Source organism: Prionailurus viverrinus, chromosome A1 (assembly GCF_022837055.1).
Source record: "Prionailurus viverrinus isolate Anna chromosome A1, UM_Priviv_1.0, whole genome shotgun sequence".
NCBI classification, from domain to species: domain Eukaryota; kingdom Metazoa; phylum Chordata; class Mammalia; order Carnivora; family Felidae; genus Prionailurus; species Prionailurus viverrinus.
The window spans coordinates 208,375,808-208,447,896 of NC_062561.1; positions in this window are offsets into that span (position 1 = coordinate 208,375,808).

A 72,089-nucleotide genomic window follows, 5' to 3' on the forward strand; every position below is an offset into this window, starting at 1 on the left:
TGAGCCACCCAGGCACCCCTAGTCTGCCATTTCAACAAGATTGAGGAGGCATGTAGAGTGAACTGCAAATTGGAGCCATAACTTGTCTTTAGACCAGTAAGTGATGAATGAATGCTAGTTATTGTTGGACGTTGAGAACTTTAGAGTTGTTTGTTATCCTGCACAACATTAACATCAGTTGACTGAATTCACTATGGCCCTATTCAATTACTTGGAGTGCAGAATTTGTTTCTTTCCAAAGCTGTTCAAATAGTTTTACATTTGCTCTCTTCATATGTCAGTAGTGGCTATAATCCTCTACATTTATGTAAATCTGTGGACGTAGGAAGCAAAATGTCTCTCAACATTAGGCTAGGTACCTAAGCATAACTGTTTTTATGTATGTTTCCCATATAGCTTGGTATATTTCACTATATTTATTTATAAGTATGGAATGCAAATTGACTGATATTATACATAGTTTGCTTCTGTGATAGTACTTATGAAATTACCTATGCCAGATATAATTGTGCTCTGAAGTCAAACCTGCTGACATAAGGAAAGAAAAGACTCAAATATTCTGGGCACTCCGAGTCCTCTGGGTCTGTCTTTATTGGTAGATATTCAGTGTATTGGTTTGGTCGTGTTGTTGAAATATGGGGATGGGGATGATAGGGTGGCCTCTTACATGCCTACCCCTAAGTTGACAATGTCACCTTTTCTGTATATTAAAGGGCTGAAATAAGCTACAGTAAAAAAAAAAATACCCCAAAATAGAAGGTGTAAGAATATAGATGCTTATTTCTCTTATGTAGTGGTTTTGAAGCGAGTGGTCTAGAATAACTCTAATCTTTGTGGTCACTGCTGTAGTCAGGTGCTTTCTGAGACATACTCTGCCCTCACCATCACTATTGAGAACTTAGTCACTTGGCCATATCTAACTGCAAAGGGGCGGACAGGTCGTCTCCAGCTAGGAAGCTAAGTTCTCAGTTTCAACTCTATTACTGTGAAATTCTGCAACACCTACAATGTATTGGAAGAAAAAGGATCTATTTAACCTCTTCCCCACCTAAATAGAATCCCCTTTCACTCTTGGGCCATTGCAACTTCTTTATGGTTTCTAAAGTTTGGGGATCATATGTACAGAGCTCCTACTTCAGTTCTCTGCTTTCTAGCCATGTGACTTTGAACAAATTACTCTGTAGTCTCAGCTGCCTTATCTTTAAAATGAGCATTAAATACTCATAATATAATAAAATATTTGTAGAAGCACTTAGAACAGTGGCTGATGTCCTATTGTAGCTGTAGTCATTGTATAAGCTTCATTGTAATGGCAGGGGACACTCACTGATTGGTAGGTACTACTAATGCTGTTGTTGGAGTCAACCTGACATCTAAATTCCCACATGAATGAGATCCTAAGAAGAGCTCTCACTTTATTGTTACCCCCCCCCCCCCCCCGCCAACACACACCGGTTGCTCCTCAAACCATTCTCCAGCACTCTGGGTACATTTGGTGTGTGATACCTAGGATTTGGGCAGGATGAGCCTTTCTGGACCTTCACCTGTCCTAGGAGCCTGATTTCTGCAGTTTTGCTCCTTCCTGCTCTTCAACAGCTCCGGCCCAGAGTTCAGTGCAAGCCATATAATTCTCTGCAGGTGTCACTTGAGCCTGCTTGTGACAGAGAGGATAGATCTCTTCTTGCAGAGTCCCAACAGCTTGACTTGGCAGCCCCTGACAACCCCCTAGGGGTCTATGCTCAGATACATTGCCAAGAGGGCCTACCCAGGCAACTTTACAGTGGGCCTGGCCAGGGCCTTAGAAACCCAATTTGGCTCCAAACGGGCTCCTTTCTTGCTATTCTCTAATGAGGTGGGGTGGATTTCATCTCGGTTGCTTAGGGAACTGGCACCCTCAGAGAAGGGGGCCCAACTGAAAAGTTTCCTAGCCCGTATGATTTTGCAATTTCTGGTGGGTAGAAATTATCTTGTGCTTTTGCTCCCCAAGTTTAGTAAGCATATTACCACTACTTTCATCCAACACACTCACTAGAGCCACACTATCCAATATACCAGTCGCTAGCCACATGTGCTACTGGGCTCTTCAAATGTAACTAGTCTTACCTGAGATGTGTTGAAATTTTAAATACGCACTGAGTTTCGAAGACTTACAAAATATGACTTTTTAAAAACATATTATTAAATAGTATTTTATATAGATTATGTTGGAAGGGTATTTTAGAAATACTGAAATAAATAAAATATATTCTTAAAGCTAATTTCATTTGTTTTTCATTTTTGCTTTTAAAAAAATATAGCTACTAGGCAACTTAACATATGTGGCTCATATTTATTTCCATTGGGCAGAACTGAAATAGGCACTATGGACCTTGTAGAGGTATAAAGCCATGTAGAGATATAAATTTTAATTCTGTTTATTTCCCAGTAAAGTTGAAGACAGTTCCAAATAGGCAGGCGTTTTTATCAGAGCAAGCACATAGTAGAAATGTAATTTTCCAATGCAAGATAAATTGTATAAAGACTCTAGGCTGATCCTAGGAGCTTTATTCTTGTTGATCAAAATCATAAAGAAGAAATATTTATGGTCAACATTACCTGGCACTGTGTAAATTGTAGTTGAATTCTGTAGATTTCAAATGACATCCATAAGAATGATTCAAACAAGAAATGATTTGGGTGACTCAGTAAACCTTAGTTTGCAAATTAGAAATGATGAGATATACAATTTCAATATTAACTGTCAGAACATGCATTTTTAAAATACTCTTGTCATATACTTTCATGTTTAATCAGAAGTAAAGTTAGTAGTGATAATATCTAAGTAAGCCTTAAGAGGATTCTAATTAGCTGAGGATATTCCTTTCTAATTACTCTCTCTTTGTATTCTGATTGACAAAATAATTTCATTGTCATATTAGAGGTAGGGAGACTTACATGTGTAGCAACCTGGTTCTGAACTGAATTCTATTAGGCATAGGGAGGTATATATGATCAGGCTAATAGCTCTTAAAGGTTAAACAGCAACAGTATCATTCTGTCAACTTTTAGAAACTTGATTTTTTATTTTTATGTCTGTGTACATCAGGATACAATCAGAAAAGCAGAACCACTAGGAACTAGATTCACTCACTCATTCATTCATTCATTCATTCATGTATTTATATTAAGGGCTTTGTTATGGGGGTTTGACAGTGGAAGCTGATTAGCAGGCATTATGAGGCCATTGTCCTTGTGTCTGATGCTAAAGATTGAAGTTTACATGAATGAGGGAAGATGGCATGAAGTGGAGGAGAACAGAAACAAGCGGGAACCCCTAAGCATTAGTTCTTATTGCCTTTTACTTTCATGGCAAAGGTTTCCGGCAGAAGCCAGGCCCTTCATCATGGAGCCACAAAAACACACACATGCACATGCACAGCATGTTAAAAAGTTGGAAAAGCAAAAGGAGAATTCAGTAGAAGGTGGAGCTGTTGTAGACCCTGCCCCTGACTCACACCAACGAGGTGAACCAGAGAATGAATGACAATTTGTATGATCTACACCAATGGCTGCTGCTTTATTTCCACCTCCAAATCAGAGTCTCTGTGGCTTATCATCCATGGAAAGATACATAGAAGGGAAGTCTGGGAATTGTAGTTCAACCTAGCTAAGTGGAAGCAATACAAAACCACTACTGTGTCTGTCTATGTGTGTCTTTTAAAAGTGCTTCTCAGGGGCACCTGAGTGGCTCAGTCGGTTAGGCGTCGGACTTCGGCTCAGGTCATGATCTCATGGTTTGTGACTTCGAGCCCTGCGTTGGGCTCTGGGCTGACAGCTCAGAGCCTGGAGCCCGCTTAGGATTCTGTGTCTCTCTTTGTCTGCCCCTCTGCTGCTTGCACTCTGTCTCTTGCATTGTCTCAAAAATAAATAAACGTTAAAAAAATTTTTTTAAATGCTTTTCAATCTGTCCTCCATGCATCAGCATTATCAGGTATATACAAGAGCTTTTCTTTGTCTTTCTCTCTTCCTTGTGTACATGTTTTGAACATGTTTACATTGTCTTCTTGGTAGATCTCTTTGTTTCTGTTTCTTTTGGGTCCATTTTTTTTTCTTGTTCTCTGACTTTTCTTTCCTGCATCTTGGCCTCTTGCCTGTTTGTCTCACTCTGTCCTTTTATGATCAAAAGACTAAATTGCTTTTCCAATTTTTTTAGTCCAATTAGTGAATGTAGTTTCAGGATCTCTGTTCTTAACATTCACAGGACAGCTTAGATTTATTTCTAGAAAAGAAATGACAAAAAAAAAGTTGAATGTCATTAGATTAATGGTTTTTTTGTGTGTGTATGTGTGAGTAAATAGCCCTGGCAGAAATAGTCTGATCAATATTAAAAGTAATTGATCTCAAACTTTAATGGACGTTTCAGAGCAGCTCTCACAGCTGCCAGGCATCACCTCTTGCCACTGTAGCATTTGACAAATACTCTGGTTTTTAGAGGGTCCTCACTACCTCATTTCACTGTTTCACATTTTTTATGTTAGAGAATGCCTCAGGCAGTCAGAAGAGATAGCCACCTCTAAAATTAAGGAATCTCTAGAAAGTGTTATTTTCCAATTTTTTTTTCTAGAGATGTTTTGAAACTGTCATCTATTTGGAACAATTACCAAATTTTTAAGCATACATCTGCCCAAGTGGAATGTTGTTATTATTTTGTCACATTCCCATGTGGACCAGAGGAATGGGATATTTTTCTTCTGTTTCCTAAATGTGTGGGAGTTTGATTTTGAGAGAAGGATCATTTGAAAGCACCAAATGTTGCTTAATGTGGTGCTGGGGGCATTGGCCAAGAGGGAAGATTTGGACTTGCTGGAGAACAGCAGAGAGCAGTAGGGTGCTTGGGTGGAGAAAAATACATGTCAGGGGACAGGCAAGATGGAAGAGTGCAAACGAATTTTCTATGCATCTTAGCTTAGCTAGGACGGGCCCTCTACTGCCGTGTCTTTAAAAACTCACATCTGAAACCTGTCATGAGTTAGATGTATCTGGGTCTTGCCTGTGTGGGTTCAGGCCCTCTCTGGGCAGGTAGTGTAGACCTCAGTTCAGGATGGAGGATTGCTCACGACAGCTGGGCTTCTCTCTTATGTACACATAAATGGCACACACGTACCCACCCACAAAATCGTACTGGGAAAGGGTGAATTATAATTATCATACTGATAATTGCTACAGAATTGCAGAATTTATAGTGTTTTCTCACACATTATTTCAGAATGAAGAGAATAAGGAGTCAGTGACCACAGTTGAGAGGAAGTGTGGAGAGAGTAGATAGGAAAGAGGAAGGAGATAAATGGGGAAGAAATACCCACGTATGGGGGGGTACCTAAAAAGTAAGAAACAGAGAATGCAGTTAACTGAGGGAACTTGTTACCTTATCACAAATCTAATCAACTGATGACTGATGTTTCCTGTAAATGCCTCTAGGCATCTTGAAAAGAGATGCAGCAGATTGGAGAGTATTGAGATTTCACAGTCTAGACTCCAAAATTAATTAAGAACATTTGGGGAAAAAAATAGTTCAAAGATTTCAGAAAAGGACAACTATGCAGGCTGCTTTTACTGAGCCCATGTGAATTGTGGTCTAAAAACAAACTTCAAGCTTTGCAGGGTTTGAAATACTGATGAAGGCCCAGATGTGTTCCAAATAGCTCTTTGGCCATGGAGCAGGAGAGCTGGACAATCAGTGGACTGTCACTTCATTCAGCATTCGAGGCCTTGGTGGGGGCAGGGGTTCATGAATTTAAGCAACCCAAGGGACCGGATGCCTGGCTATGCATGCAAAAAACAATAATAGTCCAACTGACCTCACTGACACAGCAGTCATATGACTCAGGTTGGACTGCCCTGTGAAGTATGAGTAAATAGCACTGTGGGTCCCCACCATGCTGCCCAGGCAAGCTGACATCAAAGGGAAGAAAAATAACCACCACCGGTCCTCTCAAAGGATTGACATCATCTAGTTCCTTCAGAGTAGTTCTTGTGTACATTAATTGCCTTTCCCCCTTCTAGGTTGTGGTAGTTAGATCAAAATTAGAATAATGTAGATCTTAGCAATGAAGTTGTTCTCTCTTCTGTAGGGTTTTTATATTTATTACTATTCTCTTCAGTGTCTCTTTCCAGGCACCCTTGACAGGTAGAATTGGGGTATTCAGGACAATGGGCTTCATGAGACTCTTCTCAGATTTGGTCTGACCTTCTCAGTGTCTGTGGGTCTCCCTGATGCAAGAGAGAGGGAAATAAATAAAATACATGTTTTCAGTTCTTACTGAGCCCTTTAATGTAGATGTCATAACTGGGCTGTGCTTCCTCATCTTCCTCATGAGGTGATTAAGCTGCGTTGTGTATAAATCTACTTGAGTTTTGACAACATATGACAGAAACAATTTTAAAGCCTTCTGTAAGAACTCACAGAATTTCTTTTTGTAATCAGCACATGCTTCTTTAAAATTACTAGCAGATTCATTCAACATTATGGAGACCTCCAAAACATGAAGATAAAGCTTTATTCAAGTAGGAAGAACTTTGAAGAGCGTTTGATGTGTCTTTTACAAGTCAATACTTTCATTAGAGAAAAAGGAGCCAGTGCACAGCTTATCAATAAGAGTAGGTGGATGGATGTTGGGAGGGCATGGGAAAAAGGTGGGGGTGTACAGAAGCTGTGACACATAGAATAGCTAGCAAAATGGCTTCTCTGTCATGGCTAGGAAGTGTCTGGGTCCAGGGGGTATGGTAGAGACACAGATGCTGCCTGTTGATTGTCTCTGCAGGAATGCATAAAAGTCAGGTCATGTGAAGCCTGGGGATCAGAAGACCCAGTTCAGGAGACAAACTGCCTTTTATCCTGGTGAGCTAGGGCCAGAAGGTTGGTGGGGCCAACAGGGTGGAGATGGTAATCATATCTTCTTCAATTATATCTTCTTCAGTTAAAGTCCCAGAAAGGAGCTCTTAGTGGAATTCAATCTTATACTAAATTGCTTAGGACAGACACCTAGGAGGTTTAAAATGAGTTTCGCATATAGTAAGAGGACAAGAGTTCCTTTGGTATCATACGTTACGTTGTGTCTTCATAAATGCTTGATTGGGTCAGATCTACAGGCAAAATTCTTTCCATTGAAATCTACAAGTGAGGGTAAAAAAAAAAGATAGCAATATTATTTTTCCTTCACCTCTTTATATTCATGATACTAAGGAACAATATATAATTGACTTTAATCTGGTATGACTGTTTGGGGACTAATCATTATTTCAAGGATAGATCTTATTTGGATTTGGTTTATGTGTTCAATCTTGTACTGTTTCATTTAGGGAGGAGATACAGAAGTAAACTGAGTAGGCATATTCTTAACTTATTTTGCCATGTTATCCATGATCATATTTCTGTTGTTTTTTTTCCTTATAATTATGCTCGTTATAGAGATTCTGAAAATTACAGAATATAATTTAAAAATCATAATACCAATAGTTTCACCACAAGAGGCCATTGCTATTAATATCCGGAGACATTGTTTTATAGTTGTTTTCTTTGGTTCTGCAAATCATAGAACGTATTATTAACAAATTTTTTAAATTTTAAAATGGGCATAATCCTTATTTCCCCTTATTAAAGAGGACTGCAGTAAGCCAGTATTGATTCTTAGTGATTTTTTAAGCAGACCAAACTTGTCTCTGATGTCTCTAATCTTTTCAGCTTTACCTTCCTGACTCCCTACTCTAAGTGACTTATATGGTGGGGCTTTTATCCACCCTTCCCATTATATCATATAAACTACTGTGCCTCTATTTGGTCTGTTGTTCCTTTGTAAATAAGCTCCCCCCACCAAATCCCATAGTCCAGCCCCAACCTTCAGAAACATATATTCACATAGGGTTTTTTTTTTAATACCCAGAACCTCTTGACATCAAAACTTAAACATGATTCACTGATGATTGAGATGGATTAAGAGGTCCCCAAATCCCACTATGTTGTATTTAAAGTCCTTAGCTCGGGGCGCCTGGGTGGCTCAATTGGTTAAGCGTCCTACTCTTGGTTTTAGCTCATGTCATGATCTCACGGTTCTTGAGATCTATCCCTGCATTAGGCTCTACACTGACAGTGCAGAGGTTGCTTGAGATTCTCTCTCTCTCCCTCTCTCTCTCTCTCTGCCCCTCCCCTGCTCATGCTCACTCTCTCTCTGTGTCTCAAAATAAATAAATAAACATTAAAAAAAAAATGTAAAGTCCTTAGCTGAAACTTCATATGGGATGATTAGAAAGTGTTCACAACATTGGTGCTTCAGAGAGCCCCCGCCCCTTTCCCTTTTAGAGTTAACTAAGCCTTTAATTTAGAACTTACTTATGAAGATATTGTATTGCTATCTGGTATTGTGTATATTTTCTCTTGTTTCTCTTCTATAAACAACATCTTATCATCTAGCTGGCTCTCTATGTCCCAGTCTAGTGAAGGAGTTCAGCTGGTATCAGTTCAGCTAGTAAGACTGTTCTACAGGAACAAGGTTTAACCAACAAATAGGAGTCAACCTTGATTCCTCTCTCTCTCTCTCGCCTGCCCTCCTCACATGCTTGTACACACATGCCCTTCTTTTTTTTTAAATTTAATTTAATTTTTATTTTTTTAATTTTTAATTTAATTTTTTTAAAATTCATAGACAAATTAGTTAGCATATAGTGCAACAATGATTTCAGGAGTAGATTCCTTAGTGCCCCTTACCCATTTAGCCCATCTCCCCTCCCCCAGTCCCTCCAGTAACCCTCTGTTTATTCTCCATATTTATGAGTCTCTTATGTTTTGTCCCCCTCCTTGTTTTTATATTCTTTTTGTTTCCCCTCCCTTATGTTCATATGTTTTGTCTCTTAAAGTCCTCATTTGAGTGAAGTCATATGATATTTGTCTTTCTCTGACTGACTAATTTCACTTAGCATAATACCCTTCAGTTCCATCCACATAGTTGCAAATGGCAAGATTTCATTCTTTTTGATTGCTGAGTAATTCTCCATTGTATATATATACCACATCTTCTTTATCCATTCATCCATCGATGGACATTTGGGCTCTTTTCATACTTTGGCTATGTTGATAGTGCTTCTATAAACATTGGGGTGCATGTGTCCCTTTGAAACAGCATACCTGTATCCCTTTGGATAAATGCCTATTAGTGAAATTGCTGGGACATAGGATAATTCTATTTTTAGTTTTTTGAGGAACCTCCATGCTGTTTTCCAGAGTGGCTGCACCAGCTTGCATTCCCATACACACATGCCCTTCTAATCCATCAGCAAGTTCAGTCAGTTAAGACTTCAAAACACATCTATAATTCAGTACAGGTTTCTCTATCCACTAGCACTGTTCTTGTCCAAACTCCTGTCAGGAACAATTGGGAAACGCTTTGAAATGAGTAAAGAAAGATTACCAGATGTTTTGTCTAGCACATTTTTTCCTGGTTATCTGTGCCTTTTATATATAAGTTTTTGAACTATTTTACAACTGTTTGAAATTGTAGAAAACTGATAGTAATACATATGATTCTTATTAATACAAATGCAACTGGTTCTTGTCCCGTGGGTATTGGCCAGTTTTACATCTATCATATTTGAAATTCATGTCTGCATTGCAGATTGCTAATACATGTGTGTTCTTTGACTTCTCTTTTGAATTAGTTGTAACATTTTACTAATTTCTTCATTAACTAATGAATTTAAAAATACCATCTATGACACATGTTTATTTTATGTTTGTATGAGAGTCATGGTTTTATCTTAAACATTATTCTTGAACACCATTTTCAGTTCTTTCCTAGATTATATTAGCCTTCTAACTGGTTTGTTTTCTCTCTGTTATTGTTCAAACATTTCTCCATAGACAAACTTGAGTGATCTTTTCAAAAATTAAAATCAGACCATCTTGCTTTTCAGCTGAAAAATTTCCAAAGGCGTCTTATTGTTCTTACAATAAAATCTGAACTTCATAACATGGTTTACAAAACTCTAAAGGATGTGGTACTTATAATTTCTCCAACCTAATCTTACATCCTTCTCCTTATTTTTCACCATACTTCATCTATATTGGCTCCATTTCTGTCCCTGAAATTATCAAACCTTTTCCCACCTCAGGACCTTTGCACTTGCTTATCTCTGCCATATTTTATCTTAGACATTTTCCTGGTTGACTCCGTGTCATTTTTTTTAAGTTTATTTATTTATTTTGAGAGAGAGTGAGCATGAGTGGAGAAGGGGCAGAGAGAGAGAGAGAAAGAGAATCCCAAGCAGGCTCTGTGCTGTCAGCATGGAGCCCGACACGAGGCTCGATTCCACGACTGTGAGATAATGACCTGAGCTAAAATTGTGAGTCGGACACTTGAGTCATTTGGAAAGCCCCCGGGTAGAAGGGAGGTGATGTGTTGTGCATGATCTGAGGTGAGACGCCATCAGGTTGTACTGGTGTGAAGGTCCGGGTGGCCACAATAAGAGATAGATGAGGTCAAGAGAACTTGAAGGGATGTAAATAAATGTTTAAGATACAGGGGAGCAGCAGTATTAAAAAAGGGGAGGGGAGAGGCAGAATACAGGGAACAAGACAGAGAACAATTAACCCGCTGAGTGAACTTTATAGAATGCAATCCACCACTTACAACCTCAGACCTTTCAACTGTGAGAGGATGGAACTAATGACTGAACAGTGGAATGATGCAGAGGTCTTTAAAAACATTAATGCTTAGGTCTTGCCTGCAGATATTCTGATTTAGTTTGTCTCTAGTGCAACCCATGCATTGGGATTAAACTCCCCCCCGCCCCCAAACACACACACAAAACAAAACAAAACAAAAAAAACCCAAACAGCCTATGGGTGATTCTAATATGTAGGCAAGATTGAAAATCTTCATTTAGAGCCTCTAAGGGCTCCTTCAGTTCCAACATGTTATTATTCCATCTGCTATTTTTAAAACTTCTAAGGAAAAATATTCTCCAATCATCTTTAGCCAGATGTGTTTTATAAGAACTTTCAAAGTCAGTGAATTTCTACTTCCATTCCTCCTTTAACAGCCTTATCTCAGTTAAGCAGATGATTGTGGATGCCTCAGTTTAGGCAAAGTATAAGTTACATGAATGGTTTCAACTGGCCTTTGGTTAATATATATATATGTATATATTTTTTTCTCCAGAATAATTCTGTTGCAATTTCTATTGGCTGCATAGTATAGTTCTGCAGAAAGCCTGCCTGGTGATCTTCCTCTTGCCAAGTTATTTTGGAGAAATTGCTAACTGGAAACTCTTTTTTCCAATTTTGCAATAATTGGACTGATTTTCAGTTACTTGTCTCTAAAAATATGAAATACCAAATAGATATAAAAGATTTAAAAATATAAAATATATGTGATGTATAAAGAAGGAAGATACAAAAAAATGTCCATGCGTCCACTACCCATTTTAGAAACAAAAAATTAAGCCAAAATCCCCTGTGGATATGCCCTTGTAGCGTAATTTATTGTATTACTGTCACTCAAAGGTAGCCTCCAGTGTGAATGCTGTGTATGCATGTGATGGAGAGAGAGAGAGAGAGAGAGAGAGAGAGAGAGAGAGAGAGAGAGGCAGAGAGAGAGAGGCAGCGAGAGAAACGGAGACTATGATGGAGAAGTCCGGGGGGGTGGGGTGGAGAAGATCACTACACGAGGCATTTATGACCACTACTAAAATAGGTGTACACAAACTTTCCCACACTTTAGAGAGAACTCAATTACGTAGTCTCACCTGTATGGTCGTATGCCCAGTATGAAAATAAAGTGGTTTTCAAAACACATGATATATTCTCTGCTATACCATAATACTTCGATGAACATTCGAATTGTTCTTTATTACGATTAAGCTGCTATAGACATTCTTTTATAAGTCTCTCAGTGTCCCTATGCAAGAATGTCTCCCAGACAGTAGCTTTTGAACATTTTTGTTTTACCATAACTCAGTGTAAGAAGTGTATTTTACGCCATTTCCCAGTATAAACATATACCCACATAAACACTTAAAACTGGAGGGAATTTTCACCAAGAAATAGTTATCCATTATTCTTTAAATAAGTTCACCAACTTAGAGTTCTCAATTTTTGTTGTCTTTAACCTGTCTAAACTTTTTTTTAATGTGTATTTATTTTTGAGAGACAGAGGGAGATAGCCTGCATGAGCACAGTGGGGGAGGGGCAGAGACAGAGAGAGAGAGAGAGAGAGAGAGGAACAAAAAATTTGAAGCAGGCTCTGCACAGAACAGCAGAGAGCCCTATGCGGGGCTCAGACTCACAAACCACGAGACTGTGACTTGAGCTGAAGTCAGACGCCTAACAGACTGAGACACTCAGGCACCCTGTCCTGTCTAAACTTTAATACTATTCTCCTTGAGCAGAAACAGCTGAAGGCTAATCCTGAGATGTTTTTTCTTTTAGATTCATCAGACTTTTCATTTATAGCTTTCCCATGAAAAACAACTCACTTAAATCAGAAAATTGGATTTTTTCCACATTTCTCTTGGTTACCAAGATTACCTGTACTTTTCCCTGAATCCAGGTGGGGCTGTGGATGAACCAATCTAAATGAGGGAGTTTACTCAGGTTTCACAGGACAACATTGATTTCATGATCACAGCCTATTTTATTATTAAGTTTTGAGGGTTTTTTTTTTTTCTCAATTTTGTCACTGGGTGCAAGAAATACTGTATTGCTTTAATGTGAATTTTCTTGTGGAATGTATGAAATGAACTTTTTATTTTCCAAATGTTTGTTGACCAGTGAATGTAAATATGGATGTATTTATACGTATTTTTAATTAGAAATTTATTTAAAAAATTTTTTTAATCTTTATTTATTTGTGAGAGAGAGAGACAGAGCATGAGCAGGGGAGGGGCAGAGGGAGATGGAGACACAGAATCTGAAGCAGGCTCCAGGCTCTGAGCTGTCAGCCCAGAGCCTGACGCGGGGCTTGAACCCACGAGCTGTGAGATCATGACCTGAGCTGAAGTCGGACCCTTAACCAACTAAGCCATCCAGGCACCCCTAGAAATTTCTTTTAAAGTCCTTGGCTTCTTCCCGTTTTTGTTAAATGCTTACATTTTTAAAAAAATTTTTTTTTTTAACGTTTATTTATTTTTGGGACAGAGAGAGAGACAGAGCATGAACGGGGGAGGGAAGAGAGAGAGGGAGACACAGAATCAGAAACAGGCTCCAGGCTCTGAGCCTCGGCCCAGAGCCTGACGCGGGGCTCCAACTCACGGACCGCGAGATCGTGACCTGGCTGAAGTCGGACGCTTAACCGACTGCACCACCCAGGCGCCCCAATGCTTACATTTTTTCATACATTATGAGCTTGTTGTATAAACCTGTTAATATTTATTTGTTTGTTTATTTATTTATTTATTTATTTATTTTTTATATTTAAATTGTGCAATACGATGATTTAATATATGTATACATTATGAAAAGATTCCCCACATGGAGTTAATTAACCTCACATATTTAAGCTTTTTCTTTTTTTTTTTTTTTTTAATTTTTTTTTCAATGTTTATTTATTTTTGGGACAGAGAGAGACAGAGCTTGAACGGGGGAGGGGCAGAGAGAGAGGGAGACACAGAATCGGAAACAGGCTCCAGGCTCTGAGCCATCAGCCCAGAGCCCGACACGGGGCTCGAACTCACGGACCGCGAGATCGTGACCTGGCTGAAGTCGGACGCCCAACCGACTGTGCCACCCAGGCGCCCCGGGTCCTCCTAACCTTTTTCTTTTTTTTTCAATATATGAAATTTATTGTCAAATTGGTTTCCATACAACACCCAGTGCTCATCCCAAAGGTGCCCTCCTCAATACCCATCACCCACCCTCCCCTCCTTCCCACCCCCCATCAACCCTCAGTTTGTTCTCAGTTTTTAAGAGTCTTTTATGCTTTGGCTCTCTCCCACTCTAACCTCTTTTTTTTTTCCTTCCCCTCCCCCATGGGTTTCTGTTAAGTTTCTCAGGATCCACCTAAGAGTGAAAACATATGGTATCTGTCTTTCTCTGTATGGCTTATTTCACTTAACATCACACTCTCCAGTTCCATCCATGTTGCTACAAAGGGCCATATTTCATTCTTTCTCATTGCCAAGTAGTATTCCATTGTGTATATAAACCACAATTTCTTTATCCATTCATCAGTCGATGGACATTTAGGCTCTTTCCATAATTTGGCTATTGTTGAGAGTGCTGCTATAAAACCTGTTAATATTTAAATTTTTTTTTCAACGTTTATTTTTATTTTTGGGACAGAGAGAGACAGAGCATGAACGGGGGAGGGGCAGAGAGAGAGGGAGACACAGAATCGGAAACAGGCTCCAGGCTCTGAGCCATCAGCCCAGAGCCCGACGCGGGGCTCAAACTCACGGACCGCGAGATCGTGACCTGGCTGAAGTCGGACGCTTAACCAACTGCGCCACCCAGGCGCCCCAAACCTGTTAATATTTAAATGCAAAAAATGGGTATATTTTATTTTATGTGCAATTTCATTGTATATATAATATATAACATACATGTGTGCATTTCTTCATTTTATAATGACCAGGACAGAACTATAATTTAAAATTATTAATGAGGAAGTAGTAAGAAAATTGGTTTAAAAAAAAGTGAAAATGGGTGCTGAGACAAGTTAACAAGTTTTTCCATTAAACCATACGAAAAGGTAGTAAAATGTGAAATGTAAAAAGAGGAAATATGAGAAGCTCCAACTGAGTTGTTTTCCAGAAATGTACAAGATTTGGCAGTTAACTCACTGCCCATAAGAGGAGATGTTACCAATGTTGGTTATAAGTTATTCTGTCTGTTGCCTGGGAGGAAGGTGCTGACAAAAAGAAAAAGGAGAGTTGGTATAAGGAGCAGTTTTAAGGCAGAAATGATTAGTTTGGGAGACTTGAAAAGTATAAAGCAGCAGAAAAAATTTCCCATAACCCTAGAGGAAAACTGACATAAGATTTTAATGTATATCCTTTTAGGCTACTCAAAGTATACCTTACAGAGCTGAGATATTGTTTTAAGTACATTTTTTAAAACCATTTTTATACTTAATATGAGTATATGTTCATGTTAATAAACATTTTTTATAAATAGCTATTTTAATATGTGTAAGATAGTCTTATAGAAATGTACCACTTCCTTAATTTTGACAGTTTGATTAATTTCAGTTTGTCATTATTTTTTAAAGAAATCAGCATAATCTGAAATATTTTAGTGTATAATTGTTACTTAAATTTCTGATTAATACCTAGAATCTCAAAATTGTTATTACAACAATTATGTTTGTTTTAAGCTATTTGTTACATGCCTTCTACTCTCAGAAGAATTATGCCAATGTATACTCTCTCAAGCAGTGTGTCAGAATACCTGATTACTGTGCCTTCTTCTATACTGAATACTCACATTAAAACAGACAACAAAGGGGCGCCTGGGTGGCGCAGTCGGTTAAGCGTCCGACTTCAGCCAGGTCACGATCTCGTGGTCCGTGAGTTCGAGCCCCGCGTCTGGCTCTGGGCTGATGGCTCAGAGCCTGGAGCCTGTTTCCGATTCTGTGTCTCCCTCTCTCTCTGCCCCTCGCCCATTCATGCTCTGTCTCCCTCTGTCCCAAAAATTAAACGTTGAAAAAAAAATGAAAAAAAAAAAATAAAAAAAATAAAAAAAAACAGACAACAAAAAGAAAAGAAAACTGCTAATTTAGCATGGTGAAAAACAATATCAGCATCACATTATTGCTTTATTTTTTATTTATTTTTTCATCTATTCCAATACTCTGAACTTCTACATTGTACATGTGTGTGCATGTGTGTGTGTGCATGCATGTGTAAAAATTGTTTATTTTGACTATTGAGAGTCAATATTTTAAAATCCATTTTAAGTATTTTATATATATCAAGGATTTCTTTTTTTGCTTTAACATTTTTTTTGCAAACACATTTTTCCATTTGTTGTTAAAGAGATTCATGTTTCAATATGCTAATTTTATGGAATTCTTTATTATGGTTAAAATATTTATTCAGAGAAGTAAAATAGTAGGAGCCTCAGGGAATCCTTGGATCAGCAGGTGGGCAATAGGCTTTTGAAGCCCCATAATAAGGGATGGGAACATTTAAAAAGGAAATGGAAGGATGCCAAGCATAAATGTTGTCTGTGGATTGCCTACAATATGGTAGGCACTTGATAAATATTTGTTGGTTGATTGCTTCTAAATACTGTTTCAGATTTGTCTTACATCTGTCTTTCTTCCAGCCAAGATACAGTAATGGATTTCTAATGTTCAATGAGGGCAAAGCATTTCTGTAATTTACAATTAGGTACAAGTTAGAAATCTTTCTGCCTCCATGCTTTGAGCCCCAGTGGTTGCCAGACCTAAATAAACTTTGGTGGATCATGTTCTTAGCCATAGCAAAAGCCTATGACTTTGTCTCTTTTCTTTGTAGCACTAAAACTTCCTGGTATAGTCTTGTGTGTGTTATTAGAACATAGCAGCAAGAGGGGAGCCACTGGTTTTTGAGCCTGGGCAATATTTTAATAATAGAACCTACTAAGTAGAAAAGGAAAAATGGGATGTCACCAAGAGACTTCTTGGTAAAGCCAGTAGCTTTGTTTTTTCTCCCACATTATACTGTATTTGAAAGAGATAAACAAGTTTGCCTCAGATGGTTTTCTCTCTTTATAAATAGGCTGCTCCAATATACTTGATGCAAAGTTTTGGTTAGCATGATGAATCCAGGCTTTTTGCTATTGAGCATTTGGATTCGTTCTTAGATATGGACTAGAATGCATCTCCAGCCTTCTAAGATTCTTCTGGTAATGATTGCAAAAAAACAAAACAAAACAAGGCAAAAAACAAACAACAAAAAACACCTAATTGTGTGAGATAGAAGTGATTTTTCTGGTATGTTTTCCATCTTCACAATTGATTATGCATGAAGAAATGGCTGTAAATGGGCACTAAGGGTTGTACCTGAAGGAGCGTGTTCTCCTATTTCTTCAACCTAGAATTCCCTCATTCTTTTTTTTTTTATTTTTTAATGTTTATTTATTTTTGAGAGACAGAGCGTGCACATGAGCAGGGGAGGGACAGAGGGAGGGAAAGAGTTTCCAAGGCAGACTCCATGCTGACAGCAGAGAGCCCAGTGTGGGGCCCCAACTCATGGAACCGCAGGATTATGACCTGAGCCTAAGTCAGATGCTTAACTGACTGAGCCACCCAGGCGCCCTTAGAGTTCCCTCATTCTTAAAATAACCTTAGGATGTGTACCCTCCAGTATCAAAGCTCTAACATCCTGCAGCCTTGTTTTCTTCCCTGGGCCTCTGCAGATCCTTTCTTCTTCTCTGAGTCTCTGGGTCCCACAACCAGGGCACTTGGCAGTTTCCAGGTCTCCTGCATTCCTTGTACACAGGCCTTGGAGGAAATGGAAGTGTTGCCATGTCCTTAAGGACCTAGTCATTTACTTCTTTCAATGCTGGACTTATAGTACTGGTGACGCTGTGTTATGTGAGACGCCAAGCTGTTTGGGGACCACTCCCTCACAATGCAGGCCCATTGTCTTCAGGTGCCTCTTTCTCTATCCAGGACTTTCCACGTGCTCCCAAATCCCTACAGATTTCAAGAGGGAAAAAGTGACTGTGTTAGTATTTGTCCTCCGTGCTCTCACTCTTATTATCTTCCTGAATCTTTCCATGTTGTCCTTGCTTTCCCTCCACCCCATCTTTCCCATTTCTTCCCTAGGCTTCTGTAAATTTCCCCTACATCATAGCCTGAGATCTTCCTACCCGTGTTTTCAATCAGACCTGCATCCCAATAGTTAATTATTGTAGATTAATCTATATAACCGGTTTATTTTCTTCAGTAATTCCAAGTCTTCAAACCTCTTCTTTGCTTTAAATTAAAAAATTATCTTATGAAAGTCAAATCTGAATATTAGCTCTTTGTCTTTGAATTCTTGCTATAACAACATCATCCTTAAAATAAATGTCTCTGCCTGACTAAAAAAAGAATGGTACAAAAAAGTCAAAAGAGAAAAACATATTGACATTATTTAGTAATTTTCTTCATTGCCCCCTTTAAAATTATTATTATAACTTGAATGTCTATTATTATTTATTAAGATATCAAATTTCAATTTCAAAACAAATTTGAAATGAAAATGGTAAAGTTTTACTTGTCATTAATTAATGCACACTGGCTTTTTGATAAACTTACTGTATCATATTTGATTGTAAATGTATCTGTGCATCTGAACATAATTTTTCTTTTTTGGATAATGACCTGCTTGAAGCTTTATCATCATCATTATATTAGCTTTATTGGTAGATAATTTATAGAATTTAAAATAAAGTTATTTTACTTGTACAATCCATTGACTTTGGAAAATATATATTGTTGTGGAACTAGCACCACAAACATGATATAAAACATTTCCATCACCGAAAACATTCCCTCATGCTCCTTTGCAATCAACATTCAGACCCTAACCCCTAGCACAGGTATTGATATAGTTTGGCCTTTTCTAGAATTTCATATAAATGGAACTGTACTTTCTGAAGACTTTTTTGCCTGGTCGATTTCAGATAGCATAATGCATTGGAAATCTATTCATGTGTTGCATGTATCAATTATTTCCTTTTTTATGCTGAGTAGTATTTCATTTAATGGCTGTATCATAATTTGATGAGCATTTGGATTGCTTCCAGCTGTGGCCATTGTAAATAAAGCTACTATGAATATTCAAATATAAATTTTTGTATGGAGAGATATTTTCATTCCTTTTGGGTATGGGAATAGGATTACTGAGTTTTATGGCAACTGGGTATTTAATTTAAAAATTTTTTTCTTAATGTTCATTTATTTTTGAGAGAATGAGACAGAGTGCGAGCAGGGGAGGGGCAGAGAGAGAGGGAGATACAGAATCCAAAGCAGGCTCCAGGCTCTGAGCTGTCAGCACAGAGCCTGATGCTGTGCTTGAACTCACAAACCAGGAGATCATGACCTAATTCGAGGGCGGATGCTCAACCAACTGAGCCACCTAGGCGCCCCTAGGTATTTAATTTTTAAAGAAACTACCAAACTGTTTTTCAAGTGGCTGTTTTACTTTCAATTCCCACAAGTGATATATGAGAGTTCCAGTCACTTCATAGCTACACTAACACGACAGTTTCAGTTATTCTATTTTTCTTATTTAAAAAAATTTTTTTAATGTTTATTTTTGGGAGAGAGAGAGAGGTAGAATGTGAGCAGGGGAGGGACAGAGAGAGGGAGACACAGAATCTGAAGCAGGCTCCAGGCTCTAAGCTGCCAGCACAGAACCTGACACTGGGCTCGAACTCACAAGACTAGGAGATCATGACCTGAGCTGAAATTGGACACTCAACCAATTGAGCCACCCAGACGCCCCTTTAGTCATTTTAATTTAAGCCATCACCCCTTTAGTCATTTTAATTTAAGCCATCGCCCGTTTAGTCATTTTAATTTAAGCCATCGTAGAGCATACATAGTGTTCTCTCATTGTAACTAATGATTGATTATATCAAGCATCTTTTCAATGCTTATTTGCTCTTTGTAATATATTCTTTACAAAAAGTCTGTTCACATCTTCTTTTATTTATCTTTGAATTGCATTGTAAGCATTCTATATGTAGTCTAGGTGCAAGTATTTTGGTGGACATAGATCTTGCAAAATGTCTTCTCCCTGTCTATGTCTTTTCTTTTCATTTTCTTAACATGTCTTACAAGAAGCAAAGGTTTTTTTTTTTAATCGATGAGATCTAATTTTTCAATTTTTCTTCTTTATATGATTGATTTGTGTATGTGGCCTAAGAAATCTTTAACAAATTCAGGATCATGAAAATATTCTTCAATTTTTATTCTAGTAGTTAGATAGGTTCAGCTCATACAGTTAGGTCTATAATCTATTCTGCATTAAATTTTGTATGTATAAAGTTAGGGTTGAGTTTTTGTTTGCTCTGTTTTGTTTTTTTCCACATGAATATCCAAATGTTTCTGTACCATAGGCTGAAAAGTCTATCCTTTCACTACAAAATTACCTTGGTATCTTTGTTGGAAGTTAAATGTTTATATATGTGTTAGTCTATTTCTGGACTCCATTTTCTGATCTATTTATCAATATATGGTTATGATTATACCAATATCATACTTGACTACTATAGATTTATAATAAGTCTTAAAATCATGTTGTCTTTTACTATAAATCCTCTAGCTTTATTCTTTTCAAAAATCATTTTGGTAATTCTAGATCTTTTGTATTTCCATATAAACTTAGAATTAGCCTATCAATTTCTCCAAAAGACCTGCTGAGATGTCAATTAGGATTGTGTTGTATCTTTAGATCAACTGGGTGGAAATTAACATATTAACACTATGGAATCATTCTATTCATAAATATGGCGTGTTAGCTCAGGCTGCCTTAACAGAACACCACAGACTGGGTGGCTTCAACAACAGAAATCTTGTTCCCGGTTTGGGAAGCTCAAAAAACCAACATCAAGGTACTGGCAGGTTTGGTTTTTGGTGATGCTTCGCTTCTTGGCTTATAGCCAGTCACCTTCTCACTGTATCTTCACATGGCCTTTCCTTGTGCACATGTCTGGGGGAGGGACAAGATGGGCAGAGAGAGACAGAGAGAGAGAGAGAGAGAGAGAGAGAGAGAGAAAGAGAGAGAGAGAGAGAGATGTTGTCTCTTCCTTTTTTTGTAAGACACCAGTCCTGTCCCATTAGGGCCCCAGCCTGCCAACCTGTCAGATTATTCAAACAGGCCAATCACATCTTCCAATAGGAAACAGAGGTCACCCCACCCTCTTGTTACTACAAAGTTTACCTTCCACAACTATTGCTTGTTAACTCAGTTCTCAAGCGCACCCCGCATGTAGTTCTGCACGGTGTGCTTTGTCCTCCTCCTCTGTGCTGTGAGTGCATGCAGCTAACAAACTGTCATCTAGCTCATCTTTCCAATGTTGGATGTTGAGTGTTTGGTCCACTCCTAACCCTAGGGTAGGAGCTCCTTCCTCACTAGTGGGATAAAGAAGAGGTGATCAAAATAAGAAACATAATTGGTAGTTGATTTTATTGTTTTCTTTGCTTGTGTGATAGATTAATATATAAGGTTTTGCATTTGTATTTGTCCTCTCTCCATTTTTCTCCCCTCTCCTCTGGTTTTTATTTCCTGGCCCCAGAAAATCCGTAGAGTGGAAAACAGAAGTTGTTGGAAGCCAAACTATTTGCCTGTGTTTTGTGAAAGCCTGAGCCATATAGTTGAAGAGGGTGAAATACCGTACAGAACGATGGGATTGTTTGAGGACTGCAGGGGTTGAAAAAGAGAACCTATGGCTTTGACATTTACCCCAGGACTCCACAACTTAGTCCAGTTGCCAATCCTGGAAAATCTTCTATCCTATGCTCTCTTGGTGTGACACGGAAGCCGCAGTTATTGCTTTAGATAGGCGATGAAGATCAATATGGAAAAGAGACTAGAAACTCTTTCTATAAAACTTCCACTGGCCTGATCTTAGAAATAAAGGTGAGATTTAAATTGATTTAAGAAAAGTAAAGAGATTTGAATTTCTTGAATATATGAGTTTATTTATGGCTTATATTTTCTAAAATTGCCAGGATTGTTTCACATGCTTGGACTGGCTAATGAATAAGTAGTCCCTGGCCATTGAGTAAAAGTCTTACAGCTTTACAGAAATGATAAAACAGTCAAAGAAAACCTTGTGCTACCAAAATGAAGGATTATATATCCACTTACCCCTTCTCAGTGAATACAAGTGAGGGAATTAAGTGTGACCATCAACAACTGTTGGCAGCAACAAGTAGACTAGGATGTTGCAAGGTGAAACCCCAGGCCTCTATAAACTGGGATCCAGTTTTGGTGATGCATAGAGTATCCCTGTTACAACAGATATTGTTTTCTTTCTAAGTATGAAAACTTCTCTGGTCCAGGTGACAGGTGGTTGGAAATATTACCTTTGTTTTTGGCAAAGGCATGTAAGACCTAGACAGGAGAGGATGTTTCGTATATCCAGTTCAGAACCTATTCTCCACAGGAAACAAGCCTGTCAATCAACATCTACTGTTACTGTTGATTATTACTTTGAGATGCTCTTTCCTTGGTTTTGAAAAATGTTATCAAACAGCAAAAAAAGTTAGCTAAATTATTACAGAATGCTCAAAAAGAAGCTCCGAACAGTGTTTTCCCTAGGGCTTTTACGTCCGATGGTTGGCTGCCTTTCTCCATCTGAGCAGTTAAATGTTGTATTATAAAAAGAGAAAACTGTACTGGTATTTTAGATTTCAAAACAATTATGAAATTTACCACAGAATAAGGTCTGACTATTGACTATTAGCATTTCTTTGGTGCATTTCCTTTTATATTTCACCATAAATATCGTCTGCAATGTTGGTGAGTAGGAAAGACTGTTCTTGCTCTCCACTGCCTCACATAAAATAACTTTTTTTTATACTCCCTGAAGTTTTTCTAGACTTAGGTTCATCAAATTGTAATCTTTGATGATCTTCATACAAGTATGACTAAAATGTGACAATTAGGATAATCTAAGTGTCATATTTGGTAGGTTTTCCATTGATTTTTTAAGTTTAAAAAGACTATATTTCTGGAAAATTCTGAATGCATAAAACTTACAAGTTATTATGTTTTACGGCTCCAAGATATTTTAGAGTCACAGCTGTAGTGAAATGAACACTGGATGATGAATCAGAAGTGCTGGATTTGTGTCCTGGTTCACCAATTCCTATCAATGTGATCTGTTAATTGTTTTTTTTTTCTAAAAGAAAATTAGAAAATTTCAAATTGAAATATAGTTGAGGCGCAATGTTGCATTAGTTTCAGGTGTAGAACACAGTGGTTCAGCATCTCTGTATGTTATGCTATGCTCACCACAGCAGCTACCATCTGTCACCATACAAAGCTATTACAATACCATTGACTATATTCCCTATGCTCTGCCTTTATTCCCGTGACTTATTCATTCCGTAACTGGAAGCCTATATCTCTGACTACCCTTCATCCATTTTGCCCGTCCTTCCACCCCCTATTAATGTGATCTTAAGTATACTTTCTATGAACTTCATCTTCTGCATCTGTGCAATAGAAATTCAATCTTGCCTTTTTTTTCAAATTTATATCCAAATTAGTTAACATATAGTGAAACAATGATTTCAGGAGTAGATTCCTTAGTGCCCCTTACCCATTTAGCCCATCCACCCCCTTCCACAACCCCTCCAGTAACTCTCTGTTTGTTCTCCATACTTAAGAGTCTCTTATGTTTTGTCCCCTTTCCTGTTTTATATTATTTTTGCTTCCCTTCCCTTGTGTTCATCTGTTTTGTCTCTTAAACTCCTCATATGAATGAAGTCATATGAAATTTGCCTTTCTCTGACTAATTTTGCTTAGCATAATACTCTTCCAGTTCCAACCACATAGTTGCAGATGGAAAGACTTCATTCTTTTTGATTGCCGAGTAATACTCCATTGTATATATATACCACATTTTCTTTATCCATTCATCCATCGATGGACATTTGGGCTCTTTCCATACTTTGTCTATTGTTGATAGTGCTGCTATAAACATGGGGTGCCATGTGTCCCTTTGAAACAGCACACCTGTATCCCATGGAAAAATGCCTAGTAGTGCAATTGCTGGGTCGTAGGATAGTTCTATTTTTAGTTTTTTGAGGAACCTCCATACTGTTTTCCAGAGTGGCTGCACCAGCTTGCATTCCCACCAACAATTCAAAAGAGATCCTCTTTCTCCACATCTTCGCCAACATCTATTGTTGCCCGAGTTGTTAATGTTAGCCATTCTGACAGGTGTAAGGTGGTATCTCATTGTAGTTTTGATTTGTATTTCCCTGATGATGAGTGATGTTGAACATTTTTTCATGTGTTGGTTGGCCTTCTGGATGTCTTCCTTGGAGAAGTGTCTATTCATGTCTTTTGCCCATTTCTTTACTAGATTAGTTGTTTTTTGGGTGTTGAGTTTGATAAGTTCTTTATAGATTTGTCAATCCTTGCCTTTCTAATCTCACACTTTATTATGAGGATCCATGAAGATAACGGATGTAAAGATGTTCTGTAATTAGTGAAGTATTCTATAGAGTTGGGTTGTAATCTACTCCAAAGCTGTCCTTTTATAGATGAGGAAACCAAAGCCCTGGTTTCTTAGTTATCCAAGGTCAAATAAATAATTCTCAGAAAAAGACAGTTTTAATACAATATTTCAGAAGCACTCTGCTAAGGCATCTGGATATTCTTCACTCGAGATTGTATATTCTTGTCCTTATACCCAGATCTGTTCATGTAAAAAGTAAGTAAAACATCAGTCATTTTTACAGTAGTGAAGTATCTCTCTCATACCATGATTGTTTCTAGTTATCCACTTGAAGCTAAAAGAGGAATGAATTTTAAGGGACATATGTGATTTTTAGTTGCAAGTATAAACACACTAATTCCCTAGGCTCCCTGAATATATCAAAGTCATGTCAGGTCTCCGTAAACTATGGGAGATGCCATTGCTATGACTTCATGTAATCTGTAAGAGGTTTCCTTTTGTTTACTTTGCTTAATAGAGAAGGATCTCTCTCAATAATTTCTACTGTTGAATCTACAATACTTATAACACTACCTAGCATATAATAGGATTCAATGGATATTTGTTGAAAAAATGCTTTTATTAGGAGAACTCAAACAAGTTACTAAACTAAAAGTCATTTATGTGTATTTGGAAAGAATGTGGTTGATAGATTAAGACATATTGTGTATCAACAATTTAAAAATGATCCTGGGAGACAGTAGGAAAAAACTCTTTCTTAGGATTTCCTTTTTGATGTCCAGGCAGGTGGGAAATGAGTGGGGAGAGCATTGAGAGCAAAAAACAGTGAGAATTCAAGTTTTACAGAGAAAGAATAAAAATTGACTCTGTAACCTCAGGCAGCAAAGGATTTTGAAGGAGGTAGAACATATGGGGACATGTCAATATCATAATTGGCAATAGGGAAAATATAGGAGGTTTTTTCTGAGACAAGATGTTAAAACAAAGAAAACAGATGAAAGATATGAAGATGGACACATGCAGAATTTTAAAAAAACAGTTTCCCAAACTATATTATTTTACATAAATATATATGTATATATGTGTGTGTATCAAATATGTGTAGTATGTATATACCAAAGTTATTCTATTCTTTATATGAATTTCCACCAATATGAAAAGGCAAAGCAATATTAAGTTACTTTCTTGGTTTCATGTTTTTCAGGAAGGGACAGGGGCTCATCTGATAAAGACTATGTATGGCTCAGCTGGTTACCTAATCTCTTGGAAACTCAGTTGCCTTATCTCTAAAATGCAGATAATAATAATGAGATTTGTTGAGATACTTAGATATGTAAGTACCCAGCCTAGTGTCTTAACATGTAACCTTCCCTTTTATTCCCCCTTCCTCCTTCCTTCTTCTTTCCTCTTTCTCTCCCTCTTTGAAGAAAAAGTAGCCCTTCTGTACTTAAAAGAACCATATATACTCTGTGAATACTAAGGGACAATTTGATTTAACCAATATTTATTAAACATCAAGATTTCTAATATTCCATTGGGTATCCCTTGATGAGGAAGCAAAAGCAGTATGTGATGTGATCCCTTAACAATATTTTGGGGGAGTTGAGATTTATTCACATGACACAAAGAGCCGTAGATAAAGGGCACGTTGTTAAATTGAATATAGGAAACACCATATAGTACAAAGAAAAATTTCTGTGGCCAGATGTGGAAGGAGAACAAGTGACCCTACTTACCAGTTACAGTTGAAAAAACTGGGGCTAGTGGACTTAGGCAATCTTTCTGGGAAATTTGCTGCTTCTGCAGAAGAATGAGGGAGGCAACTTTCACACGACTCATTGACACTATCTCTATATTAGACTATCATCTCATCTGTGTACCACACTTATAAATAAAATAAGATAAATTATTATGTTAAGTAGATACTAGATACTTTGGAAGAGGATATATTTATTCCAAAAGAGTTGTTGTTTTTTTTTTTTTTTAATTCTCTGAGGTCTTAAGAATTTCTCAAATCTCAAATTGAATGTTACCCAGTTTGGGAACAGGATATTTACAAGATATCACAAAATTAGGATATCCCAGTAGAGAAGGGGGCAAATTAAATATAATCCTAGAGAAATAATTTCCCCAGTTTTAACCTTCATCTTGCTGTCTTTGTTCTAAACCCCATGCTATTGGTTACAACATATCAGATTAGAATTAAACGTTGTTTCACCCCTTGGGAAACTTCTGCTATGTTAAAAATGTAATTAAACGTGGAAAATATTACTTTTGTGTTTTGTTAGCTTTCTATCTCTGCTATAAAAATACTTGAAAATACCATCAGGCCAACCACACTAAGGAGGTACCATGCTGCTTCTTAGGGAAAATTACAGCTACTAGACAGTCCATGTTTAGGGGGATATTAAAATATATGAAAGTACTTACCAGTGTTGAAAACACCTTGTTAAGAGTTTGAGATCTGTCAAAATATGCAGAGACTCAGAGCACTGAGATCCCATTATTGGAAAAATTGACGTGCATGTATATGGACCTTCTTTGCTAACCTAGGCTAGTTTTTGGAATAGTTGTTTTTATACTCCAAGCAGCAAAAATATATAAAGCAACAGTGGCAGGAAGAAAATATACAAAATTTCCACTCACATAACTTTTATTTTATGTCTTTTGTTTTAACAAGTGTAAAATTGTTTTGGAGCCCAAACAGTATATCTCGTGGGTCGGCTTTTCATAGGGCATTGTAACAGGATTTATGGACCTCACAAAAGCACAGGGGTGGGCTATAGATCACACACACACACACACACACACACACACACACACACACACAGAGTTATTCAAAATGTCAGGTGATCCACATAAACAGATGTTTCTGGTTTAGGGACCATTGTTCAACTTGCTGATATCATAGCCCAGCAAGGTGGATCCATTGTACAATTTGGATTCATTGTAATCTGGATCCAAATGCAAATAGTGGAAGTGTCAACACTTTGTTAATATTCTGGTGGTAGATGAGTTGGCAGCCTGGGCATCTGGTTAGCTTGGAGAGAAGCTAGCAGCTATACTTCTCATTAAGTGGGTATGGCTTGACTTGCCACGGGGCTGGCAGGCATTTTTAAAGCTGAGTTACTTTCATAACAAATGCCAGATGCCAGCTAGATTTGTAAACATGAGCCAGGTTTCAAATAAATCTGGTTGAACTTGAAAATATTAATGTGCCCATTGGAAACTGCATTCTACCCACATAGCTTTCCAAAGCTTCACACATGCAGTTTAAAGAATGAATTCCTGGGGCTTTGGGGAGAGCTGGGGGCAGGGGTTGGAAGCATGTGATTTAAAAGGAATGGACTTGGTTCCTGCAAGTCAAAGGGGCTGGAATGCAAAGAAGGAGCACTCCTGTTTCAAGAATAAAAAAACAAAACAAAACTTTGTAATCCTAAAGGATCATTACAATGAAACCAGGAGAGTTTATCTCCTGTTTCTCAATGTCAAATAATAATAGTAGACTAGAACTGAGATGTGAGTTGTAGACTGTGCTCTTTCACAAATGATGTGAACACTCCATCTTTCTGGGCCTTAGTATTTATTACCATGTACAAATGAGTAGAGTAATTTTTACTACCCTACATATAGTTGAAAAATTATAAAGGGTAAACTGAAATAAAACCATGAAGTTTTTATCACTCTGATAGTTCTCTGGGAAGCTTTAGGGACACCATCGTATTCCCTACAAATATCCATTTTCTTCCATTGTTATATATGTTTTAAAATGTGTTTTGGAATTTGTTTGATTTTAAATTGTTGCCAAAATGAGATAATGCATGAACTCATTATTGACTTTGACTACACACATCCTGTGCATGTTTTTCATATATGAAAATAATTGAATAGACCTGAGAAGTGGAAATTTACTGCATAGGTAAAGAGGTCAGATACTTATAAATAAAATCTTTCATAAAATGGTACACTAAGTATTGCATATATGGGATAGTATATGAGGACATCAACTAAATCATGGTTAAGTTCTGATTTTGCATTTTGTGGTTAGGTGACCTTAAGAAAGTCATTTTGGTACTCTTAGCCTCAGTCTCCCACATCCATATAATGGGGCTATGTTTCAAGAGTAAGAAGACATATGCATGTCAACTATTTAATGTAGTTCCTGGCTCATAGAAAGCCCAGTATTAATGTTAGCTATTAATACTAGTTATTATTTAGAAGACTGTTTTCCATTAAGCTTTCAAAAATTGGGCAAACTGAATAATATCAGTTCTACTGAATAAAACTAAATAAACACATAATCAGTATGATCATTTTAGCACAAAGTTGAAGTAAAGTAACAAATATTTAAATGGAACATTTATCAATTCTGTTTACCTCTTCTGTTAACACTATGCTTCAGGATTACAAAGATGAGTAGGGCATAGTCATAGTACAAAAAAGTTCATGTGCTTGGGGACACAGTATGACCAATGACTTTATAGTATAACTAGTGATCTGATGGACCTGGCATTGAATTTCAGAGAAGAGACCCCTGTGTCTGAGTCAGCAGCATCATGAGGCCAGGGTAGGAGTTCAGTGTCCAGAGAGACTTCTTAGATGAGAGGATGTTTAAGCTGAGTCTCAGTGGTAGCAAGGGGCAGGAGATGATTCCCAGGCAGAGAAACAGGATTAGCCAAGATGCAGAGGACTAGAAAAGTTTGGCAAGTTCATCAATATAAGTAGGTGTCAGAATGCCTTGTAGGAAATACTGCTTTGGGTATGTGGTAAGAGAATGGACTGTCCAGAAGAGGCACAGAAAAAGATGTGGGTTCTGTGTTGAAGGCAGACTTTTGGCAAGGTGATTCCGATCAGAAATGATTGGAGAGAGGGGAGGAGGATGGGCAGAAGAAAAACAACAAAACAAAACAAAGACCCTGTAAGGATGTTATAGCACTCCAGGCAAAAACGATGATAACGTGAACTAAAGTGGTGGCAGATGAGGTGGAACAAGTGACAGAATGAAGAGAGGGATCAAGGTGGCAGACTCAACTGGCATGTGAGGAAGAACATAGAATGAAAGACGAGTTACAGATTTCTGGCTTGGGCAACTCAGGGCACAAATAACAACCTGTCCCTTAGCATCCTTCAGGCACATTTTTTTTTCTTTTGATTTCTTCTCATCTCCATAACTGTCTTGGTGCCTAAAGCTTTCAAAAGGTATTGTGTCTTAGAGCAATTTCCCAGAAAACAAGCATCACTGTATCAAATTCAGAAATCTGAGCAACAACCTTGCTTCATTCATCCACTCCCGGGGACATTGGTGATCTTTCCTGCACATTAAAATTCAATTTGATAATTCTTTTTATGTAACATACACCTAAACCAAATGTGATGTTTGGGGTAAAAACACATTTTTGAAAACTACGAAGGCTGAATTGAAAGGATGTAGGTGAAAACCTTCAGATCAGTATAATGTAATACCCGACCTTAATCTTAGTTCACTTTTCTAGCCCTCAGTTTCCTCTTTTACAAAATAAGTGTACATTGGTCTAGAGTTTTTTTTCTTAACTATTGGGGCTTAGAGAACTCTTTGAGAATGCGCCTACATTTCCAGAAATATGAACAAACCTAGGTATAGAAAAATAATCATTCAATTTCAGAGGGGATCCTGGATCTTTCTTAAAGTCTGCAAATGAATCCTAAAATAAAAACCTCTGATCTAGATGACCTGTGAGGCCCTTTCTAGCAATCTATGCTAAGCAGAATGCATTTAGGAAGACAGGAAGCCAAGGGATAGGAGAGACATGGAATGTTTGAAGGAAACTATGGTCCTATTCTTTTCCTCCTCTTCCACCTCCTCATCATGATTATGTAATCATATATTATTATACATTATTATTAATTATCATTTTAATTATTATTATTGCCTTGATTTAGTACATTGAATTTTAATTAATTTTTTTTTCCAACGTTTATTTATTTTTGGGACAGAGAGAGACAGAGCATGAACGGGGGAGGGGCAGAGAGAGAGGGAGACACAGAATCGGAAGCAGGCTCCAGGCTCCGAGCCATCAGCCCAGAGCCTGACGCGGGGCTTGAACTCACGGACCGTGAGATCGTGACCTGGCTGAAGTCGGATGCTTAACCGACTGCGCCACCCAGGCATCCCTAGTACATTGAATTTTAATGGGAAGTGAACTATCAGGTTAACCTACATCGTCAATACCTTAATGTGCTTCTTTCTTTAACTTATCTCTTGAGATAAAAATCTATTTCAAGTGTCTAAATTAAGCCCTAACCAAAACAAACTGAATCAAATAATTCCCTCCTTTTCAAGATAAGATTCCTTTTCTCCACTTGGATATGCATGTTTTCTTAATAATATTTCTGTTTTTTAAAAGTTTATTTATTTATTTTGAGGGAGAGAGGGCACAAGTTGGGGAGGGACAGAAAGAGAGAGAGAGAGAATCTCATGCAGGCTTCTCACTATCAGCGCGAAGCCTGATGTAGGTCTCAAACTCCTGAACCATGAGATCATGACCTGAGCTGAAGATAGACGCTTAACTGACTGAGCCACCCAGGCGCACCTTAATAATATTTCTAACAAAAAACATCTAGAAATATTTGTGGCACGTTGTACTGGTAGAGATGTACATTTGGGCTGGACCACGGTGTGTTGGATATGTAAAGAAAGATAGTGAAAAGTGTTTTTCAATGTCATTTTCTAACTGGATTAACCTGTCCTTACAAATTACTATTTTAGTTACAAATAAATAATTATAACTGTCAGGTTGGAGAGATGGTCAGCTCTTGACAATGTAGCATCATACATCTTGACAGTGTAACATCATAGTTGGTTTTTATGCAGAGGAGAAGGAGAAATGAAAAAGTACTCCTTACATGTATACTTGTGCTTTTATTATTGCTCAACAAAATAACAATGTGCATTTATTTTTCTCTCCAAGCATCTAGTTATGAATCATTTTCCAAGTTGGGAATTTTCAAAATTGAACCACTTTTAAACAACCCATATCAAGTTCTTATTTGGTTATTTTTTTGGTACACTGAAGTTTTCATCCTCTTTATAAATCTAAAGTTAGTTGCAACTTTGATTTGATATTTGACTCTTGAATAAGCATCATAAATGTGGTGACAGAATTATGTATGAATTTCAAAAGTTATATTTAGTACAAGATCTTCACCAACTTTTAAAAGTTTAACATATTGTGGTTTTTATTTAGTTTAAAATGGAAAATGCACTTAGATTCTCAGTATTCCCAGGATTTAAAACAGTCAGTGAATCACCGAAACAAACTAGGAAAAATCACAATGTTGATGAGGAATGCACAACAAATATAAGAATATTCTATACAGTGCTTTATATTCAATTGCCTTAATTGTAGGTATGAAAATAAGCCATGTGATACATTAACTTTTTTAAAACTCTGAACATGTACGTGTTTGGCTATTCAGAATAGCGTAAGTTAAAATTTGGCAAACAGCTGCATAATGTTTGCAAAATTGGAAGGACTGGAAGGAATAAACTTGGTGATTAAGAGCTGTGGAGTCAGGTAGAGATGGATTCATACCCTGGCTTCGTCTCTTACTGATCAAGTAAAAGTAGGAAAGTTTCTTAACTGTGAAATGGAGATATTGTCCATTTTTTATAAGATTGTTTGGAGTATTAAATAAGATGATGTGCATCACCTTGTTTTAATGGCTCTGTAGGACTTTAATGCTGTTGGAATGATCTGCGTCATTCCTTCTGTCCCTCCTAGAATGTGAACTCTCACACACAGAGACTTTACCTGTCCTGTTGACCATTGCATTTCTTTCTTTTTTAAAAAAAAATGTTTGTTGAAGTGTAGCTGATGCACAATGTTACATTAGTTTCAGGTGTACAACATAGGGATTCAGTAGGTTATATGTCATGTTGTGCTCACCACAAATGTCGCTGCCATCTGTCAACATACAATGCTATCTATATTCCCTATGCTATACATTTTACTCTTGTGACTTATTCATTCCATACTGGAAACCTGAATCTCACCCTCCCTTTCGTCCATTTTGCCCATTCCCCGAACTGCCACCCCCTGGCAACCATCCGTTTCTTCTCTACATTTATGGGCCTATTTCTGCTTTCTGTTTGTTTATTCATTTGTTTTGTGTTTTAGATTCCACATGTACGTGAAATCATATACTTTTTGCCTTCCTCTGTCTGGCTTATTCCACTTAGCATAATACCCTCTGGGTCCCTCTGGGACCCCAATGGGGTCCACCCCATTGTCCCAAATGGCAATATCTCCACCACGGCATTTCTTATTGCATATTGCAAATGTTTTATGGATAGTGAATCAATGGATCAATGTTTAATAACAAGCTAAAAGGATTTTGTATAATTTTTTGCAACAATGTGAGGAGGGGTAGGTGGTGGTAGCAGAATAAGATACCAAAGAATATAGATCTAACAATAGTATATTAAATACATGGTTGGGAGATGAGGTGGAGATCAACACTAGAGGGAGGGATCATTATTTAAATCTGCTGTCACACAACTTTGGAACAATAAAGTTTCAACAACCCTCACTCTAAAATAAGTAGCTTCACATTAAAAGCCATGGCTTTTTGGTTTAATGCTTGACAATGATCTCATCATTCTTAAAATATCACTCCAAGATCTAAGTCTCCAGACATTTCTTTTTAGAGAGTAAAGTGGTTGTATGAGAAAGGCATGACTTCTGATGAGTAGAAGTTACCCACTGATTCATCCGTCTTCCTGCTTTTGAGGAATAGAGAAAATGCTGAAATGTCATTTCTATACGCATGTTGTAGTCTCTTTTGAAGTTTGCACATTCAGTCTGTTCCAAGCTGGCCCTTATTTTTTGTTTTTTTGGATTTATGTGATCAGAGGATTGAGGGGCCATTTCCCATCTGGCTCATGCATCTGAGCCAAGGCTGAAGTGCCCTTGAGATTTCAACAGGAGTGCTGAATTTTGCAAAGTTATGCCAAGTTCACAACAAGATGAAAAACGAGCCATGCTGAGTAATTGGCCTTATTTTCAGAGTGTCTCCGTGAAAGAGGAATATATGGAGAACTGCTTAGATAAGAAGCTGAAGGTTTTCAGTGACCACGGAGATTTACGCTGATGTAACAACAGATCTCTCTTATTCCTAGATTTGCCTGAATAGAGAACACACTTATATTTCCTTTCTCCCACCTACCTAGATCATTATTTTACTCTTCTTAATCTTTGTCTATTTCTAATGTCTCCTCTCTTCACATTCCCAACTGATTAGCTCAGCTGATATCTCAGTCATTGTGACCTACCAGATGGGAACTACTATTCATCTCTCCATAAATCTATCATCTACTTGCATGCTTACTGCTTCTGCTCTCTCTCTCTTTCTTTCACATATGTCTTATATATGTTATACATAATTATATTTAAATATATACTTATATTTATGAATTTGTGTATGTAATAGATAGCATTTGTGGGGTGTGTGTGTGTGTAATAGACAAAGGGTCCCTGCCTCCCACAGAGACTTCCCATCCTCCTGGGATCTAGATCCCATTCCTTCTCACCTACTTTTTAACCTAGTTCCTCCAGCTGTCTCACTGCACCCCTGAGCTCTTGTATACACTCAGTCCCTCCCTCTCTTCCAAACTAGTTCTGTGGACAGACAACTCTTCATAATCTCTTCTTCCTTGTTGTCCTCCATCTTTAGCTAATAGCAATTTCCATGCAACTCTTAACAGAAAATTTCCTACAGGAGTTCTCTTCAGAAGCTTTTGCATTTTGCACCTTCCATTCTTCTTTTCATGGCTTTACTTTAAAAGTGGGATGACTGAGCCAAACTTATACAAATGTAAAACTTTAATAAATTTTGCAAATCTGCCTTCAATATACATTATACTAAGGTATATATTCACCAAGAAGGGTATTCCCACCATATTCCTGAGGTATTGAAAATGCTAATGAAAAACATTTTATCCCATAGTGTAGAAAAAGCTCTACAATCTTGAAAAAGTTTTTTTTTTAACAGAAATTAAACTAAAATTAGGAAGGACTCACATTAAAATGCCTTGATTTACTTCAAATGTTATTCTATTTGTGCTTGTAATATAATAACTTTGGGGAAAAACACGGTAAAGTAGGTTTACAGATTTGTCTTCATTTTTTTTACATGTTTCTGAAAATAATAAAACAAACCCAAGAAAGTCTCACATATGTTCAGGCTCATATCTATCTGTATTATTCAGCATATCCCCTACATTTACAGATTTGAAAATTTGTAAATTATTTTCTTGCACAAGCGTTACTAATTTATTCTCTATCCAGTAGCACGGATGAAATGTGCATGTAAGTACTTTTCGATGTTATAATTTCTCAAGAAACTAAGTAAAAAATATAGTCAAAATTAGCTTATTATGTTGATATTTTATTTCAGTGTGCTTCAATGCATAATTTATAAGTATGTCTGTCAACTCACAGATTGCATGGGCCCTTTTAGTGTGTTAAATGAATTTTTCAATAAGTCTGGAAGGCATTAGCCCAAATACAGTTTTTCTCAGCAAATTGAAAGCTAGAAATAGCATTTGTGAAGTTTGTGATCCATTTTTTATGCTTAATAAATTTGACAGCTTACTTGCTTGGCCAAATAATTGGACATAACAGCTGAGAACAACCTTTTAAAACAGATTAAACATCACAATTCCATCATCTTTTATACATAAATACGTTCTTGTACAAAAATCTGGCCTTTGAAGATATTTAATAAATGATAATATTTGTGTTTCAATCATTTATAATTTTGAAAGTTTCTTTTTGAGACATATTGCAACTTCCATTTTCTATGCATTGACGTATCAGACTGCCAAAGCACTCTCAGCACGTATGTTCAAGTTGCCAATTAATGGCAATTAGCGACAGTATGGATTTTCACAAGGTTCCTATGGCCAAAACATTTGGTCATAAACCTATCGTGACAGATATTCTGATGAATGTTCAATTGTTCTGAAGACAACTCATACACAACCAAATTGGAAAACATTTAAAAAAAATTTTTTTTAATGTTTATTTTTAAGAGAGAGCACAAGCAGGGGAAGGGCAGAGAGAGAGGGGGGTACAGAGGATCCAAAGTGGGCTCTGTGCTGACAGCAGAGAGCCCAATGTGGGGCTACAACTCATGAACTGTGAGATCATGACCTGAGCCAAAGTCAGATGCTCAACTGACTGAGCCACCCAGGCCCCCCAGAAATAAACACTTTATAAGTGTGAAAAATTTAAGTTTTGATGAGAAGTTGAAGCAGCCAGAGGAATTTAAATTTGTTCATCCATTTTGAAAAACAGTTTTTAATTATTAAACAAAGTTGAAGATGTGTATGTTATTCAGAAATTCTAAGGATACACTCACAATGGCTTATTTGCACTAGGTTATGATGAAAAAACAGTAGCACTGTTTGAATATGAAAACAAATTGAAACAAATAACAAAGTCCATAAAGAGTCGAAAGAATAAATGAAACATGAAACTTTGATCTATAATAATTAATACAGAAATAGAAATATTACACAGCAATAGAAATCCATAGCTGCGTGCAAGATTAAAAATTAATGTCAAGGTATATTTTAGAGCAGAAAGGCTAATTTCACAAGATTATATAGAATAAAATATATTTACATGAATATTAAAAATATGCAAAATGAAGAAGTGTCTTGTTTAAGGATAGGAACATTCCTGGTAATACTCTAACAATGAGCAAGAGGAAGATGAATATAAAATTTACAACAGTAGAAGATGGGAGGGAAAGAGCAGAACAAAAAAAAAAAAATAAAAGTAGTGGATATTCAGGTATTGATTGTATTTTTACTTTATACCTTTTTTATAATTTATAAATAGTACATGGTAGCTGTTTAGTATGTAACAAAAATAAATTTTCAGAAACTCTGTTGAACATTTTAGGAATTAGCAATTGGGAAACAATTTTGTTTTGTGTGTACATCTTGGCTCAGTAAGTTTGTTGCTTGGCAATAAGTTTGCTAACTTGGACACCAATTCAGTTAACTCAAAAAAGAGGTGGGATAGAAGCAGATCTCCCTTTTGCTCTTCTTTTTTCTACCTCCTTCTCTTTCTCCTGCACATTCTGTCTTGTGTGAGCTCTTGGATTTGTCACTTCCCCTCCACGACCAACTTTCTCTGTTATCCACAGTTGTCTTTCTCAGTGCACTGATCCAGTCCACATCATTACATGTTAATTCTAAAGTGTGCTTACTTCAGCTGTCCACAACCCCTCTGTTTCTTGGCATAGTCCAAAGGAAACAGAATGATGACCATTTTGACTGACTTGGAGCCAGTTGCCTACCATTCATCCAATCAGCTGTGGCCAAAATGAAGGTGATGGGACAAGACAATGTCCATCCCACACAGGCGGAGGCCTGGAGAGATACTCTGAGAAGGGAGGGTGGGATAGGGCAGCCACTTAAAATATACTCACATTTATAGTATGTTGAGTCTTAAGTTTCCCCATATGGGGCTCATGGTGCTTCCAGTCATTCAATCTGAGGTAAATATTGTCAAGGATAAATAAACATTTCCCTAATGGATGTTGTGGTCTCCCACCCTCTGCATTTCTGTATTTTAAGCTGATGTTCTGCTACTTCAGGAATTTCAATTAGAGATCAGGAAAATGGGAATTGAAATGTCTTCCCCTGAGATGACTAGTTCCTGGTGAGGTGTTGCAGATTTCAAAGAGCTGTCTAGCAACTCATGCTTTGTCCCTAATATTAACCCCTGCCTTATCTTTCTTTACACAGGTTGATAGTAAGGTAGAAGTGGTAAGCTTCAAAATCTCTTTCTCTCCTCTGTGGGTCATCTAGATAAGTCAGTTTGATGTGATAGAGTCCTCACTTAACTCATTGCCATTGGCTGCAGGAAACAAAAAAGGACCAGTTGAAAGGGTATGGGTGGATGACCAGGCAGCTACTTTTCTTTAAGTTTACTTATTTATTTTGAGACAGAGAGAGAGAGTGAACGTGAGAGCATGAGCACGAGTGGGGGAGGGGCAGGGAGAGAGAGAGGGAGAGAGAAATCCAAGTAGGCGCCACTCTGTCAGCGCAGAGCCCAACAAGGGACTTGAACTCATGAACCATGAGATCATGACCTGAGCAGAGATCAAGAGTTGATGCTTGGGGCACCTGGGTGGCTCAGTCGGTTAAGCAGCTGACTTCGGCTCAGGTCATGATCTCGCAGTCGGTGAGTTCGAGCCCCGTGTTGGGCTCTGTGCTGACAGCTCAGAGCCTGGAGCCTGTTTCAGATTCTGTGTCTCCCTCTCTCTCTGACCCTCCCCCGTTCATGCTCTGTCTCTCTCTGTCTCAAAAATAAATAAACGTTAAAAAAAAATTTAAAAAAAAAAGAGTTGATGCTTAACCAACTGAGCCACCCAGGCACCCCTGAGCAGCTACTTATATGGAAAAAAAACCCCACAACTCATTGTGGGCAGAATAGCATACTGCCTTATGTGCTGGACATGCATGTGGATACTCTCAGATCCCATTATTTCTTCTGGACTCTGCTATGTCATTTTTGTGAAATGAGTCTACAGATTGCATTTACCAGCCTCTTTAGACAACTTGATTCCTGTTAGGTTCTACCAATAAGAGGCACTGGATGGGGAAGGTAGAAGTGAAACTTTCTGCTTCAGATTTCAATAGTGTGACAGTTGCATTGGGAGTGGGGTTACTCTTGGTTACAGGAACCTCGGCAGGGGTCCCACCTTTGGTAGGTTCCAGCTTTGATGGACGCAACACCTCTTCAACGATCTAGGAGTGACTGTGACTGATGTCTCCAACAGCAGGCAGCAGGTGCAGGCTAATGACCCTCTCCAGCTCCTCCCCACCCTCCATTTCAGCAGCTTTGCTTAAATGTCACTTCTTACTTTCTGCTTCTATAGTGCCCTCCACTCCATTGACTTCTTTTTGTTTGTCCTGCTCTTCCAGTTCCCTGTGTTAAAGTCATGTTCTAGAACCACTTGGGATGCTTTTGTTTTCCTTACTAAGCCCAGATTCATACACTGCCACTGTTATTTTCTGTTCAGGTCAGGTGGGGGCTTTTGCAGCTTTACTTTGCCCATCTGAGAGGTGAGGCCAGTATGCAACTGAGAAGAGGAATTTTGGAGCAAAACTAGAAACCAGAGAGAACTCTGTGGATGCGGCCTTCTCAGAGTCACCTTGCTCTTATTTCTAGGAAATAAGAAATCCATGCACATCACTGGTGTTAATCCTTATAGTATCAGGTTGAATTTTCAGAAATTCAAATGGAATGTCTTTCACAGAATTCTTATTTTCAATTCTATGAAAGTGAGGTTTTTTTTAGTAGAATGATGACTAAAATGGCTAATAGTGTTTTAACTCTTCCTAAATTGGGTCTCTATGCTTGACAGAATTATTTTATCAAATTGAAGTTTGAGGGATTATATAAAAACTAGGCTTCAAAATTTGACCATAAAAAAATGTACCACCTCAAGACAAGAATCGATGATTTGTGAATCACTTCCCCCTAGAGGCACTGACAGTCAAGCATGAAATTTTATAAATGATTGTCCCTATTTTTGAATAATCCATCCAGTGCTCAACTTCAGACTATTTTTTAAAATCTAATTCCACTTAAGGTTATAAGCACAAAATCCCTTCCAGTTTCGTATTGCAGAAGTCCTCTCCACTAAGGAAAGGCAAGTTCAAAAACTAGTCCTTGAATATGCTTTTTATTTCCTCTGCTATTTTCCAACCAAGAATTCTCATGCATCTTTTAATTTATGATGGACAAACGAAAATAAGAGCAATCATAGCAAAATGCTGTTTGTGGGCAAGTGTTGGAAAAAGTGTTATAAACATGGGAATGACTAAAGCTGATGCCTACTTCTTCACTCTTCACACAGCCATCCAAAAATAGCATGCATGAGGGCATATCTCCAAAGGGAAGTATTTGTAAAGATGTTCTGGAATTCTATCCAAGTTCATGAGAATCTTTAAAGATGGGGAATCTCTGAATACAAATGCTTCTGAATTCTCAAGTGTTGTGCTTGGAAGAAAACTTTCAAGCCATAAAATTCAAAACTGTAAAAAATAGTGACATGAAAGTGAGGACCACTAGATGAATGCTAGCCTAACTTGGATCAGCAGAAAGAAGCAGTGTCAGGATTTGTAAATACAACAAAACAAGTAAAATCTCATTGTATTCAACTTCACAGTAAATCGGTGGGGACAACGACCAAGATTATTAAAACCTTCAATAGTGCTTACATTGGTCCTATAAACTTGAGCAAATCCAAATTCAGAAGCCAAAAAAATGAGAGAGATCTTGACCTATCACTTTAGTCTCTGAGAGCAGTAGCTATGCTATGAGTTTAGCTTTTGGACATGGACTCAGTAGTGTGAAAAGAAAATACCACATATCTACCATCCTCCCCTTCTACCCCTAAGACTTCTCATTCTGTGCTAACAGCATTTATTATGCTTGCTGAGTATGACTGAGGAAGATTTTATGGAGGTGGTTATATTTGAACTTGGTCTTTAAAAACATATAAAGCTTGGAGAGTATGAAGAGAGGAAAAGGCAATCCAAGTGGAACACTTAAAGGAAAACATAAGTAGCATACTTTCATGAGAAGATAAAGTGCCTTTTTGAGAAACACATAAAGTACCTGCAAAAGGCACAGAAAGAGGATAGAAAATGCTTACCTCTTTATTTTGGGGTCAAGGCATGGGTTTATTCTTTGGAAAGCAATAAACATAACGCAATGCAACAGAATGAACATGAAAAGTATAAGCAAAGGGCCAGAGAACTGAAATGGTATTTGACATCAAGTGACTTGCCCGTCTATATCTGCTGGATTTTAGATTTATCAAAAGGTGTAAAAATGCTTTTAAAAGTGGGTATGCGGGGCACCCGGGGGCTCAGTCAGTTAAGCGTCCGACTTTGGCTCAGGTCATGATCTCACGGTTTGTGAGTTCGAGCCCCACGTCGGGCTCTGTGCTGACAGTTCAGAGCCTGGAACCTGCTTCAGATTCTGTATCTCCCTCTCTCTCTCTCTGCCTCTCCATTTGTGCTCTCTCTCTCTCTCTCTCTCTCTCTCTCTTTCTCTCTCTCTCAAAAATAAGTAAAATGTAAAAAAATCCAAAATTTAAAAGTGGGCATGCAAGACCATCGGGATATTTAGGTCTAATCACCAAAACTCAGAGGGAAATTGCCTCTCAAATCAGACATTCTTACCTTTATGGTTATAATTCTCAAGTGCATGTCTTGCTGCATATACTTTTTTGAAAATAGGAGCAATTTATAGTCACATTTTACTTTCCAAGTCAATAGTGGTTTTTCTGAATGGAAATGCAATTTACCTTTTGTGTCCAAAGAACTTCAAGGAGTTTAAAACATGTCTCAGACATACACACTTCTAAATTCTTATCTTTAATGCAGAATAAGAAAGTTCTCCATGGGTGAAACTTTTTTAAATCATATAATCTGAATGTCCTGGCAATATTTTAATGCTTGTGTATTATGAAAACTGAACACTCCCTCAATACCCTTATCTGGTTTATATTTTCATTGGTTTTTATTTGAATTCAGGAGAAATTATCTTAGCAATCGAAGGAATTGCACTCCTCACTCTTTGGATCAAGATGCAAACAAATAATTTCTTTTTTTCCATGGAAAAATCCAAGATAGGTTTTTCCCTGGTCAGTGAAACTGAAGGACTCTTTTTAGCTCTTTGGCTTTGTTTTCCTAAATCAAACATGCTGTTTGTCACTAAAATTAACCATTACTTATCATTGACTAAACCAATAAATCTGGCAGAAGTCAAGTAGGCTACACAGCAAGTTGAGTAAAATCTAACAGAGCCATGCCATCTTTTTTTCCTGGGAAAAAGAAAAACTAAATCATGGAAAGTCATTCAATTTGAGTTGTTTTTCTCTATTGAAAAGAAAACATTTTGTTTGTGTACAAATCCTCTCATTTCTAGCTTATTCTCTCTACATTAGAGATACTTATTTCACTCAACACACACAGGCATAGTCTAATTTGTCTTTTATTTTCTTTTTTTTATGTTGTTAGAACATTTTTATTTATTCATTTATTTTTTAATATTAAATTTATGTCAAATTGGTTTCCATACAACACCCAGTGCTCATCCCAACAGGTGCCTTCCTCAATGCCCATCACCCACTTTCCCCTCCCTCTCACCCCCCCCCCCCCCGCATCAACCCTCAGTTTATTCTCAGTTTTTAAGAGTCTCTTATGATTTGGCTCCTTCCCTCTCTGTAACTTTTTTCCCCCCTCTCTCCCCCCTGGTCTTCTGTTGAGTTTCTCAGGATCCACATTCTTTTATTTTCTTTTTAATGCTATACCCAAGTAGTGTTAAATCCTACTGTTTTCTCCTTCACTATGTTTTCCAAATACATTGAAATGCTTTTTAAAATGGTAATAAAGGGTTAGGCTTCAATTTTTGTGCATAGTTGGGCATATAAGATGTACAGATTCTTTGTAACTTTCTATTTCTCCTATTCAATGCAATTTGTCTAATCAACTAATTGTTTTAACCATTTAATTTTAGAACTCATCTAATGATAAAGCTTTTCTCTAATACAAATAAATGTTCCCATATATACATAAAAATGAATGGAAAAACTAGTGTATTTATTTCTCTTTCTACCATTTTTAGGTAGTTACAAATGTATTCCAAGTTTCCAAGTGGTTGGAACCAAAGAAATTAAGCCAGATAATAGGTGTGCAGAGATTAGGGACCTGTCTCTTGGCCCCAACACTTGTATCTTATATCTGGCTGTTACAGGGAAGTGATGGGCTGAGTTACTTTACATTCTGCCACCATCAAGACTTTACATCTTCTGTTGGTGGAAGCAGACCGCGAGCATCTCAGTTTCCATCTCATTTCATTCTGAAAATGACAGAATAGTCACTTTAGCAAGTACTTGGAAACTGTGAACATTAATGAAAGTTAATAAAATATTTCACGAGCCTTCAATGAAAGGTATGACTGAAAAATAAAGTTCTATATGGTTCCATCAGGCAGGAGTTGTGACTTGTCATTTGATATATTTTTCCACCTATCCTTGTTTGCTTTTAGGAACTACTACTAACACAATCTCTTTTGTTGTTACAAATCAAGCTAGAAAGATCATAGAAAACATCTTGATATCTCGATAGTGGTTATCTGAGCACATAGAATCTCTTTTGAGGCTCAAATTTAAATTAGAGAGCAGAATATCTTCATGAAATGATACTCCCAGAGTTATAAATTTAAGCTTTGCTATTATGAAAAATGCAGAAAAATAATTTAAAGAATTATCTCATATATTCAAATTTTGAGGATATGAAAAACTACTGGTGAATTTTTGCAAGCCACTTACCTAAGCTCCCATCGTGTTACTACTTTACACAATTAAGCTTAAATAAGGGGCACTTGGGTGCCTCAGTCGGTTAAGCCTCCAACTCTTGATTTTAGCTCCAGTCATGATCTCATGGTTGGTGAGTTCAAGTCCCATGTTGGGCTCTGTGCTGACAGTGTGGAGCTTGCTTGAGATTTTCTGTCTCTCCTTCTGTCTCTGTCCCTCCCCTGCTCGCACTCTCTCTCTCTCTCTCTCAAAATAAATAAACATTAATAAAAATAAAAAAATAATATATTCATGAGAAATGACTACTAAAATTAATTATACATACTTATGATTAAAATGTACCTACAGAGAATATACAGTAGGCAGAAATGTAAATGACAGTTTCAGGGATGCTGCATTTATGCTATGGTTATCCATTTTTCTACAGAATTGGAAAAGTTAAGGTAGTGAGGTATTGAGCTTTTAATCTGCTTGAGAGTTATTTTGCATACAAATATATTAGCTTCCTTCTAACTTGAGAATAATTTAGATAAATTTATATGAAATATTGAACAAGTAGAAAGGAATATTTAGTGCTATACAAATTTAGGGTACTTTTTTGTTGTGCGAAGAGACTTGAGAGTAACAAAGATGTCAATACCCTCATTTTGGAAAGGCTCAACCTCTCCTGACATGCATCACCATCTCTATGATGATGACTATCACCTTGGGATAGCCACTCCTTCCTGTTCTGCACCCTATATTCAACTCACTCTAGATATCTTCACTTGAATATACTTTTATCCTTTAGGCATAGCACTAGGAACTGAGAGCTTTTCCTGAGCTTTGGGAAACTTTGAGACTGGAAAAAAACATGTCACCAAGGTATGAAAAAGAAAACATCAATATCAAAACAATACATGGTATGATGTCAACTATTCTGATAGCCACAAGCCAGACATCACAATGTTTTAAGAAAATTGTATTTAATGTGAAATGAGTACATTTTGGACTTTTTGTTACCATGTAGGATATGATTTCCAAAAGTAAGACTAACTAGTATTGATGAATGGCCTTTAATGACTTTTGCTCAAATCCAAAATAGTGAAACAATTCTCGACTTCCTCTTTCATAACGTTCTTACTCATTGCTCTCTCGTGGCATACACACCAGTGTAGGACCCAGAAGTCTGGCCTCCAGAACTGGAAAACTAAAACCACACTCCCCTTGCATATATCTAAACATTCTCTCCCAGTCTCTCCAGAACACAATGCCTTTTTTCCATTCTGCCTGGCTCTTCTTTAGTTTAAGTCCTCATCTTTCCTAACTGTGAGGATGTGGGCTCTAGGTTTCTAGACTCAATTCCTTTTGCCCTAGTAGTTTTCATAACAGCACATGGGGTGCTTTATAAAAACAAGGATTTATAAGCTCCATTTACCAGTTAGACTGTGATTCAGTTCATTTTGGATGCTGCTTGGGAACCTGATGGCTTATTTGTCTTTTAAAAATCTCCCCAGGGTGATTTTGACCCATACATTGAGAAACATTGCCAAATTCCTTGCCCAGGAAATAACGAACTTTTTTCCCCCAGAGCACCTATTTAATTTTTGCAGCTTACAATAATGCATTGCATTCAGAGTAAAGATCTGTCTTCTCAGAATGATGCTCAAGGCTCTCTGTGCTTTAACACTTGCCCGTATCTCATACTAGTTTTCCAATACAGGGAAACTGCTTCTTATTCTATTTCACATACTCTTTACCTGGCCTGAAACTTCTCTTTCTTCAAGGCCCAGGTCAAGTGACACTCTTGCCTGGTCTTTCCTGATTTGTCTAGTCTGGATTAGGAAAGATTAGGTACTTTCCTTCAATTGCACTCATGCACATTCTACTGGTCTCAAAATATTTGGTCTGTTTAAGTCTCTGTCTTCTATACTAGTTTATGAGCTCCTGGGCAGTAGGGACTATTTATTGACTGTTTAAATAGAAGCATCTAGCATACAGCCTGGAAGCTACTCAGTGCTCAATAAATCAAATGAAAATTTTCAAAAATTAAAGTTAATTAATCTGGTCCTCTTACGTTATGTCCTTATATGCTTAGACAATTACAGCAAAGGAACACTGGCCATGGTCTATAGGCTAGATTATGCCAAGGTAACTATTTAACTTCCAAATCTCAATAGCTTAACTCAGTAAAGGTTTAGTTTTTGTTCGTGTTACATATACAATGCAGGTTGGTTTAGGGTTTTTTGTTTTTTTGAGGTTTTTTGAGTTTTTGTTTTGTTTTGTTTTGTTTTTGTCTCATATAGCTACTCAAAAGCCCAAGCAGACAGGTGATGTGACATTTCAGCATAAGGCATCAAAGTTTACTTAGGAAGTTTCTTTTGACTATTTTAATATACATGACCCATGCCACTTTTTTTTCATAATCTATAAGCTAGAACTTGTGACACCTACTCATTAATATTCAGTGAAGAGTAAATTTCTCTGCCACAAGACTTTATGTAAGGAATTTCAAATCTCCCTCTAACTGAGCCCACAATCTATTTGGAGCCATCTTTCTTGACGTTGGCTATCTGTATTGTTTACGTACATTGAAGACTTAGAAATCAATAAATCAGAACTGTCTCAATTTGAAACTCTTCTAAATTATTTCATTTATGAAAGGTAATCAGGGAAGGAAGGAATAGTGTAATTATTAATTTCCTTTGGTTACATTTTTATTTAAAATAGATAGAATTAGTAAAACCTGCCAGCACTTTGTATTCAGTTTTATATTTTTCATTTTTTATTCAAGTTAAGTTTACTGATCCTATTTTTTGTGTTTAATTTGTATGCCTTTATGTGATGAAGTATGAAATTTATACCAAGCACATTCAGTCCCTCAATGTAAGGATCTTGGGGGATGCCTGGGTGGCTCAGTAGGTTAAGCATCCAACTTCGGCTCAGGTCATAATCTCATGGTTCGTGAGTTCCAGCTCCATGTCGGGCTCTGTGCTGACAGCTCGGAGCCCAGAGCCTACTTCGCGTTATGTGTCTCCCTCTCTCTCTGCCCCTTCTCTGCTCATTCTCTGTCTCTCTCCTTCAAAAACAAATAAACATTAAAAAAATTTTTTTTAATATAAGGATCTTGGTGTTCTTTCAAATGTAGGTGGCCTTGTTAATTCTTAGGCCTAGCATTCTGGGAAAGACCAACACAAGTGGATGTAATTTTCTGCAAATGTAGGACATATTTCCTCAAAACATACTGTTTGACTAATTGTCATCTCTGTTATAACTCACAATATATTCGATAGCTTAATTTTATAGATATTTGGAGGAGTTGGGGTTTTTTAGTTATCAAGACTAATTTTCAATAAAATAGATTTAACTCCTTGTCTGTTAAAGTGTAACAGTTCCTGGGAGCTGAGGCAGGTGCAGCCAGCCTGCTGGTTTCACCCACCTCTTACTGATTAATCTACTGGTCAATAACAGCACAAGATACCAAGTTTCAAGGAATGATGCAAACTGGTGCTAGCAGTTGTCAAAGATGTTGATAAATGTTTTTTTCTGTCACCTAACTCTCCACTGGTCTCTTCGATTCAAAGACATTTTGTCAGTTGGTAACAGCAGTGATTTAAAAATAAAAGAGAGAGTTGGGATGGCATTAACTTTAACTTATCAACTCAAAGTTGTGTCGTCATTGTAAAGTCAACTGACCATTTTGAGCAGAAAATCAGACCAATTTTGTGGAAGTTAATGGTACTGATTGTCGTGGGTGTCCCATCCTTGCTGAATGAAATAATTATTTATAATCCATTCCAAATTACAATGGAAACTGAGGAACAACCCAGTGTGAGGGCTTAATGTATATTACCAGCAATCTACAATTGGAAGAGAAATATAGATTTGAACTGTTACTCTCCTAAAGACAAAATAGAGGTATTTGGGTGGCTTAGTCAGTTAAGTATCAGACTTCAGCTCTTGTCATGATCTCACAATTCGTGAGTTTGCCCCAAGTGAGGCTCTGTGCTGACTGACAGCTCAGGGCCCAAAGTCTGCTTTAGATTCTGTGTCTCCCTCTCTCTGTGCCCCTGCCTTGGTCGCTCACTGTCTCTCTCTCTCTCTCTCTCTCTCTCTCTCTCTCTCAAAAATAAACATTAAAAAGAAAGAAAGAAAGAAAGAAAGAAAGAAAGAAAGAAAGAAAGAAAGAAAAAACAAAGTATATTTATATTGCCCATTTAGTGATTATACTTGGACTGTTTTACTTATTTTTTTTTTTTTTGAAAACCAAATGGGAAAAATTTAAGATCTGGAGTTAATGTGAAGAGAAATCAGAATCTTTCTTTTGACAGCATGGCAAGTCAAAAAATGTGGGCCCTTCTTCCTAATTTACGGCTACATTTGGGTCAGTGTTTTTAATTCCACTGTAGTGTTTTCTGAAATGTAAGTTTTCCTAAAAGGGAAGCTCTGTGATCAAGTAAGTGTGAGTCACATTGCACATTCCATCTAGGGAGACTTAATATACATTTTCATATTCAAGAAATATTAAAGGACTTTGTTGGTAAACAATTACATTTAATTTTACTTAACCCAACAAACACACAGCTTTTCTTTTTTGTTTCATTACATTTATTAACATTTTCCAGAGCACAGGTTTCAAACGGCACTCCGCTATGTGCAGTGAATTATGTGTGTGTAAATAGTGAAATAGGAATTAGCAGAAGGTCCGTCCTTCACCGGCTTTGGTCCTCATAGGTGAGAGGAATGCAGTGATGGACCACCTGTTGTGGTGAGTGATTAGATGTGGAAATGCAATCAACATGTTCTTGGTTTCCATCATCTTTCCATCACTTGTATGACTCAGTTTGTTTAAAAACTCATTTTATTGCTGTTTTTTTGAACTGTCACATGGAAGATGTCCAGCTCATGCCTGATGCTCATATAGCAGAGTAGGAATATTGCACAGGGGGGTTGTTTAACTTGGCATCACAGAGTGACTGTCTGAGTTTGCACATTTATGGCACTTATTACTTAGGACACAGGTGGTTGTCCTCAATATGAATGAGAACGTGAGCTGCTTCTCATTTCTTCAAAATGAACTGATCATAATGTTCTTTTGCAAAACTCCTTTTTTTTATTCATAGGAAGTATCATTTGAATCAGCTCTTATGTTTAGTATAGTTGTTTCCAGGGAGATACACTAGGATTCAAATATTCATTAATGCAGCAGGGAGTATGTGTCTTTGGATGTATTCTTACTTTCTGACTGTGATTTTGATGTAGCTTTTAGGGAATAAAATTGAGTTACTCTTAATGTAGATGACTACCTCTAGGGTATGAATATGGGTAAATCAGTTTGATTAAGTCAATCCGACTTCAATATAGTAAATCCAAGGGAATGATTAAAATATCCTACATGGAACGAAACATTATACTTATGTCTAACCCATCAGAAAACAAAAGTGAAAACAAAAACCTCAAAAAGACTGTCAAGTCATTTTGGACACAAATCATATTTAATAGAACCCTTTTGCCCCGAAGGATTCAGTTATAGACTGAATGTTTGTGTGTCCCTAAAATTCATATGTTGATATCCTAATCCCAAATGTGATGTTATTAGGAGGTGGGTTTTTTTTGGAGATGATTAGGTTATAAGGGAAGAGGCTTCATGAAAAAGATTAGTGCCCTTATAAAATAGACCACAGTGAGCTTCCTTGCTCCTTCTGCCCATGAAGACACAGCTATGAACAAGAAAGCAGTTCCTCACCAGACATGAGATCTACTGGCATCTTTGATCTTGATCTTTCCAGCCCCACAACGATGAGAAATGAATTTATGTTATTTATAAGCCTCCGAGTCTATGGTACTCTATTATAGCAGCCCAAACAGCTAAGACAGGTTCTGAGTATTATTTGAGTATAAATAAGGAAAAGATGTTTCAGACTCTGTGTCTCCTTTTCTCTAACCCCCCGTTAATGCTCTGTCTCTCTCTGTCTCAAAAATAAATAAACGTTAAAAAAAATTAAAAAAAAAAAAAGGAAAAGATCAGAGTGCTTTCACATTTCCACTAGTGACATCATAACAGATGCCATCCTTTTGATGTGCAAGGGCATGCAATAATTATGATTATATTCATTAGTATGCTCACATCCTTGAGGGTAACCAACATGACTATTATTCTATACCCTGTAGATGTGCTTAGATATTAAAAAAAATCTGCCAAAGGTGAACTTGGAATCAAGCATTTATAATTTAAGACCACCAGAAAAAGAGATTCTGTTTTGTTTTCTAAGAGAAAAGATGCAAAAAAAAATTTCACCTGACTAGTCACCATAGGAAAGTTTTATCAGTTGCCTGGGTAATCTATTTCAAGGTTATCATATCAATCAAAATTTCATGGGTAAGGAAAAGAACAAGCAGTGAAAAGCTTGATATTTTGGTACAGAAAAATATATATTTGGTACAGGATTTTTTTTCTATTCTAAGAAGTGATTTATGGCCTGATAAATAGAGTATGGGAGCTTTATTGCTTCCATTTCCCATCTTCTGTGCATTTGAGGTAAACTTGCAAGCAATGCATACTGAAGAGCTTTTTACATTAGCTAATGTTCTGTTGACAACTATTGTACAAAATGGCTGAGTTGAACTGCTTAGCCTGCTTCATAATAGCACATTTACTGCTCTCCAGCCATAACTTGGGGCTGCATCTTAAATTACTAAGAATCTGGACAAGCAGTAGACAGAAATCAATCAAACTTCCTTGATTTAGAATTTTACTTGTATGGCTAATTCTTTGTGTTTTTATTTCTTGTTTGCTTGTTTATTAACTTATTAATAACTTACTTATTCATATAGTCATCCAATAAATATTTATGAATGGATTGTATTATACTGACATTGTGTGCTAGGTTTTAAGGATCCAATGAAGATAGCATCCTTGATCTCTAATAGCTTCCACTTTAGTGAGGAGCAGAGAAATGTGTAGCTACCATGCCACATGGAAAGGGCTAGACTGCAGAAAGCACAGGGATTACACTGAGAAATTAACTCTGTTCAGACTAGGGGAATGAACAAAGGATTTTCAGAGGAGGTGAGGAAAACCCCAAGCAAGTTGGGAGAAAAAGTGGGGAAGGAGTGTGAGGTGAGAGAGAAGCAAATTGGAGGTGAGGAGAATAGTTAGGAGGCCGCTGTGGGAATCTAGGAGAGAAATGAGGAAGGCCTGAACTGGAGAAGGGAATGGAAAGGCAAAGTTCCATTTGTCCTTGTTGACTGGGACATGGGATGGGGACAGTAATGACCAGGTTAGAGAGTAGCAAGGTGCCTCTCAGGTTGCCATGCAGAACATGATTCCAAAATCCATTTAATTCATTCATTTGGGCCCCTGAAAATGGCTCCAAGGGTGTTAAGCTCTGTTATGGCTTCAAGTTTCTTACAGAGTCCTAACTAGAATGAATTAAACTAACTCAACTCTATAAGCTGATTCAGTTCCGTGCTTGGATTTATAAAAGTCCCAGGGAGATGGGTCACATACAGGACACAATGGTAGTGAAGATAAGTAGATGGTGAAACAATTATTTTAAAAATTGTCTTCAGCTAATTATAGAAAGTCTAGTGGAAGAATGTCTTTCCTTGCTTTGAAGATCAGAATTTCTATTACAAAAAATAATATATGGATGATCTAATTATTTGTACAACATTAAAATCTTCATCAAAGTTCATTTATTTGGGCTTCTAGAACTCCAGGTATAAAGAATACCATAGCATGTGGCCCCTCCACCAAGGAGGCTTCAGTTTTCACTGAGATAATAAAGAGTCAAAGAATTAGCGACAACTGACAGAACATCTAAGATCAGTACATCTCACTAGGGAATTTCTTGGTCTATTCTCAGGAGGTTTTAATTCATGACTTGGTAAAATTCTTTCTTTTATCAAAGCAGAAGGGGAATGAAAGATCACTGAATTTATTTTTAAACCAGAGGAAGCCTCCCATATCTGTTATCTTGTTTGAGTTTGCTTTTGCCTCCAAAATGGACATTATTATTATATTCTCACAGAAAACTACAGAACACAATATTATAGCCAGAATGTAACAGAAGTATAATAGTTACACGGAAATCTAACTGAAGGAGTTGAAAACAGTCATAGGATGTGTGTGATAATATGGTGAAATTGGGAAAAAATAACAGCAGCAGAGAATATTCAAATATATCTTTAAAATGTGCACTTATGTTATGGCTTCTTTCTATTGGACAACTAATTAACAGCTGACTCCCACCCAACTGTCCATGAGGTGGTTTGCTTTCAGTAACTTATTTATTAAATTATAAAATAAGACCATGGTAATGATGGGAACAGATTGTTCTAAGTCCCACAACATTCTACCCATGAAACTATCATTAACATTGCTCTGAAAAGTGATATGTAAGAGTTTCATGTCACTAGCTATCCTGCATTGCTAGTTATTTTGTTACATATTCTCTCATCTTCTACATAAGTTTTATAACCAAAAAGACTTTATCTTTTAGTATATCTCTATTGATTTAATGCCATGTATTTTATCCTTAATATTTGTTTCTTGATAAGCCAAGAAGAAAAATATTTAAATAGGTAGTTTTGATAATCATAAACTCAATACATTTATTTTCACAAATGGGGAAACTGACACACAGAAAGATGTTCGATTCAAATTCATATTGCTAAAAGGGCTCTCTGCCATTAGATGATAGGACTCCTGGAATCCACACCCCTCACTTTTCCCATCACTCCTGTTCTTCCCCTTTATTTCATACAAGAAGCCTATTTACTGTAGCTCTGATAAAACATTACCAAGCTATATGTTGCTTTGAAACTAAAGCTTTTGTTTTGTTTTGCCTTTGACTGCAAAATGCTTAAGGCCAGATTGGCTTCATGGACATTTCTTTCTTATTATATTGTTCATGCACCAATATTCCATTAAGAAAAGTGTAAATGTATATGTAACCCTGTGCTCTAGCAAAGTCCCACATGTTTCTCTGGTCTCTGTTTTCTTAATCAGTCTGCAATGTAGTGGTCCATCATCGCTACATTGCAATATGGTGGACTGTCATCAGAAGACTAAAGAGGAGGTCAGAGGTGAGCAAATCCAAAGGAGTCCATGTAAAAGGAAATGTGCACACATCTTATCTTGGAATTCTTTTTTTAAAATTTTTATGTTAATTTATTTTTCGAGAGAGAGAGAGAGCAAGCCGGGGAGGGTCAGAGAGAGGGGGGGAGAGAGAAATCCCAAGCAGTCTCTGCACCATCCTGCAGAGCCTGATGTGGGGCCCAAACCCACAAACCATGAGATCATGACCTGAGCTGAAACTAAGAGCTGGATGCTCAACCGAGTGACCCACCAGGCACCCCATCTTGGAATTCTTAATAACCTATCCTTACTGGGCCTCTCCACGTTTACCTTATATTAGATATAAGGGACTCTTTGTTCCTTTTGGAACAAATATTTTCATCATTTTTTTTTCTGTTCAATTCATATCCACTTTTCAGTAGCCTGCTCCCCACCCCTTCTTCATCCAATATGGTTATAACCATGAATGTCCTTACTCCTTCCATTTCACACTCGAATCCAGCAATTTATATATGGTTTCACCTTGTCTACATGCTTCCCTGACTCATTCATCCACATTTATTTCTTCTAACTGTGAAATTCTTACCCACTTTTTTTCCCCAGCACTGCATTCTGAGCCTTAAAACATTTATACCTGATACTAATGCCTGTTAACAACTAGTTTCTAAGGTCTTTGAAAACAGGTTTGTGCTTGCGTGTCATTTGGTTTCTCTTTAGATAGGCCTGGGATGTTAGGACTATTCATACATGGTTCTTCGCCTTTTGAGCGCCTGGTAGGATTGTACTTCGCCAATCTGTTGAAAGTTAAGCACAACCTTATGACTTCCTTTGGAAAACAGAATGTGAGAGAAGCAATATATATCACTTCTTGGCATAGGTTTTAAGACCCAGTGTGTGGTTCACCTTATTTTCAACCCTTGCTATGATTACACGGTAGTGGATATGAAGATAGAATTTCCATCAGCTTGGACCCTTGAATGGCTACATTGGTAGAGTTTATTGTTGAAATTGGTGGATGTGTACTCTGAGTGAGAAATAAACAGTCCTTTTGATATGCCACTAAGATCTGGGCATTCTTTCTTTCTGCAGCATAACTTATGACATCCTATCTGATTAAGCATCTTAGATAAGTGTTATGCCTGTAGTGGATATCCAATAAATATTTGTGAAGTGAAGAATTAAGAGAATTAATTAGACACTGTAATGTAATTAATTTTGGAAAAGTCTCAGTGACCACCCACAAGCATAACCAGGGATACCAATGAGAAAGTAAAAACAGGCGAAAGATGATTTTTTGTGCTGACATACAAAATAAAGCTTAGCAAATTCCCTTAACTCTGATTGACCTCAGAAGTACTGAGAGAGGCCAGAACAGCCTGAAGTTGCAAATAATTGATGTCTCAATTCCTGGAATATTCATTTCTAAGGCCAGTTAAGAAATGGGGAGGAGGTAAGAAAGGAAAAGCTGGAAAGATGGATGTTTTGTAGAGTTGGCTAATTGGGTCAGTGAACAAACTAAACAAGGATCAAAAAAATATTGGTTTTACTTTGAACCAGTGTGACGTAGGCTTACACATTATACTTCTATGTATTATGTGCATCTTAATGCACATAGGTATTATATGCAGAAACATGACAGAAAGCAAAGGAGGCAAGTCAGCATGTGTCTTATAAAAAGAACTGCTTTCAGAAAGATGACTGGACGAAAAAAGGTAAGATTTGGTTTTTCAGACAACTCATCCCAAATTCATATGTAGCACCATGACAAGTTTTGCCTTACTTTCAGCCATCTAAATTTGTATGTCTTTTTCAAATAAGCTCTGTGTGTTTGCATAAGGGCAAATCATAGGGAAGTGCTAACAATGACATAAGACACTGCAATATGTTTTCAGTTCTCTGCACGTTCATACAATATTATTCCAAAGCTTTTGGTTGCTAACCTATTCAATACCAAGTAGGGTTCTAAAGCAATTCTTAAAATTTAATGTGTGTAATAATTAGGAGGGATCCTTGCTAAAATGCGGATTCATAACCAATGGGTGGAGACTAAGATTCTGCATCTCTAACAAACTCCAAAGTGATATCGATGAAACTGGTATGGACCACACTTTGAGAAGCAAGGTTGTAAGCAGAGCCTCTCAGGTCACCATTGGTGGCCATTCGTTTGAGAGGTCAGAGCTCACTGGAGCCAGTAGCCACTACCTGAGTGCCCTCATCAGGAGAACGTCAGAGGGGTGGACCACGTGGTCATCTCATGCAGTTTGCATGCAGTTTGCCACATCCAGCACTCACAAAATTTCCCCAACTCACTGAGCCTAGCCAAACAGAAAATCTATGAGAACAGTTAGCTAAGAGCTCTTCTCTACTCATCAAGAACATGGGACCTATTGAACTGATCGATGCGCGTTCGTGATATCTATGGAGAAAAATGTGCAGCTTAGCTAGCAGCCCATCAGGGCAGAGGAAGCAAAGAAACCCGGTGAGGATGCTAAAGGAGTAGAGCACCAAGTGGCACCATTGTATATTGTCCTCGCATATGGTAGGTGTTTATGTTCACTTGCAACAGACGTGCCCTTGCCACAGCAGCCTGGTCAGCTGAGGGATGACTGCTTCAGTGATGCATATATATTCTGCAAATTAAGCTGCTTTGTTATTCTGAAATACTGCATGTGAAAAAGTTTGAGCATTCACATTATAACAAGGTATCATATTATGTTTATTAATGAAAGTGAGAACAATCTGATAGCTACTATAAATGTATTTTGTTACAAGCTTTTATAGCATTTTTTCTGTTTCTATCTTTTTTTGTAAAATAGTTTCTCATTAATGCTATTAAAAATGTGAAAATACCATCATTAAAAACTCATCAGGGGTGCCTGGGTGGCTCAGTTGGTTGAGCGTCCGACTTCAGCTCAGGTCATGCTCTCACGGTTCCTGGGTTCGAGCCTCGCGTCTGGCTCTGTGCTGACAGCTCAGAGCCTGGAGCCTGCTTTGGATTCTGTGTCTCCCTCTCTCTCTCTGCCCCTCCCCCGCTCATGCTCTGTCTCTTTCTCTGTCAAAAATAAATAAACATTAAAAAGTTAAAAAAAAAACCTCATCAGATGTTTTGCTTATTTTAAACACAAAGCTTAATATAAGGTAGTATGTTCATGAACGCCAGTTCATATTTCAAATAAATTTTTTTTAATTTTAACATTAAAAATTTTTTTTTGAGAGAAAGAGAGGCGCAAGTGGTGGAGAGGGGCAGAGGGAGAAAGAGAGACTCTTAAGCAAGTTTTATGCTCAGCATGGAGCCTGATGCAAGGCTTGATCCTATGATCCTGAGATCATGTTCTGACCAAAATCAAGTGTTGGATGCTCATCTGACTGAGCCACCCAGGTGCCCCTCATATTAAAATTTTGTAAAAGTTTTATTTGAAAATATTACACAAGTTTAATATTTAATGTGATCCTTAGTATTTATATCCTATTTGTGTTGTTATAATTGTATGCTAAATATAATACTTTTTTCATTAAGCCCATGTCAAGTTACTAAATCCCTTTCCATTTTCCCAAAAGTGTCAATCAAATTTTATTATTTCTATGCATCTTAAAATGACAAAAGATTAGAAAGCAACATTATAGGGACTTTAGCAATGAATGAGACAAAATCCCTGTTTTCATAAAGCTCTCATTCTCATGGAAAGAAAGAAAATAAATGTATAAACAAGAAAAATATCATAGTTTTAATTGTTACAAAGAAATATAAAATAGGTTGTTTTATTAGGCAGTAATGGTGTGGCTTATTTCAATTTGTGATCATAAAAATCTCTCTTAGGAGGTAACACTTAAAGTGGGATCTGAAGACCAGGGAGAAGACAACCGTATGATAATCAAAGGGATGGGTATTATGGAAGAGGGAATAGCCAGTTTTAAGACCTTGGGATAATATTTGGCTTGCCACAGGAAAAAAAAAAAGGTCAGTGTGGTTCCAACATTGTAAACAAGAGGGAAGCAGAAGAGATGAACTTGGAAAAATCGGCAGGGTCACATTATGGGGGGCCACAGTAAGGAACTTATTCTGAGCATGACAGGAAACTATTGAGAGCTTTTCTTGGGGATGTGGCAACATAGAGTCAGTGTTAAATACATGGCCTCTGCAGTCAGCCGGCCTGGGTGCAGATCCCAGCTCTGCTATTTCCCAGCTATGTGATGTGGGTAAGTTATTTTACTACTCAGTATCTCAGTTTCCTTACTGTAAAATATAGGTGACAATCGCAATGAAGTATGTAGGTTTATTGTGAGAATTAAATGAGTTATTATTTGTAGAGATGATAATAGCATAATATATTAAGAATATTAAACTATGTTTAACCATGGTAGTCATTATTTTGAATTTTTATACAACATTCCCTAATCCAACCCATATTTGAGATTTTCTCGGAGCCGAGCCTATATATTTTCAATGAAACCCTATAAACCTGTAACTGAATACAAATAAACTCTGATTCTATTTTGACTTGCAGTTGACTCCTCTCTATATAAAATATCTTTGCGATAAATTTAATTTTAATAACTTTTTTAAAGCAATGTGAATTGGGAAATAATTTATATTCTTTACTAAATTATATCTCTTTCTAAAAATATGTTAACTTTCTGGGATTTCACCGTCATTGGTAAACATGTAAAGATTTCTGCATGGACTTTCATTTTGGACGCAAATGAATATGGTAAATGTTAAATCATCACTTAACATTACTTTTTTTTCTGGATTAAAATAAGTTACTTTTGAAGAGGAAAATGCTGCTTGTGCAGTCATTTAAATGGAGTAGGGGTAAATTATGTACTTCCAAGGAATTAAGCTGAGACTTTGTTAGAGATTCTGGTTGTATGTAGACAAGAATATGGGAAAAGAGGTAGAATGGACAGGATGAGAATTCAGGAGTCCTGTGTTCTATTATTCTTAGCTGTTTAAATAAAATACATTTCACAAAGAAAGTTTCAGAGTCATGGTTGGGCTCAGTTTTTCATCTGTAAATTGAGAAACTAAAATAACATGGCCATCCCTGTTTACAGATAAGGTATTTGAGGCAAGGTAAGTTTAAGTAATTTTCCCAATGTCACACAGCCAGTAGATATAGAAAGGGAGGGTCTTGCCTTCATTTTTGGAAGGATTCTGTTTGATAACCTGGAGCCACTGTCCATTATACATTTCTCATTCTTTTCTAGTATTATATAATTTTTCAGTGAGGATTTTTTCAGTAAAGCATTGCATTTATGAAAATAAATCTTTTTCACATGAAATACACCTATGAACTTGCCCTAGAAGTCTTGATTTAAACAAACGAAAACAGGGGCGCCTGGGTGGCGCAGTCGGTTGAGCGTCCGACTTCAGCCAGGTCACGATCTCGCGGTCCGGGAGTTCGAGCCCCGCGTCAGGCTCTGGGCTGATGGCTCAGAGCCTGGAGCCTGTTTCCGATTCTGTGTCTCCCTCTCTCTCTGCCCCTCCCCCCCGTTCATGCTCTGTCTCTCTCTGTCCCAAAAATAAATAAACGTTGAAAAAAAAAAAAATTTAAAAAAAAAAAAAATAAACAAACGAAAACATTTAAAAAGTTATAAAATTATTCTCCTGTTGAAAGGGCACAGCTTAAGAAAGCTATAGAAAGCTTTCTAAATTCTTCTAGAAGCAATAGAGTTCTGCAGAGGTGCAGTTTACATGATATAATATTGGAAACATGTAGATTAAATTTCCCTTTATGTGGGAACTTTGTATGATAGGAAGAAGCAGTTTCAGCAAAATGTAATTTGAGTTTTCAACCACAATTGATAGTAGAAACAAAGTACAAAGGAATCTACTTGTCTTCCTTGAATATATAAGAAGTTCTAGCTCGAGGCTATATTTATATCAGAACAATTTATCTAAGCTTAGTGCATTGGTGTAAATTTAGTCTCCAGCTAAAGGTTAACTTCAGCTGTGATGGGAACAAACAAGCACAGATTTCTTTCTTTTCACTTGACTGAGTCTGGGTTGTACCTTATAGTGGTGGTGGTAGTAAGATGCCAGTGGGTGGGGATGGGAGTGGAAGGAGTTAGTCATTCAGGATGTAAACCTTCAGCTGTGCAGGTAGTGCCCTCTGCTGGTCATTAAACATGTGCATCAAGACTCTCCTATGGAAAAGGAAGTTGAAAAACACATTACCCTTATTGCTCTAAATAAGCATTCAACTCTAGGCTGAGTATTAAATTTATTTTTCTAAGTCAAAATGGTAGTACTAAGGGAATCAGGAGTATTTTATTTGTAATACCTAAGTCAGTTTATCACATGACTTCAACTATGGCTAACATATAATATTTTATAACATAATTTTCAAAATTTGTTATGTAGAAATACAACTTTCCAAAAAGTAAAATAATTAGTTGAATAGCAAAAAAATATAATGATGAGTTTCCTTTAAATATCCACTGCTCATAGGGACATTTAAAAAATTTTAATTGTTATTCTACTCATATTAAATGCTTAATTTGAACACGCAGTTTGGATATACCTCTACTGGGAAAAAATATATAGTTCTCCACAATATGTTACCATAACTCTTACATGGGAACAAAGCCAAGGCCAAGGAAACCAATCTGAGATTGGTTGAGGAAGGTGTATCGTAGCATGGAGAAGAACCTCTTCAATGTCTCCTGCCTCAGTCAGAACCACTTTGGATACTGGACCAGTATTGAGGTTGAGGATGAGTAACAAATAGCTCAAATATGAGATTCATGTAAAAGCTCTGATGAACCTGATATCTATACCTGAATCCATGCTTTCTGAATTTCTCTGATACCCTCTTAAGGAAGCTAGGGGCAAGGCTTTTGAACTCCAGTTTCTTACCAGGGACAGTTGATAAGCAAGTTTTCCCTTTACTTATTAAAGGTACAAATCATGTGTAACTTAGACACCTTTCATTAAAGACTAGAAAGCAGAACAACCCATTCGGGCCCCACACCTCTTGAGGAAAATATTAACTTTTACTGTCTTTAGAGTAACCCCAGAAGTTAACATTGATCATAAAGCATATGTTGAAGCTTGGAAAGGAGAGAGCAAGGAGTAGTCACTCACAGTGGCTTATAAATGACAGATCGTAGTGAATATTGTCCATCTCTCCAGTGTGAATACATAAATAACTATTAAAGAGACTTCCAGTCACACACAGGGGGGAAAAGCCAGAGCAATGTCAAGTAGAATCATTAGAGAAAAACAGCACACTAGACTTCATTCTGACCACAAGTCCCTGGATATGGCTGCCATTGACGTGAGTGAAAGAGATTCATGCCAGTAGAAACAAAGTCAGGCTCAGAGGGATGCCTTAACACCAGTTAACAGAGTTGTAGGAGAGTCCGTCATTCATTCAGTCAACATTTTTCTTCACTTAGAGTCAAGTAGATAGTGCTGGGGTTTTTTTGTTTGTTTTTGTTTCTTTTTTAAATAAAGCAATGAACAAGGAGAAGCTGTGGTTTCCATCCCCCTGAAACTTGGGATAGGATAGGGGTATCTCTACACACTGTGGTACAGATGTATGTGTAAATGTATTTGGGAGTCTGGTGACAGACACCTACACGTGTGTGACAGAAACACATAAACTCATGAGCAATATGTCCTTCAGAAAATCTTTGGTCCTCATTTTCTTTTTTGTAAAAAGAAGAGATTTAGGTTAGTTAAATGTAATGTTTCTTAGAGGTCTGAAATTCTGTGAGTCTGTATATTCAGTCAGTTTTACTTGTATATAAAAATGCTTTGGAAGAAAGACGGAGAGATTTTGGAATTGACAGAATGATGAAAATCAGCCAAATCTGCCTCAAGGAAGTTTCATGAGGAAATGGATGTTGTTTGTGTAGATTCTTATCTAAACTTGGCACCTAATACGTGAGTTATCAGAAGCCAGATAACTGATAGAAATGTTTTCTTTGAATTCACTTTTTTTCCTGAATTGGCAAAGCCTTACATAGAGTTGAAAGAGAGTAGAAGCTGGGTTTGAGAGAATGGGGGTGGGTATGACCAGTAAGGGAAATCACATGGTTTAGAATTTTAGAGTTGGAAGGTCACTTGAGATTAATGAATGCAATTTTCAACCCAAGCGCAAATCCTGTCCTGAAGAGTCTTGATAAGTTTTAGGGACAATGCATGCACAAAATAGGATAATGTCACAGATACTAAGTGTTTGAAAATGAGTCAGAGCCAGATGAATAAAAGTGAAAAAGAAACTCTAGAAAGAGAGAACACCGTGACCAAATGGGGATGGGGAGGTATTACAGGCATTTCCCTATTAGGAAAGCATTGACTGTGAGTTAGGGAATAGTGGCAAATGTGACCGGAAAAATGGTATTCGTGTCATGTTCTGTGTTGAGCTAAGAATCTTGGGATTTATTCCATTGCCAGTAAGCGTTTTAAGTAAACTAGTGGTACAGTTAGATTTACATTTTAAATAGAGCAACCCAGGTACAACATGGAGAATGTATTTGAAGGTGGTGGGACTAGAAGCAGGCTCTTTCAATAACCAATAGAGATCATTAAGCTAGGATCTAGAGGAGAATAGAAGTAATAGGTGGGAAGGAGGAAATAAAGAATGGAAAATTTTGGAAAATCAAATCAACAGGACTTATTTAATTGCTTGTTTTTGAAAACTAGTAGAGAAGACCTACAGATTTTTGGTTTGGGTAACCATTAACATAGAGGAAACAAACGGAGAGGTAGATGACGGGGAATATGGTGAGTAAGCACGTGGCCTTGAATTTGGGTTGCATGTGAGATATCTATATAAATCTAATTAATGTCATGTTTAAGGGAGAGAGAGACAGAGACAGAAGAAATTGATAACTACCATCTAAGACTGAATAGTGCCTAAAGGGTTTGAATTAATTGATAGGATTGAGTTTTGATAAGTTCATGAAAAGATCAAATTATAGGTAAAACATGTAACTTTTATTTTTCAGTACATCTGAATTTATGAGCAACTTAATTGCCCCCACTACTTAGTAAAAACATTTAGCACTTTGTAAATAGTCAAGCAATGGTGATTATGATTATTATTATTATTAGTTAGAATTTTACATCACCTTGGGATTTGAGAAAAAAAAATTGGGATGTGAAAAATCTTGTTTCTTCCAAGATCAGAGTCCATAAAACTCCGTGTGTGAGTTATGCAATTAAATCATATTCTCATGATTAAGTGTCTGGTAGAGTGAGACTGAGAAGAGTAGGCAGAGCTGGGTTAAGAAGGGAGGGCATTCCTGAAACAGATGGATTTGGCTGGTTTTCAAAGTATGACACAGAAGCACATGGAGGTTTGGAAAGGCAGGTGGGAATGGACTGAAAGAGGGCTCATGCAAAGCCAAGGAATATGGACTTGATCTTGTAGACAGTGATTGTTTAAACATGAAGAGATTTGAACGGATATGAGTCTTTCTGATTTTGATTGTGGCATCTGTGTGAAGAAACACTGAAGCATGGAGAGTTTATAGTCATAGAGGAATAGTTGGGGACTAAAGCAATGGGAATGGAGCAGGAACACGATGAGGAAAAATCTAGAACTACTGTTGTCTGACTCAGTGTAGGGATGGTGGAAGACATATATATATATACAATACTCTGAAGTTTCTACCTTGATGTAAAATAGTCTCTTCGTGGTGAATGTTTGCTTCACATTCTTCATACTTACAGTGAGAAATTTCATCTATTTTTTTTCCTGCAAGATAGATGAATGATTGGCACTTTTAATCTTTGGGTTTCTCATTACTAGATAACTAAATGCAAATCATATCTCATTGTTCTCAATGATATGTGATTTTCACAAGGAATATTAATCCTGAACTAAATATTATTATTTTTGGTATAAGATATTTATTACCGCTTTTTCACCCTTGGTTCCATTAACATCACTGGTGATACTTTTGGTTGTGATGCTTTCATTTATTAGTATTTGTTTAATGCAGATATGTTCAGAAGTGGATCTAAGTTAAAGTTAGCAATATTGGAACAAAATGAATTAAAAAAAAAACCCACACCCTATAAAGTGGCTATTGTATGGAAATGCTACAAGGGTTTATGATATTATCTTTTAATCATTAATTCTTTTTTATGTTATAATCTAGATTTAGACCTAGATGCAGTTGACTTAGTTAAGCTTACATGGTAGTGTTTCTCATTGTTTTAAGCTCAAGTGGCTTTAAGATATATACCTTTCATACAAACATACATACACTTCACATTGTGAATTATGACCCAGTAGTTTCCTTCATCTTCCAGAATTCCCATGTTTAACAAGAGACATATATTCATTACTAAGGAAGCAATTTATCAAACTGGGGAGAAAAATACTTTCTATAGTTTTCAGATTGGTCCTATTTAAAACAAGTCTTCATTTCTTGTGTAGTCCTTTATAAAACGTTATATTTCAAGCTGCATAGATCTTTGTAAAAGAAGTTCTGAAAGTCATTTACTATAGTTGTTTCCAGACTTTTGTATTTTGTGGACAATAAAATGCAATTTAATATCAAAGAAAGAAAAGATTTGATTTTATTGTCAACTCCTTATTTTGCCAAAAAGACATTAAAATCTAACAAACAAGAAGCAAACAAAAACCTGTTGCATATCACCACTATTAATCATAATGTAAAGAACTTCTCAATACCAAAAATCCAAAAAGACAGTATTGAATGTATGGAAATTTTGATATATTATCTGTATTTCTCTCAGTCCTATGTAAACTTTAGTATGAACACCATTGCCAATGTGTATACATCACTGATCTAAAGCTGTAAAGCACTAACACAGATGATGAAAATGTCTTGTATTTTGAAAGATCATTAGGGAAGGGTTTCTAAAAAAGGGAAATCTTTGATAAATAGAAAAGGGAGTCTAATTTTTTTATATTTTTTCTTTTGTCTCCTGCCCTTCCATTCTTCCACTGAATGAAGGAAAAAGACAAAAATATGCTGCAATCATTCTTCTTTATAAATGCCTATTTTTATTTCTGGAATGTTCTTGTTCCTTTTGTGTCCTTGGCAAGCTTCCATGTATACACAGGTACTCAGCTTTTACATCACCTTCTTGGAACAGCCTTCTTTTCTCTTTTAATATTAGTTGTCTCTCTTCTCAGCACATTGTGTATACCTACATACTAGCAATTATGCTACTTTATCATAATCTATTTTTTTAATTTAAATTCAAGTTAGTTTGCATACAGTGTAGTCTTGGCTTCAGGAGTAGAACCCAGTGATTCATCTCTTACATATAACACCCAGTGCTCGTCCCAACAAGTGTCCTCCTCAGTGCCCATCACCCATTAAACCCATTCCCCCATCCACCTCCCCCCCAGCAACCTTCAGTTTGTTCTCTGTATTTAAGAGTCTCATAATCTATTTTTTATTCCTATATGATAATTTCTGACATTAGTTATCAGATGCAGTGTATCTATATTTATTCTCATTTTTTTATATACTCAATTTTATTTTTATATCTTATTTGGTGATTTCTGTTTACCTAGTTTTTCCCATGTTTTCATTTTTGTCCTTCTTTCCTTCCCTCTTTTAGAATGACTGAGTTTTAAAAATTTAATTTCTCCCTCTATTGGTTTGAATTTATAAACTATTATTGTTTTGTTGATTATCAAGATATTTAGCATAATTTTAAAAGTCTAAATTTAATTTATTTCTCCCCTCTTACTAATTATAAGCTTCCTGGAATATTTCCTTCAGAAATGTTAAGAAGGGAGTACACTATATTATTTTTATCTTGTATTGTAGCATTCATGATTAATCTTTACTATTTATTGCTATTATTTTTTATAGTCGTTGCTCTGTATTTCCCATGATTTTAAAAATCATATTGCTTGTCTTTTCTTTTTGTATATTAGTCCTTTTTGTTTTCATTTCTTTTTTCTTTAAGGTTATTTTTTGTTTGGTTGAAATGTGTTTATCTATTTTAACCTTATTCCTTAAAAATATTTTCAAGGGATATGTGGCTCTAGTTAGTCAGCTATTTTCTGTCAGCTCTTAGAGATATTATTCTACCCTTTCCCAGCTTTCATTTTATACCAAGATGAGAAATATAAGTCTATTTTTTATTTTTTTTCTTTTTCTTTTGCTATTTTTAGAATTTTCATGTCCTTACTATTCTTCAGATTCACAGAAATATGGTTAAAAATAGCTTTTTTATATGTACCATACTTGGGGGTCATTATGCTTTAAGAATCTGAAGATTCTTACCTTGCAGCCCTTCTTGAACATTCTTAGTCATTAAGCCTTTTGACTTTGCACTTTTCTTATTCTCTCAACTTTCTCCCTTGCAGAATTATGCATTTATTAGGTCTTCTCTTACCTTCAATTTAATAGTTTCCATGTTTTTATATTACTAGGCTGTACTTTGGGTGATTTTTCTGTTCTCTCCTAACTTATTATTCTTCCTCTAGCTATGTTTTATCTGCCATTTAATGTATTTAGTACATTTTACATTAAAGTCATTATGCTATCATTTTAGAATTAGAATGCCTATTTCGTTTCTTTTCAAATCTGATCTTTTCTATAATAGTATTCAAATGAAGCAGAGAAACCAGCATAGTGTTTACACAGTGAGACCTGTTCCCCACCCCAACTCAGAGCTGGTCGGTGTCTGAAAGAGCACTAGAGTCTGGTGGTGGTAGTGGTGGAGTGGTGGGCAGACGGGGACAGGTCAATGGTGGGCAATAAAAACATAGATCCTGGCTTCATGCATCACCAGAGAGGGGGATAAGAGCCAGGTAGCAAGATAATAGCAGTTGCCATGTGGTCTAATAAATTTTGTGCACAGCAAACTTGAAATATTTTCTAATGAATACCCAGAGGTGAACACGGAGGGCACACTGGCAGGGAAATGACGGTCTCAGAGCAGCAGGCAGAAGTAAAGGTCAGTGAGTGGGTTATTATTATTAATATGTGCTTATTTAGAACCCTACTTTTCATGGTCTGGGGAAACAGGTTATAAAACAATGGGTAAGAGAAGGTTGGAGAGTAACTCTGGGCAGTAGCATTAATACTACTTGTGAAATTACACCTAGTCTCAAATATGACCAACACTTTGTGAATTTGTTAAAATGGATATTTTGTCATTAACTTACTAATATAATTTCACTGATTTCATTGATGATGGACTCCAGGCTGAATCCTTAGCCTGCTGCCTGGAGACGTCATCTTCTTCTATTCTTTTCCTTCACCCTCATCATACAACACCAATAAAACATGATATACTCAATTGAAGGGCTATTCCTTGTATAGAAAACACTATAGAAGTGATTTGACATTACCTGAATCACTGGTGGTTTTTTCATAGATAAATTTATCATGGCATCAATATATACATATATATTACAACGTAGATCTGTATGTGGATTCTAGGGAAATTTTCTGTATATATTGCATTTAGGTTACCCTGTCAAAAGAGAATTAGGTCAATAAAAAAGTATATTTAAAAAAATAATAATATTCATAGAATAGCTATGCATTGAACGAACACATCTAAAAAAAATGTCTCTATCAACCTGAAATCTAGGCAGGGTTTTGTGTCTGTAGGTAAAGATATAGAAGTTTTGAATTGGTTTCCCCAATATCTGTAGGCAAACATTTCTAGGACTTATTCTTTCCATGAAGAAAATTTAACAGTATTTAGCAATTCAACTAATATATAAGACTTTTTTCTGCTGGGTACCTCTAGTCTGCCTCTTTGTCACATAATCTGTGAAATAATTTACTCTTCACTGATTAATTCCCTGGAAAAAGTATCAATCTTCAATCTCTTGTTTTCCAAATCTATAGAATTCTTCACATTATTATGAACTATCCTACATGTAATGCAGTTTAAAGTTATCCCTAATAAACAATAAAACTCAAGTATCAAATGTATAATCTCATATGCAGAACAATGTTTAACAAAATAGCTTTGTCTGAAGAACATATTAGGAGGCAGTGGAATCTTTGAAAACATTGGCAAAACTTTTAAGTTGAATAACAGTAAAAAGTCTGAATAAAATAACAGATGAAGGAAAGGACACTTAACACATCGAATAGTTTAACTTCTGGGGTCATATTGAATAAAGTAATGTTGTTTTTTCTTCAGCATTTAAAATAGTATCTTGTGTATTTTTCTTTTTTAAAAAAATAAGTTATTAAATAAGTTACATTTAATGCTGGTGAACTTCTTTTGTCTAAGACACATACCATGTATTGGTTCATTTAAGATTGTCATACTCCAGTCAGATAGTTTCCCTCTTCCTCTTATCCCCAGCCATCTGTTATTCCTTCTGTGGTGTTTACCAATGTCATAAGAGGCAATTATTTAGAATTTCTCACCTATGTTTTGCTTCCTGGGGGAATTTATGGAAGATGGAAGATGGAAGGAAGCTAAGAAGTCAACAGGAAGGAAGTTTCCTGTTTCTCAGGAAACAGCAGATGGTGGCAAGGATCTGGAGAAAGGGGAACACTTTTGCAGTGTTGGTGGGAATGCAAACTGGGGGAGTCACTCTGGAAAACAGTATGGAGTTTCCTCAAACAATTAAAAATAGAACTACCCTAAAGGGGTGCTTGGGTGGCTCAGTAGGTTAAGCACCCGACTTCAGTTCAGGTCTTGAACTCATGACTCGTGAGTTTGAGTCCCATGTTGGGCTCTGTGCTGACAGCACAGAGCCTGCTTCAGATCCTCAGTCTTCCTCTCTATCTGCCCCTCCCCTGTGGGCACACGCACTCCCTTTCTCTCTCTCTCTCAAAAATAAATAAACGTTAAGGAAAAAAAGAACTACCCTACAACCCATCAATGGCACTTCTAGGTATTTATCCAAGATACAAATGCTGATTCTAAGGGGAACATGCACTCCAGTGTTTATAGCAGCAGTATTGACAATAGCCAAATTATGTAAAGAACCCAAATGTCCATCAACTGATGAATAGATAAAGAAGATGTAGTACACACACACACACACACACACACACACACACACACTGGAATACTACTCAGTGATGAAAAATACTACAAAGTGATGTTGTCATTTGCAACAACATGGATGGAACTAGAGTGTATCATGCTAAGTGAAATAAGTCAGTCAGAGAAAGACAAATATCATATGATTTCACTCATGTGGAATTTAAGAAATAAAACAGATGAACATAGGGGAAGGGAAGGAAAAATAAGATAAAAACAGAGAGGGAGGCAAGCACATAAGACACTCTGAAATACAGAGAACAAACTGAGGGCTGCTGGAGGTGTGTTGGGTGGGAGGATAGGCTAAGTGTGTGGTGGGAATTAAGGAGGGCACTTGTTGGGATGAGCACTGGGTGTCATATGTAAGTGATGAATCACTAAATTCTACTCCTGAAACCATTACTACACTATATGTTAACTAACTTAGATTTAAATTTAAAAAAGTAAAAGAAAAAAATAAAACATGCAAATACTTAAAAAAAGTCTCAGTGAAGAGGAGGAATAAATTGTTTCAAGAGTAAAGGCATGGATAAAGCCATGTGTTATAATAAAATAAGACCTAAAATTATTCTGTGAGTATAAATTTCTCCTTGGGGAGAAAACACTGTTAATGAAATGCAAGTAACACTATTCAGTGTCAGGAATGTAGAAAGTTTAAAATTCATGCAGAACCTAACACAATATTATCCAATCTATAAACATTTAAAATATTATTTCTACCAGCATTATATGAGAGTTCCAGGTTTTTTTTAAAAAATTGGTATGGTCAGTATCTTTAATTTAAGCCATTCTTATCATGGTTTTAATTTGCATTTCCCTAGTGATTAATGATATTGATTATTTTTTCACATGCATTTTTTACCATCTATATATCTTCTTTGGTGAAGTGTCTGAAGAGTTCACCCATTTTATTTTTTGGGTGTTTCTTATTATTGAATCTTGGGATTTCTTTATACATTCAATATATAGGTTATTTATGTGGTATGAAAATATTTTCTTCCAATCTGTGGATTATCTTTTTATTTTCTTAATGTCTTTTGAAGAACAGAATTTTAAATTTTAATGAAATACAATTTATTATTTTTTAAAACTTTACAGATTATGGTTTTGGAGTTGTATCTAAGAAATATTTGCCTAACATTTTAATGGTAATGTAACGTGGTACAATTACTTTGGAAAACCAATTTGACAATGTCTTTAAAACTTAAACACTGATCTACTATATGCTGTAGCCATTCCAATTCTAGGCTTTTACTTTAGAGAAATGAAAGCATATGTTTGCACAAAGACTTACATCTAAATGCTCATAACAATTTTATTTGTTTTTTAAATCTTTTTAAAATATTTCTGGTATTTATTTATTTATTTATTTACTTATTTATTATTTTTAAATTTATTCTCAAGTTAGCTAACATACAGTGTATACAGTGTGCTAGTGGTTTTGGGGGTAGATTCCTGTGATTCATAACAACTTTATTTGTAATAGGTGAAACTGGAAATAACCCAAATATCCGTCAACATTTGAATATTGAATAGATAAACAAATTTTGGCATATCCATACAATGGAATATTACCCACCAATAAAAACTAGTTATTGGTGTATGTACCAAACGTACTTTAAAATAATTACATGGAGTGAAAGAAGCCAGACCAAAAAAAAGGGGAAATATTGTATAATTTCGTTTATATAATTTATAAATTCTATACATTGCAGCCATCCGTAGTAACAGAAAAAAGATGAGAGATTTCTTGGGGGGGAGGTGGTGAGGCCACATAGAGACGGGAAAGGGATGATTACAAAGAGGCATGAGGAAATTTGGGGGGGATGACTGAATATGTTTATTATCTTGATTGTGGTGATGTTTTCATGGGTGTACTTCAGGTCAGAAATTGCACATGTGCACTTTATTATTTGTAAATTAAACACCAAGAAAGTTGTGGATATTATTTCTACATTCTGACATCACAAATATACCAGCTCAACTAAAAAAAAAAAATGCTGCTTGTTCTTGTGATTTGATCAGATAATTTGCTCAAACTCAAAACATCATCAGTTTCTTGGATAGTTTCAGTAGTTTTTCACTCAGAATGTGAGGACGTTGAGAGCTGATAATAAAGCCTTGGGAATGTGGTGACAAGTTGCAAAATGTGTACCCTTTTGCTTTAAACTCTCACTAAGTTGGAATCACTGCATTCAATGGAAAATACTTCTTCTAAGTAAACTTCCAGGAAATGGAAATACACTTTTTTGGGGGTCTTTTTCTTTGTAAAGACCTTTTTTTTCATGGATTTGGAAAATTGATTTTCTTTTTACAATGTTTTTTTTTCTAATAAAATTTTCCCAGAAACAGATGTCTTAACAAAAGTATATATTGGAAACACTTGAAAAATGACTTCACATCTGCAACTTCTGAAACATGTTTTAATATTTCACAAGTCTTTCAAGTCCTTTGGTTTCTTGTATGTAGTGTTTTTAAAAGAAACTTCATCTCAATTTTCTTCATCTTTAACATTTGTTGTAAGCTTAGCACTTCTAACACCATTAAAAAAGTTTTTTGCAAGTTTTTTTTTGATGTGGGACATACAATTTAAAAACATTCAATTAAAGTGTATTTCACACCATGCACTTAAATTTATGTTATCTTTAGTGAAAAATAATCATTTATCTGACTAAAACCTTTTAATAGTTTAGGATAAAGTAAACAATTCTCTCTCTGGTCCTAAGGGATTGTGATCAAAAGAAGGAAAAGAAAGATGGGGCACCTGGGTGGCTCGGTTAAGCATCTGACTTTTGATTTCTGCTCAGGTCACTATCTCGCAGTTTCATGAGTTTGGGTCCTGCTGGAATTTGTGCCAGGAAGCAGGCTGTAAAGATGGGACTCTAGAATTAGATCACTTAGTAGCTGGATGACAACGAGAGCCCAGTCACTGGTGGAAGGCAAAGAGTTGATAGTCTGTGACTCACTTTGGCCTTGCGTTTGCTGAAATGTTCACCTATGGTGAACTTAGATAAAATGCAGGCAGGCTGGCATAGATTAACTGGTCAATCAATGTCTATGATGTTTGAGAGGTATAGGGAAACTAGTAATGTTAATAAGTATTCTTTGAATTGAGTAGCTTTTGCTAAACACCATTTGTGTGTGAAGCAAAGATAACAGGCTCAGATCTATTTATTATGAATTTAAAGCAAAGTGTGAGAGTTAAAAGTCCCACTTGGCAATATTTAGAAACTCTCATTTCTTAAAGCCAGAGGATGGAGCTTAAAACCAGGCACAGGACTGGACTATAAAAGAGGCAAAGCTCATATCAGCCTAGGAAAGATTCCTACACCAGTCATGGCTTTGACAGAAAGAAAGTATGATTCTTGAAATGGGGGATATTTGGGTAGATGTACTTGAAATCCTTGAATCTCCTGATTTCCTGAACCCTCTAGGTCTGCAGAAGTGGCCTACTTCTTTGTTGAAAAGATAAGACCCAACTTAAAGACTATTCAGAGTCCTCCAGGGAGGTAAGCACCTCATAAGACAATCCGCATCTACCTTGATAGACCTCCATGACCAGGATCCATAACTAGGGCTAAATCTCAGGATGATCTGACTGGGGAAGTGCTAGGTCTGATAGGGAAGAGGAAGAATTATACACAAAAGAAATGATAAAATCTGGCTAACATGGACTAGTAAGAAACTCAGTGGTTTACATAATTATATTAATAGTTGTGATTTTGCAAGTATAAACAGAGGCATGATAAATAAACCTGAGGGTACCTAAAGATTATGACTAGTTTGCACAATTTTTAATATAGTATTTTGTTTCACTTATAGCTACAGGTATTTTTACATTTCCCAATTATGGCTTAGATAAATTAAAAGTTCCAACTCAACTTTAAGATCTTATCAAGTTAATGGAAATTTAAACATAACAATCTCTTTGATAACATTAATTATACCTTTATCAATGTCTATTAAAATGAAAAGGAAATTATAGTTAAACGTTATTTGATTTCTGAGTATATTCTCTCAATATTCTATTATTTTAATAATCTGAAATGATTTTAATTATGTCAAATGATTTAATTATGTCAAATTATGTCAAATTATGTCAAAAACCTCAGTTTTTCAAGAAGATCCTTGAAGCTAATGACTATATAACCAGATTTTCATAAACTCTGTCTACTTGATAGAGAAAATAATTTAATAGTTTTTAATTTGATTCAAAAAGTATTTCAGCTGAATGCCAAAAATATATCATTTTGTGGATAAAGAAAAATATATTTCTTGATTTAAACAACCCCATTTGGTTTAGAAATTCTGACAGAAAAAAAGAACGAGTGGTTTGTATGTAGATTGATACATTAATGCAAACAGATAAAGAGAACCAGTATATAGGCCTGTTATTGTGAACCTTTCCACTTGAAAGTTCAGTGTAAATACCTCTGGGAAGCTCTTCAGACTGCTTTAAAGTAGCAATTCCATCTATAATCTTTGGGTGGTAGGCCTTCTTCAGCAGAATGTCAGCTATATCAGTTGCAAAAAGGACAAGAGGGCTCTAGACTTTCCACTCTATGTTCAATGAGAGCAGCTTCATTTTTATCTACTAAATCCACTGAATTTCAAATAGGATTACATTTGATGAAAGAAATAATTAAACTTGAAAACTATTACATTAGGCGATAGCTAGTCAAGAGGAAGATGATTACAGACTTTTGTCTCCATTGATTCTATCTGCTAAGCTGGGTCTTTTGCAAATTAACCAACTCTTCTTCACACCTTAATATCACTTGCAGAGATCCTCCTGTTGTGTCTGCCTGGGCTGTATCTCCTACTACTTTCCATTACAAGCCTTCTGCTCTTTGTCAAATAAGTGTCCTGACTATTCCTTGCTGAGCCTGTGTTTGTATCAACCCTGAAATTCTGTCTGCACTGATGTTCTCATCTCGAGCCATTTCCGAGTCACACAGATCTTCTTGACTGCCTGTTGTATATGTTGTCAATGTTACATTTATCCAGTAATCCACTGTTTTCATATTATTTCTTTTCTTAGTTTTGATTAAATAGCAGCCATGTCATGTAGACTGCTGGAACACACATGGAAACTAAACAGATAAATGTTGATCGATTGACTGCTGTATTGCATTCTAAAACCCTTGCCTTGTAAATTATGTTAGTAGATTTTCTTTTTTTTTAATTTATTAATTTTGAGAGAGAGAAAGAGAGATGGAGAGAGGAAGAAAGGGAAAATCCTAATCAGGCTCCATGCTGTCAGCTCAGAGAGTGACAAAGGGATTTAATTTACCAATTGAGATCATGACTGAGCCAAAATCAAGAGTTGGACACTGAAACAACTAAGCCACCCAAACACCCCAATTTTTTCTCTTTTTTAAAAAATAAGCTTGGGGCTCTTGGGTGGTTCAGCCAGTTGAGAATCCAACTCCTGATTTTGGCTCAGGTCATGACGGCAAGGTCGTAGGATCGAGCTCTGCTTTGGGCTCTGCACTGAGGGTGGAACCTGTTTTCGATTCTCTCTCTCT